This window comes from Gorilla gorilla, chromosome 19 (genome assembly GCF_029281585.2).
Source record: "Gorilla gorilla gorilla isolate KB3781 chromosome 19, NHGRI_mGorGor1-v2.1_pri, whole genome shotgun sequence".
Classification (NCBI taxonomy): Eukaryota; Metazoa; Chordata; class Mammalia; order Primates; family Hominidae; genus Gorilla; species Gorilla gorilla.
The window spans coordinates 18967219-19033766 of NC_073243.2; the positions used below are offsets into that span (position 1 = coordinate 18967219).

Here is a 66548-nt window from a genome sequence, read left to right on the forward strand (position 1 = left end):
ACCCAGACTACATCCTTGACCGTTTGAACTAGAATCTCTGAAGGTCGACCCAGGCATGAGGATTTTTTAAAAGCTCCCCAGGAGATTCTAGAACTACCCCTTCGAACTGAATGGGGCTGGGGTGGAGGGAGCAGACAGACTGCAGTGGGGAGCCCTTTCTTAGCTTTGGGGTGGGTTTCCGAGGGAGGTAGATGGATACTGGCACAGATTGCCTTAAAGGAGCAGGAGCGCCTGAGGGCATGGAGAATCTCGTCCTTGTGAAAGCTCCGGTGCCTTAGGCATGGTCCCTCTTGGACTCTGGTGGGGACCGAGTGAGAAGTTTAGCCGGTGCCCTCCTGTGCTGCAATTCTGTATCGATCTGGTGACCATTTCAATGAACCCACCTAGGGATTTTTCCAGCTGCTGAACAGGCCTTGGAGGGCGGGGTCAACCTTGACAAGCAGGGGCAGGGATTGAGGGGAGGCAGTGTCCCGCCAGAATGGGTGGGCCTGAAGAGGAATGGGAGCAAGGTGAGAGGGTGGGACATGAGTGGGGAGGGCATCCAGAGAGGCTGACGGGGCCTTGAGCACCAGGCTGAGCACCGTGGGGACCATGGCAGGGTTCTGAGAGGGGCATGGTCAGGTGGGTGCTCAGAAAGATCACTCGGCAGCCAGGGAGGGCATGGACCAGAGGGCCAAGGACCAAGGCTAGAAGACCAGTGAGGAGGTGAGAGATGGCGAGGCTGCATTTGAGGGGCTCCAGTGGTGGGGAGGAAATGAGAACAAGATGGGCTTATTGGTCTTGGTGTCTGGGGAGCTTCAGCCTGACCACCAGCACCCCTCCTGGAGAGGGCATGGTACAGCCCCTCACGGGAGCTTTGTGGGACCACCAGGAAGCAGGCAGGAGCAGCTCTGGTCTGTTTCTCAGATGGAAAACCTGATCACCCCACTGGGCAGCCTGTAGCCTGGTCTCCCTCCTGGTCTTCAGCAGCTCTGATGGACCCAGAGGGCAGCTTCACCCAGAGGGAAGCTCCACAGCTGGGCAAATACCAGTCACGTAGGACATGCTGAGACCGTGACCCCCAAGGCTGGGTCCGGCAGCCCCGAGGCAGAGAGGCGTTTCCTTCTAAGGGTGTCATTCACTGAGAATTTACCACGTGCTGAGCACTGTACCAGGCGCTTGGCACAAGGACTTCATTTACCATCACGAGAACCCTGCAATACTGTGGAACATATTTGGTTTCGAGCCCATTTCCTGGCATGCAACTCCTGAAATCCTGAGGATCTCCAAAGGGATAGCTTTTTCCCTTTTTTTTTTTTTTTTTGAGACAGAGTCTCACTCTTTCGCCTAGGCCGGAGTGCTGTGGCACGATCTCGGCTCACTGCAAGCTCCGCCTCCCGGGTTCATGCCATTCTCCTGCCTTAGCCTCCCGAGTAGCTGGGACTATGGGTGCCCGCCACAGTGCCTGGCTAATTTTTTGTATTTTTAGTAGAGACAGGGTTTCACCGTGTTAGCCAGGATGGTCTCTATCTCCTGACCTCGTGATCCACCCCGCCTCCGCCTCCCAAAGTGCTGGGATTACAGGCGTGAGCCACCGCGCCAGGCCAGGGATAGCTTTTTCTTTGCTAACGAATTGACTGGTGGCTGGCAGCCCCTAGGTGGCTTCAGGATGGGGTCTGGTCACCAGAAAGACCCAGGCAGGATTAGAGGGTTGGGACTTTCAGGCCCATCCCCTACCTCTGGGGAGGAGAGAGAGGCTGAAGGTTAAGGTGATCACCAATGGCTAATGATTTAATCAATCATACCTAGGTATTGAAACCTCCACAAAAACCCCAAAAGGACAAGGTTTGAGGAGCTTCCGGAGAGCTGAATACATGGAGGTCCCTGGAGGGTGGCATCCTGGGGGGACATGGAAGCTCTCCACCCCTCCCCCATCCTTTGCCCTGTGCATCTCCCCTCATCTGTATCCTTTGCCAAATCCTTTATAATAAACTGGTAAACGTGTTTCCGTGAGTTCTGTGAGCCACTCCAGCAAATTAATCAAACCCAAAGAGAGGGTTGTGGGAACCCCAACTTGAAGCCAGTGGGACAGAAACTCCAGAGGCTGGGACTCGTGACTGGTGTCTGACTGAGGGACTGTCTTGTAGGCTCGTGTCCTCAGCCTGTGGGATCCGATACTGTTTCCAGGCAGACAGTGTCGGAATTGAGTTAGAAGACACCTGGCTGGGGTCTGCTGCAGAAGGGATATGGGGGTGGGGGGGACCCACATGGTTGGTCACAGAAGTCTTTTTTTTTTTTTTTGAGACGGAGTCTTGCTCTGTCGCCCAGGCTGGAGTGCAGTGGCGCAATCTCAGCTCAGTGCAACCTCCACCTCCCGGGTTCACGCCGTTCTCCTGCCTCAGTCTCCCGAGTAGCTGGCACCACAGGTGCCCGGCTAATTTTTTGTATTTTTAGTAGAGACGGGGTTTCACCGTGTCAGCCAGGATGGTCTCGATCTCCTGACCTCATGATCCCCCTTCCTCGGCCTCCCAAAGTGCTGGGATTACAGGCGTGAGCCACCGCGCCCGGCCGGTCACAGAAGTCTTCTGTGTTCACTGTTGTGGTGTGAGAGCAGATGAAAACGTTTGCATTTTTTGCATTCAAACCCCATGGGAGGTGGGCGCGGTGGCTCATGCCTGTAATCCCAGCACTTTGGGAGGCCGAGGTGGGCAGATCACCTGAGGTCAGGAGTTCAAGACCAGCCTGGCCAACATGGTGAAACCCCGTCTCTATTAAAATACAAAAAATTAGCTGGGGCATGATGGCGGGCACCTGTAGTCCCAGCTACTCGGAAGGCTGAGGCAGGAGAATCGTTTGAACCCAGGAGGAAGAGGTTGCAGTGAGCCAAGATCTTGCCATTGCACTCCAGCCTGGGTGACAGAGCAAGTCTCAAAAAATCTCAAACAAACAAAAAACCCCACGGGAACATTCCCATTAAATCAATAAGGGAACTGAGGCTCCTCCAATGACCTGCCAAAGGTCACACAATTTTTAAGTAGCAAAGCTTGGATTCAAGCTCAGGGCTGTGTGACCTTAAGGATGACTGTTTTCGTCGCTGCCCTGGAGGGCTGTACCATGGGAACAGAGGTGTGGGGTCCTAAAAGTCTGTACCAGTGTCCAAGGCTAAGCGGGGATGGGAGGTCACTGGGCTGGTGTCACAGGGACTCCTGTGACACCATAGGGACCTCTGCCCCAAAAGCAGCAGCTATGGCTCCTACACGGACCAGACCTTGGCCTCCTGAGCCCCTGTAAAACAGGCAGTTCTTCCCAAGGAGTGGCCACGGACCCGCCCAGGAGCCTCAGCGGTACCCTGGACTGCAGCCCCGTCACCTCCTGAGCCAGCCCTTCCCTCTCCCTCCCTCCGCCAAGAGCACCTCTCACCACTGTCCTGCTCAGGGACTTAGGGTGCCTCAGACGCTTCCAGAAAATTCAACAAAGCCAGCTGTTCCAGCTGCTGAGAAAGAACGTATATCCAGATGCAGAAAATGTACACACAAGCCTTTTTTTTTTTCTTTTTAACTCAAGAAAGGGCTTTTATTGTTTTTAACTCACTTCCTGGGAAGTTAATTTTTAAAACACTCTTATAGAGTTTGCTCATCGCTTGTGCTACATTCAAAAACAACGATGCCAACCAAAACCCTCAGTGACAGGGTGAGCATCCCAACTGGGCCCACCCGAGCTTTCCAAGGGTGGGTCCGATCAACATGGTCCCCCCAAACCAGATGCTCAAGAAACACTTGGGGATCAGTGATTGGCTCTTAACTTGCCTTCCACTAACTCTATAAAAGTGTTCTTAAAAACAGTACCGAGTAACTTTTTAAGCCTCGGGCCACACTGCCTTAGCCCAGAGGAGCCGGGGAGAAACGTGGACCCACTGACAATGGGGCACATTCGGCCCCTAGCCTTAAATAGACGTAGAAACTGTATTACAGATGCATGTACCAGTGCAGGACATACGAGTGAGCTGTGTGCAGCAGATGAGCACGCGACATGCACCCACAGGCGCGGAGATGCAGCGGGATCTGGGTTTCTCCCCCAGCCAGCCTCCCTTCTCCAAACAAGCCCTCCTCCAACAGGACACCCACACCTGTGGCCAAAAGCCCTTGTCCATCCATGTTTCCAGGGCAGTGTCCGAGTCCTGCGTGACTTCCCTGTGGGGGTCAACCTCTATGAGCATTCGGTCAGCAAATGCCACGTCGGCCAGCCGGACACTGATCCCAGAGAGAAGGTGAAGGCTGCTCCGGAAGAGCTGTGTCTGCACGCGCTCCAGCACCCCCGCTCTGAGCAGGCTGACTGCTGATTCCTCAGGGTGAGGCAATTGCCGCAGAGGCCACCTGCCAGCGTGCACACCCCTCCAGGTTCTGTGTCTTGTGATCCCTCCGACCTGGACAGTTTGTCCTTCGTTGTAGGAGTGTGAGTGCAGCTCTTGGGCCCAGATGGGTAGGCCGGTGTAGGAGGAGAGGCTGGGTTCCAGTTATTTCAGCATGCGCAGGGCCACAGGCCTGTCGCGTCCATGGCTCTCGGTCAAAGTCAGCCCTGGTGTCTTCTCCAGCCTCAGCTCTGGGGGCATCATCAAGGGAGAGAGTGAGATGGGCAGGGACTATGTGATGCTTCCACTTCAGGCCTCTGCTCAGAGCTTGATTCCGTTCAGTCCACTTTCCAGATAACGCCGAATGCGAAACACAGTCCGGGAAAGTTAGTTCCATCCACTTGGCTGCCAAATAATCGTGGGCTGTGCTGGGAACCACGGAAGCTGTAGGAAAGCTCGTGAGATGTTCCCAAGCAGGGCCTCTCCCCGAACCCCCAGGTTAAAAACAAAAGTAAAAGACAACAAAAAAGGAATCAGAATTCCCCAACACTGGCCCTGTCCCCAGTGAGGGGTCCGAGCCCCCATACCAGCATCTGAGTAGACAAGAGCTCTGGTGCCACCACCCCAAGGTGGGCAGGGTACCCCCCTCTCCACCATATGCCTGTGGCAGTTGAGCCAGGCCTGCCCGGCCCCATCAGGAGGTCTCTTCCATTGTGGTAAGCCAGGCCTCCACCTGCCATCTTGGTCTCCTGCCTCTGCCTCCTGCCCCGGGCCATGCCAACCAGCCAGGTGGCATTTCTGAGGCTCCATGGGCACCCGGTTTCCCCACAGAATGGGTCAGGCCAAGGAGGGCCAAGAAGAGGAGGATGGCCTCGTGGGAGCCCTGCCCCCAAGACCCCAAATGACATACATTCCAGTCTGTCCCTGGACGTGCGTGCGTGGAGGTCATGCAGCACGATGGGGGAGGGGCGGGAGTGGGGCTGCAGTCCCCAGCCCCCTGCCCGCAGGGGCGGCTGTTGCATGAGGGCGGTGGGCCTCTGGAGGCGCGGGATGAGTGTGCTGCCGGGTGGCCCTGGGTGCATGCAGGGGCTCAGGATGCAGCCTCGTCTTCCTGGACGCCGGGGAGCTCTGGGCTCTTGCCCCCTTCGCCAAACCCTTCTTTCCTGTTCAGGGGACACCAGGGACAGAGGGACCTCAGGGTCAGAATATGCACTCAGGGAGACACTCTCCCTCACGCACACAGGAATCTGAATCCCACAATCTCTCAAAGCCCCCTTCACCCACTGCCCCAAGCTTGGCCTCCCTACATCACGGCAGTTGCTCCTTGCCGGTCTCCCAGCCCCCAGTCTCAGCCTGCAACGCCTCCGTGGCCCCCCATTGACCAGAGATGAAGTCTAAACCTCCCAGCACGGCCTCTGGAGCTGCTCACTGTCTGACCCAGCTGACTTCCCTACATTCTCCAACTATCAGCCTAATCAAGGGCCTTCTCTCTGTGTGTGTGGTTTTGTTGTTGTTGTTTTGAGACAGCGTCTCGCTCTGTTGTGCAGGCTGCAGTGCAGTGGTGCAATCTCAGCTCATTGCAACCTCTGCCTTCCAGGCTCAAGCGATCCTCCCACCTCAGCCTCCTGAGTAGCTGAGACTACAGGCACATGCCACACGCCCAGCTAATTTTTGTATTTTTTTACCTCTATAAAAACAGGGTTTCACCATGTTGCCCAGGCTGGTCTCAAACTCCTGGGCTCAAGTGATCCATCCACCTCAGCCTCCTAAAGTGTTGGGATTACAGGCGTGAGCCACCGTGCCCGGCCTGAGGGCCTTCTGTGTTGACCTCAGTCAGCCCCCAGCAGATCTGGGTAGAGAGGCTTTCATTTTGCATTTTTCTTTGCCTTGTTCACAGGGCAGAGTCCATCTATCAGTCTTGGGATTCTGTCACATATTCAACAGATTTCTATATCTAATTTTCCTCCCAAAATGTCTCTTTTTAAAATAACCAGTAAATGGGTTTTGATATCTTTAAAAAGGACCAACTCCACTTAACTCTACTACTGAGTTTCTACAATTATCCCAAAGTATAAAAAACTCTGTGACCGGGCACGGTGGCTCACGCCTGTAATCCCAGCACTTTGGGAGGCTGAGGTGGGCAGATTACCTGAGGTCAGGAGTTTGAGACCAGCCTGGCCAAAATGGTGAAATCCCGTCTCTAATAAAAATACAAAAATTAGCCGGTGTGGTGGTGGCATGCACCTGTAATCCCAGCTACTTGGGAGGCTGAGGCAAGAGAACTGCTTGAATGCGAGAGGCGGAGATTGCAGTGAGTTGAGTTTGCGCCATTGCACTCCAGCCTGGGCAACAAGAGTGAAACTCCATCTCAAAACAAACAAACAAACAAACAAAAAACCAAAACAGTCTATCAAGGATAAATATTGGGACTTGATGATGAGGTAAAATCTTCTTTCAAAGTTAAACGTGGAGGCTGGGTGTGGTGGCTCATGCCTGTAATCACCTAGCACTTTCGGAGGCCAAGGTGGGCAAATGGCTTGAGGCCAGGAGTTTAAGTCCAGCCTGGGCAACATGGCAAGACTCCATCTCTATTTTTTTTTTTAAAAGCTCTACCCCAAATTAAACTTGGGTCACAGAATTCTAGAATTTTACAGCTGGAAAGTATTAAGCCCAATCTTGTCACTCTGTTCGCAAGGTACAAACTAGGCACTAAATGTATCCTTATCCTGTGTCTGGCTTGTTCCGCCACTAGGGGGTGCTGGACCACAGGCTCTGAGTCAGAAGGACCAGGTGTCCGTCCACCTGCTGTCCTGGCATAATTATTATTTTTTTGTTTTTCTTTTTTTTTTTTGAGACAGGGTCTGGCTCTGTCACCCAGGCTGGAGTACAGTGGTGCAATCTCAGCTCACCGCAACCTCCACCTCCCAGACCCAAGCAATCCTCCCACCTCAGCCTCCTGAGTAGCTGGGACTACAGGCACCCACCACCACGCCCAGCTAATTTTTTTTTTTTAGAGATGGGGTCTTGCTATGTTGCCCAGGCTGGTCTTGAACTCCTGGCCTCAAGCAATCCTGCCTTGGCCTCCCAAAGTGCTGGGATTACAGGCATGAGCCACTGTGCTGGCATAATAATTATTATTTTTTGAGACGGAGTCTCACTCTGTCACCCAGGCTGGAGTGCAGTGGCGTGACCTTGGCTCACTGCAAGCTCCGCCTCCTGGGTTCACGCCATTCTCCTGCCTCAGCCTCCTGAGTAGCTGGGACTCCAGGTGCCCGCCACCACGCCCAGCTGATTTTTTGTATTTTTAGTAGAGACAGGGTTTCACCATGTTAGCCAGGATGGTCTCGATCTCCTGACCCTGTGATCCACCCGCCTCAGCCTCCCAAAGTGCTGGGATTACAGGCATGAGCCACCGTGCCCGGCCGTGCTGGCATAATTATTAATGGCTTCCCCTTTCACTCTCAAAAATGTCCCCATTTGGACGTCAAATTATATATGCCCCCTCTCCCCCTACACTAAGCACAATTCCAGCATCAGAGGCCTACATTCCTGGATGAGCTCAGAGAATCCTCCCCCAACCGCAACCACCTCCCTGAAGAGATGACAGAAAAGCTGCAGTTGGGACCTCCAGGCCTCTCCCAAGCCCCCCACCTCATTATGAGGCTCTCCCTGGGTGCAAGCGACCTCTAGCAGGGAGCAGATGTCAGCTTGTCCACTACGAGGGGTCCTGACCCTTCTGAAGGGCCCTCTTATGAGAGGGAGGCCTCACGGGAAACCAACATGGTGGTCCCGGACAGGCCTGGTGACAGCGTGAAGCCAAGGCACCCGGACAGCGCCTGGACTCACCCCTCTGGGGAGTGCGCCTTCCACACAGAGCAGGCCGGGGTGGGGCAAACAACTCCCACCAGCCCCTTCCCTGAAGCTTCCCTCCGGTGCCAGAGGAAGGCAGTGGCTGTCCCAGGACCACGCTGTGGTTCAGGACCCCACCAGTTTTCTCTCTGCAGGTTTGTGTACAAACTCCAGCACAGGCCTTATTAGCATCCCAGACTGGCTTTTATTATAGTGGAAGAAGGTGGATCTGCTGAGGACGAGGCACACAGGCTTGGGGAGCTGCTTTTCTGGACCCTCCTAGGAGGTGGTGAACCCACAGGCGTGGCTCACCATAGGGAGCCCTTGGCAAATGCGGGTTCCTCTCCTGTGGTCCGCTGGCCGGCCTGTCCCTGCTTACTCACTGGACAAGAACTCACAAAGTGCTGACTGGGCGCAGAGCCCCAGCAATGGCTGCAGGCAACCTGGGCCACTTGGGAGAGCAGCCAACAGTCCCCAGGGCCAGGCAGAGGGGCCAGCACCCCTCCTCTACAGCCTGCCAGCCTCCTACAGGAAGCCAACATCAGCCTGTCTGCAAACCTCTGCCAGGCTGCCAAGGGCTGAGGGGGCCGCAGATTTGAAGCCCCAGAGGGGCTGGACCCAGTGAGAGAGTGACATCAAGCTGCATGGAAGAAAGGTCTTCCCGTCCCATGGAGGGGCTGCGTGAGCTCCTCATCCCTGGAAGTGTGTGTGTGAGGGATGCTGGCCCCAGGAATGAAGCAAGAGCTGGACCCAAAAGGTCCCTTCTAGCCCCAACTAACCTTGGGGACAGAGATGAAAATGGGGCCAACTCCGAGACCTGGCCAAGTCCCCAGACTCTGGCCTTGGCCCAACGACAGTGAGAGTGGGAGGATGGGCCTCAGACCTCCCCACCCAACTCCAGGGAGTGCCCGGCAGTCCCCGGCCCACCAGTACTTACACCAGTAGGTTTCCTGGAGCAGACATGGATCGCTCTTCCCTCCGTGCTTGGGGCTCAAACGGGTTCCCAAAGGAACGTTTCCTCAGCATGGACTTCACCAGGATCTGAGGAGGACAAGGCAGCGTGAGGAGCACGGGTCCCAGGCTCCCAGACACGCAGCCTCTGCTCCGATTCCCCGAGAGCAGCTGCCAAGGGGGCCGCAGTGCGGGTCCCATCTCAATCAGCACAGTATGAAATGGCAGGGGCAAGAACACAGGGCGCCGGCAGCTGGGGGCATATTCCTGGAATGGTGAGGAGCCGGGTGCCGCTGGTGCATGAGGAGGGGGCCGGGACCAGCCCATGAAGGGTCTGCAAGGCCAGGCTGAAAGAGTGGGGAGGGCCAGGGCTGGAAGTGGGAGTCCATTAGAAGATACCTTCTCGCTACGGCAGCAATGCCATGGAGGGATGCTGTGCCATCCTTCCCGCCTTCCGGCCGCCGAGAAGATGCCAAGATGCTACTGCAGGGCGGCCCGGGAAGCGGCTGAGCCGCAGCCGGTGGCCCAGCCAGTGGGGCTGCCAGGAGGGGAACAGCTGCCGCAGCCTGGCTCTCTGCCTTTGTCCCTCCTCCGTGACAAGGACGGTTCCATGCCGTGCCCACAGACACGCCGACTCACACGCATGCAGAGAGGCAGCGGCACACTTGCCAGTCCCTTCCCTCCCTCGCTTGTCTCCATCCATCCTGTCAACACTGGTCACCACTGGCTGCCTACTGTGTGCTGGACACTACTCTAGGCCCTGGGGCCACACTGAGGCCAAAATTCTTGCCCTCATATAGCCATATAGCCTTTTTTTTTTTCAGACGGAGTTTTGCTCTTGTTGCCCAGGGCTGGAGTGCAGTGGCACAATCTCGGCTCACTGCAACCTCTGCCTCCCCGCTTCAAATGATCCTTCCGCCTCAGTCTCCTGAATAGCTGGGATTACAGGCGTCCACCACCACATCCGGCTAATCTTTTGTATTTTTAGAAGAGACGGGGCTTCAGCATGTTGGCCAGGCTGGTCTCAAACTCCTGACCTCAAGTGATCCTCCCGCCTTGGCCTCCCAAAGTGCTGGGATTACAGGCGTGAGCCACTGCGCCCAGCCATCATACAGCTTATATTCTAGTTGGGGGAGACAGGCGATAAGTAAAGAAGAAAAATCAGTAAATTATGTATGTCAGTAAGTGGAAAGGAAAAAATAAAACAAGGGAATGGCGATGAGGTGTGAAGCAGGGGAGGCTGAAGCTACAGGGTCAGGGAAGGCTCGCTTCTCTCTAGGAGGGGACCCTGGCGTAAAAAGCCGAAGGAAGTGAGGGAGCGAGTCCCGTGGCCATCGGGGGTGGGACTCCCCAGGCAGAGGGAAGCGAAATCTGAAGGCTCTGGGGCAGCCCCTTCCATGGCACGTGGCCAGAGCCGAGTGCATGATGGCGGGACGGTGCACGAGCCCCGTAGAAAAACAGGGCGGGTGGTGGGGCACAGGCTGGAGGTCCGATTCTGAGGGACACAGCAGCCCGAATGAGAAGCAGGCTCTGAGCTGGGAGGTGACACACTCATGCCACTGGGACCATGCTGGGTGCTGAGTTGAGCATTGACCAGGGGCACAGGGAGTGAGAGTAGAAGCAAGGGACAGCGTGGGAGGTTGTTCCAGTGGTCTGGGAGAGAGGAGATGGTGGCTAAGACCAGGCAAGTGGTCATGGGGACCCCGTGGGAGTTGCCTGGTTCCAGGGACCCCACAGAGCCAAGTAAGCATAGGGGGCAGGGATTGAGCCAGCTGGTCCCAGCTGGGCCGGGACCCTGCAGAGGGGGATAAAGTGCAAGGCCAGGCCCCACCAACGGCAGTGGCCCTGGCTCTCCTCCTGGCCTTGTGCTTGCCCTGACTCACTTGACTCTCCGGCAGGGGCAGGGCAGGGCTCTCAGTGGCCCCAAGTCGCCACCGGGGACTATGTGAATCACTTCCAAGTGCCAACACAGAAGCTGAGCAGAGGAAGAGGAGCAAAACTGAAATGTGAGCAGGCACTGGGGGAGACACAGGCACTGTCTAACGGATACGCAGGATCTGGGGGAGACGCAGGCACTGCCTGATTGATACGCGGGCACTGGGGGAGACGCAGGTCCATCTAACTGATACGTGGGCTCTGGGGGAGACACAGGTGCTGCCTGATACGCGGGCTCTGGGGGAGACGCAGGCGCCGCCTAACTGATAAGTGGGTTTTGGGGCCACTCCTCCAATCCAAAGGCTGCCCAGGCCGTTCCCCTGCCTTGTCCTCGGCACCTTGTGCAGTGCCTGGAGAACGGAAGCTCAGTAACTGTCTGGACAGAATGAAATGCTTCTTCCAGTCACGGTGACTGCTGCCACTGAGCAAGGGCCATCTATTTCCTTCTTTTTTTTTTTTTTTTTTTTTGAGATGGAGTCTTATTCTGTCACTCAGGCTGGAGTGCAATGGCATGATCTTGGCTCACTGCAAGCTCCACCTCCCAGGTTCAAGCAATTCTCCTGCCTCAGCCTCCCCAGTAGCTGGGACTACAGGCGCCCGCCACCGCGCCCGGCTAATTTTTTTGTATTTTTAGTAGAGATGGGGTTTCGCCGTATTAGCCAGGATGGTCTCGATCTCCTGACCTCATGATCCACCCGCCTCGGCCTCCCAAAGTGTTAGGATTACAGGCGTGAGCCACCGCGCCTGGTATTTCTTTCTTTTTTCTTTTCTTTCTTTCTTTTTTTTTTTTTTTTTTGAGGCGCAGTCTCGCTCTGTGGCCCAGGCTGGAGTGCAGTGGCGCAATCTCGGCTCACGGCAAACTCCGCCTCCCGGGTTCACACCATTCTCCTGCCTCAGCTTCCCGAGTAGCTGGGACTACACGCGCCTGCCACCACGCCCGGCTAATTTTCTATATTTTTAGTAGAGACGGGGTTTCAAGGATGGTCTCGATCTCCTGACCTCGTGATCTGCCCGCCTTGGCCTCCCAAAGTGCTGGGATTACAGGCATGAGCCACCGCGCCCGGCCCCACGCCCGCTATTTCTTTAAGTCAGTCACTCTCCTCACCAAGCCTCCTGGTCTCCCGACCACAAGACCTCCTTCTCCATGGGCCTCCAGCAGAATGGCAGCTCCAGTGGCCCAGGATCACAGCTGGCTGGCCAGGCAGGCCTCTGTCCCCCCAAGGATCCAGGCACAGAGCAAGGCTCAGGTCCCCCAGGCCCTCCAGGACAAGGGAGCGTCTACCCCGGCTCTCTTACCACCGTGGTCCAGCTGGGGATGAGTCTGACTGAGTTCTTAACCTCCTCCTCTGTCACCTCCACCACGCTGCAGTGCTCCTCCTCCGAAGGAAGGGGCTCCTCCCCGTTCTTGGTCACCCAAGGGTGCAACTGTCGGGGCCGGGAGGGCAGGGAGAGGGGGAGAGGTCAGGCCATTACCAGAATCACCTGGAGGGGTCCAAAGTCCACAGACTCAAACCCAACACACATGCATCCTGGTGTTGATCCCTCCAGAAAGGGAAAGTGACTCCTGTTTTCTGTGTCCCAGCCCAGCCCAAGACCCCCAGTTCCCTGACCTTGATGTCTGGCACCCCAATTCTCGTCTCAGGATTCTTGTCTAACATCTTCAGGATCAGGTCCTTGAGCTCCTCGCTGATTTCTGGCCTGGAGAGGGCGAAGGAAGGAGAGGAGGGTGGGACCGCTGATGAGGACCCCTTCCTGTCCACCTCTCCTCCCGAAACCCTCGTTCCTCGGATGGGAAGACTGAGTTCCGGACAGCAGGCGGGAATTTCACAACAAGGGCTTGGAGAGCCTTTCCTGAGCAGGAGGTCAAGTCTCCCTCCAGGACAGAGGCACAGACAGAGTTCCACGGGTGCTGGACACCCCACTGGGTGGCAAAGATGGTAAGGAAAGTCGCTTTATGGGACACCAGGGGCCTTCAGACCCACTCACCACCTCGTCCTTTTCTACACCCAGAGAAGATCCTCTCTCATTTGACAGAGGAGGAAACTGAGGCCCAGGGAGGTTAGCAGGCTGGCACAGTGCCAGCCAGAAGAGTGCAGGCAGAGATGGGAGACTCAGATGGGAAGGAGCAGCCCCCTCAGCGCCACTCTCTCTGCCCAAACCCCAGGGTTCTTTTTTTTTTGAGATGGAGTCTCACTCTGTGGCCCAGGCTGGAGTGCAGTGGCGCGATCTTGGCTCACTGCAAGCTCCGCCTCCCAGGTTCATGCCATTCTCCTGCCTCAGCCTCCGGAGTAGCTGGGACTACAGGTGCCCGCCACCGTGCCTGGCTAATTTTTTGTATTTTCAGTAGAGACGGGGTTTCACCGTGTTAGCCAGGATGATCTCGATCTCCTGACCTCGTGATCCGCCTGCCTTGGCCTCCCAAAGTGCTGGGATTACAGGCGTGAGCCACCACGCCCAGCCAAACCCCAGGTTTCTTTGCCACCAGTGGTCTTGGGGAGCCCATCCTTCCAAGACTGGGGAGCAGAAAGCCACTCTCAGGACTGTTGACTTCGGTTCCCCCTGTTGTCTTAGATGTTTCATCCCTTTTAAAATTCCTGGGCTGAGGGGAAAGACACCCCTCAGCAGGGGGTATAGCAGGAAGAGAGGCACCAGGGGTACAACTGTGGAGGCCGGGAGGGAAGGCAATCACAGGATGAGGAGGAAATGGACAGAAGCCAGCTGGCTGGTGCTCAGGAAAGGGAGTGAGGCGGCCCCAGACGAGCGGGTGGCAGAACCCGGAGATGTGTGAATGCTAGGGCCAGGGTGTGGCTTTGAGAAGCTTCAGATAAACTTGAGGCAGGAGATGCAGGCAGATTTGTTGTGCTTTATCAGGGCTGTCCCCGCCTGAATGTGTTGGCTGGACTGGAGGGAGGCCAGCAGCAGCGAGACCAGGGGGAAGGTGGCTAGATAAGTCTGGGGAGGGGCCTGAGGCCTGAATGAGGCAAGGGGTGTAAGTGGCAACAAGGCCCAGAGACAGGGAAGAGGAGGGCTCAACAGGGCTTGGGGACCACACAGGAAATAAGCAGAAGAGAGCAGGAGTCGCTGAGTACAAGTCCCGTTTCATTTTCTTTTTTTGTTTGTTGTTTTTTGGTGGTTTTTTTTTTTGTTTTTTTTTTTTTTGAGACAGAGTCTCGCTCTGTCGCCCAGGCTGGAGTGCAGTAGCACAGTCTCAGCTCACTGCAACCTCTGCCTCCCGGGTTCACGCCGTTCTCCTGCCTCAGCCTCTCGAGTAGCTGGGACTACAGGCACCCACCACCACGCCCGGCTAATTTTTTTTCTATTTTTAGTAGAGATGGGGTTTCACCATATTAGCCAGGGTGGTCTAGATCTCCTGACCTCGTGATCCGCCCTCCTTGGCCTCCCAAAGTGCTGGGATTACAGGTGTGAGCCACTGCACCCGGCCTTATTCAGTTTCTTTCTTCTGTTTTTTTTTTTTTGAGACAGAGTCTTGCTCTGTCGCCCAGGCGCACTGCAACCTCTGCCTCCTGGGTTCAAGCAATTCTCGTGCTTCAGCCTCCCGAATAGCTGGGACTACAGATGTGCGCCACCACGCCTGGCTAATTTTTGTATTTTTAGTAGAGACAGGTTTCACCATGTTGGCCAGGCTGGTCTCTAACTCCTAACCTCAGGTGATCTGCCCACCTCAGCCTCCCAAAGTGCTGGGATTACAGGCGTGAGCCACTGCACCCGGCCTCCATTTCACTCCTGAAATCCACTGCTGAAAAGAGGAGCCTGGGAGCTCAGGCTGTGGCTGCCACGGTGGCTGTCATGAGGCGAACCATGCATGAGCAGGAGGCCTCCCCGACATCCCTGCTACGCTCAGAGACCTCGGTCACAATGGGAAGAGTGGGGAGGAAGAGTGGCTTGAGTCCCAGCCCCCTGACCGCTCTCCTCCAGAGCGTCCTCTTTTCCATCTGTGAAATGGGGAGCACGTACTGGCATCTTGAAGTTCCCTGACCCTGAGTGGGGGAAGGAGAAGTTCCCCTTGAGTCCAGGGGCTGGGTGGGGCTGGCGCCACTGACCCCAGGCAGGCCTGCGGTGAAGGAGTGGTGTGAATGATGCCTGTGGTCATCCCTGGCCAATCCTGGATCTCAGGGTTCCCATCCATACAGTGACGTCGCGGAGACCCTTGGCTCCACACTCCCTCCCGTCCATCTATTCAGGGGTCCCTCCCAGGGAACAGCACCGCCACCTTCATATCTGCAGGCTGGGGTGGGGTCCTCAAAGGGGAAAAGCTCTGCTAAAACTCAGACACCAGGAGTGGGTGGTAGCCCCCTTGTTCCCCTGGGTGGACAACTCACTCCTCAGGAAACACCACGGGCTCATTCTTGATCTTCCTGTGGAGGGCCAGGATGAAATCGTCGATGAATGGGCACTGTGGGGTGGAGAGGCAGACAAAGGATGTGGGTCCAGGGCCTTGACCTGTGCCAGGGGATCAACCCCCCTCTCTTGGTGGGGGCAGGGGTAGGGGGCAGGTCTGGGCTCCCATTACATGAGAAGGACCTCAACTCACACTGCAAATGTTCAACAAATGTTGACTGAATGAATGAGTTGCTGAGGGAACAATGAGGCTGGGTGCATCCACCGCTGTTACCGCCACCTGCGGCCAGGCCAGGCCAGGCTGGGTGCACCCACCACCATTACCGCCACCTGTGGCCAGGCCTCCACTCCCAGGGCCTGGAGCTTGGGAACATGTTCACTGAAATTCCCCCCTGCCCTTTAGTGTGGTCACCAGAGCAGGAGCACCTGCGGGCAGGGATCACCGATACGTCAGCGTTGGGTGTCCCCAGGGTCCAGCCTCAGCCAGGGTAGGGGTGAAGGACAATTTGTCGAATAAATGAGCAAGGGAGTAAATACACAGCTCAATAAGTGAATGGCGTCAAGGGACAGAGGGACGGGGAGCACTCTGGCTGGGGCGGTGGCAACACCACCGTCGGCACCTCCCCTTAGGTGTCTGCTGTCCTGCGACTCCTTCGCGAGAATCGCTCCGCAGGGGACCAGAGAGACAGAAAAAGCCTCTTCTCTCTCAGCCTTCTCTGAGCCAGGTGGGCTCTTTCAAAAGCCACTTAAGGACGGAAAGGAAGAGCCTGCATCCGTCGCCCGTGCCCACCTCACTGGACCCGCCCCAGCTCTGCTGGCATCCCTGGCACTCACCTTCCCATAGACAAAGCAGTACAACGTGACGCCGGTGGCCCATACATCCAAGGCCTGGAAAGAAACATGCTCACATCAGTCCCCAACAGGCACAGCCACCTCTGCCCACCCAGCTCCAGCGGGCTGCAGGAGAGGCCTGCAGGGAACCTCTTTCCTCTGTCATGTACTCACTCGACAAACACTCCGCGGTACTTGCCTGATGCTGGGCCCCGTGCTGAGTGCTGAGGACACAGGGGCGGCCAGAACAAGGCCTCCACCCTCCAGGGGTTCTGGGTTTCCTTGGGAAAGACTCTAACCAGGTACGTTTCCAACTCAACAGGTACAAAACCTCCTTCATCCAGAGGGTCACACGGGCCGCTCCCGTGCCATAGACGCACCCCAGGAATGATGGTATATATGGAACTTCTGCTCACTAAACCAGCTCGGGCTTCAAGGAGTCATCCCTTCTCCTCATAATCCACCTTCTTCCTGATATTGCAAACAGCCCCTGCCCACACAGAGGCCCTGTCCTCTCACGCCCTCATCCACTGCCACTGCAACAACTCCTCTGGGCTCCCAAGCACCCCTGGGCCTCCCCACGCCCTGGACTCCAATGTGTGCTCTCTCTACCTTCTGCTCCGGAACGCCACCTCTTCTGGTATCCACCTTCTCGCTTATGTGAGTGATTCTCGATCTCTACCTACATATTCCTGCCCCAGATGCATCATCTGAATCCAATCAGGGAACACCAGACAAATGCAAACTGACAACATTCTACAAAATAACAGGCTGGTTGTCTTCAAAAATGTCAAGATCAGGAAAGACAAAGGCAGGCCAAGGCCCTCTTCCAGATGAAAGGATACCACAGACAAGAAGGTGAATGCAGCAAGTGGCCCTGGATTGGATTCCGGGACCAGAAAAAGAAGAAGTTATGAAGTACAGTATCAGGACAACTGATAACATTTAAAAAAGGTCTGTGGATTATGTATGTCTTTTTTTTTTTTTTTTTTTTCAGACAGAGTCTCACTCTGTCGCCCAGGCTAGAGTGCAATAGCATGATTTTAGCTCACTGCAACCTCTGCCTCCCGGGTTTGAACGATTCTCCTGCCTCAGCCTCCCAAGTAGCTGGAATTACAGGCGCCTGCCACCATGCCCGGCTAATTTTTGTATTTTTTAGTAGAGACAGGGTTTCACCACATTGGCCAGGCTGGTCTCAAACTCCTGACCTCAGGTGATCCACCTGCCTCGGCCTCCCAAGTAGCTGGAATTACAGGTGCCTGCCACCATGCCCGGCTAATTTTTGTATTTTTTAGTAGAGATGGGGTTTCACCATGTTGGCCAGGCTGGTCTCAAACTCCTGACCTCAGGTGATCCACCTACCTTGGCCTCCCAAAGGGCTGGAATTACAGGCATGAGCCACCATGCCCAGCCTATATAAAAGTCTTATCAATGATTAATTTCTGGCTAGGCGTGGTGGCTCACACCTGTAATCCCAGCACTTTGGGAGGCCGAGGCGGGCGGATCACGAGGTCAGGAGATCGAGACCATCCTGGCTAACACGGTGAAACCCCGTCTCTACTAAAAAATACAAAAAATTAGCTGGGCGTGGTGGTGGGTGCCTGTAGTCCCAGCTACTCGGGAGGTTGAGGCAGGAGAATGGCGTGAACCCAGGAGGTGGAGCTTGCAGCGAGCTGAGATCGCGCCACTGCACTCCAGCCCGGGCGACAGAGTCAGACTCCGGCTCAAAAAAAAAGAAAGATGATGGCTCAAAAAAAAGCCAGTGAGACAAAATGTCAATAATTGGTGAATCTGGGTAAAAAGATATAGGGGATTTCTTTGTACTATTCTTCCAACTTTTCTGTAAATTTAGAATTATATCAAAATAAAACATTTCAAAAAATCTTTATCAACATCCCCAACCTCTTTCTTTCTTTCTTCGAGACAAGGTGTCGCTCAGTCACTCAGGCTAGACACAATCACAGCTCACTACAGCCCCCAACTCCTGGACTCAAGCGATCCTCCCACCTCAGCCTCCCAAGTAACTGGGACTACAGGGGTGCACTACCACACCTGTCTAATGTTTTTATTTTTTTGTAGAAATGGGGTCTTGCTATGTTGCCCAGGCTCATCTCAAATTCCCAGCCTTAAGAGACCCACCTTGGCCTCCCAAAGCACTGGGATTACAGGCATGAGCCACTGTGCCCGGCCTCCTGACCTCTTTCCTGGATACTCACACGTGTCCAAATGCCTCTCACCCACAGCCTCCCTGGCAGTGGGGTGGCTGGCACTCCACAGGTGAAACAGCCATGTGCCCAGGGAACTGCGCCAGACTGTGTAACCTCTTGTTCAGACAACTTTGCCTATGCTCCTGTCACTTAGGAGAAAGCCCAAACTTCCAGGCCCTTTACCCTCTGCCCCCCACCCTGAGCCCTTCTGTTCTCTGGTTTATTCTCTAGGTTCCAGGTCCTGCTCAGATCCTCCCCATTCTTCAAGGGCCAGTTCAAATCCTGCCATGTCCCAAGATCTGCGGGGACCCCCAACTTCCCCCGAAACCATCCAGAGGGCAGGAAACAGGGTTCTCTTTGTCTCTGCCTCTTCCACAGTCCGGTCCAGAACCCAGCACAGAGCAACCAACAGCAAATATCTGCAAGGGAGATTTGGGACCACTTTGCTGGAAAACAGGAGAAGGCCAAAGTTGTGGAGTTTGTCAGGCTCCAAGGAAGAGGCAAATATGTCACTCCCTAGACACAAAGCAACCAACAGCAAATATCTGCAAGGGAGATTTGGGACCACTTTGCTGGAAAACAGGAGAAGGCCAAAGTTGTGGAGTTTGTCAGGCTCCAAGGAAGAGGCAAATATGTCACTCCCTAGACACAAAGACCCTGGCACCCTCAGGTTAGAAACTGGGCCACTGCGGCAAGCTATTACACCCCCTACTTGAACCCTAGCCTGGCCCAGGGCCTGCGAGTCACCTTCCCACTGAAGCTCTGGCCGGAATCAGAAATGGCCTCGGGGGCCATGAATGCTGGGGTTCCCGCCGTGCTGGACAGCTGAGCGTCGTTCCCCTCAAACTGGTTGCTGACGCCAAAGTCGGCGATCTTCACGTGCCCATCATCCCCCAGGAGCAGGTTGGATGGCTTGATGTCCCTGTGGACGATCTTCTGGCAGTGCACTGCAGAGAAGGGGAGGTTGAGCTGAGCGCTGGCCTGGGCACTGCTGGCCTGGGCACCGCTGGCCAGGACCCCACACCCGTCCTTGCCCAGCCAGGGATGCCAGCTGGGACATCCCAGCCCATGCACACTTTCGTCTGGTGACGACCTGGGAGGAGGACGTCAGGGCCATCTGCTCCATGCAGGTGCAGACACTGAGCCCAGGCTGTGAGCAGCAGAGCCAGGACTGGAATCTTAGGAGTCTTTGGACTCCAGGTCCAGCACCCTCTCCATGACAAACAAGGGACCTGCTGCTGAGTGGGGAGGTCAGAGGAAACTAGGGCAGGAGAGTTGTTGTTGTTGTTGTTTTTTGAGACAGAGTCTCACTCTGTCCCCCAGGCTGGAGTGCAATGGCATGATCTCGGCTCACTGCAACCTGCACCTCCCAGGTTCAAGAGATTCTCCTGCCTCAGCCTCCCGAGTAGTTGGGATTACAGGTGTCTGCCACCACGCCCAGCTACTTTTGGTATTTTTAGTAGAGACGGGGTTTCGCCATGTTGGTTGGGCTGGTCTCGATCTCCTGACCTCAGGTGATCCACCCACCTCGGCCTCCCAAAGTGCTGGGATTACAGGCGTGAGCCACCGCCCCCAGCTGGGAGCAGAGTTCTTCTTAGGCTAGCTCTGCCCCTTCCCTGTGAGTGCCGTCTGCAGGCCCAAAGCCAATCAAAACCTTTCTCCAGTTCCATCCCCCACCCAGGCTAGGCAAAGATGTCCCTGCTGCTGGGACTGAGAGTAAGATTGTAGGGACTCTGCTATCCTACAGAGGTACCATCTCAGCCCTCGGGATCTGGGCTGATGGGGTTTCAGAGAGATGGATGGCACCCCAGGCCTTGGGACAAGCAGGATGACACAGCTGGGGTGTAAGGTCAGCCACATATAGTAGGACAAATTCCAAATCAGAAATGACCTAATAGGCTGGAGGCCTGCCCTGCTTTCTGGGCCCAGCACCACCACGAAGTGACAGGTGGCTCAAGCTGACATGGCTGGTAAGGTCCCAGCCAAGAGAGACAATGACCCCACTGACCCCATCCCGCGACCATCGACCTGTGGGCTCCCTCCTTGGCAAATACCTTCATCTGGACCAACGGACCCCAGGATGCTGGAGAGGAGGGAGGAGAGAAGGCGAGAGAAGAGAGGGGAAGGGAGAGGAGGAGAGGGAGGCTGGGGGCAGAGACAGCGGGTGCCATATAACAATAACCATAAAACCAGTGGCACTTTCTTGATTGCCTACTATGTGCCAGGCACACACGAGGAATCTGACACACCCATCAGGGCACAGAAGCTCAGCGAGGTGGATATTTGACCATGGAAAGTGGTCTCATGTTCTTATCTCAAACCCCAGCCTCTCCCTTGAACTCCAGCTCTTTACCCACATAGATTTCCAATAGACATCTTGGTAGATAACTAGGCAGCTAGGCATCGATATATGTCTCTGTATATCTGAATACAGTGCAATAACATGTCTAATTCAGAACTTGATTTCTCTGCCTGCAATGCCTACCACCAACAAAATCAAAACAAAGCAAAACAAAACGCCCCTGCTGCTCCCCATTCTTTTCCATTCTGTGAAAGGCCAAAAACTTCAGGATCATCCTCAACTCCTCCTCTGAGAACCCACATCCTGCTCATCAGCAAGGTCTGTGAGCTCAGCTTCTCACATCTATTCCAGATCCAACTGCTTCTCATCACCTGCATCATTGCACCTGCCCCCATCAACTGAGAACCAGGCCTGGGCGGCCCTGACCACTGAGCCCTCTCAGGGCAGCCTTAACTCTCTCTTCTTGGGGCCAGAATCACAAGGCAGGTCTTCAGCGCCCTCGTGCCTCTGTTCATCCACCTGTCCAGCCCCTGGTGCTAACCGTTCTGCCCCAGGGAAGCCCTTCACTGTGATTAGCTGGGTCCTGATGAGGCTTTACCCAAGAATCAGGTAAGATAAACTCGTTTCTTTGTGGAGGCTAGGGGATAGCAGACAACAGGACTTCAGGGGAAAGAAGGGGCCACAACAGGAAGGAGGTGGAGCCAAGCTGGTACAGGATTGTGCCTGCCACTGACCGTGCCAGGGGTAAAATGTCCCCTTCCCATCCCATGCCTCTAGGCCCTTGGTAGGGACTTTCTGCAAAGCCCTCCCCTCTGTGTGCCTCAGTTTCCCCATATGTGCAAAGAGAGTCTTAATCTGAAGGCAAAGGAGAGGCTTGAGCAGGATGAAGACAGTCCTGTTTCTGTCACTGCAGGTCAAACCTCAGCCAGATCCCCATCCTGTTCCCCCAGGGAAAGAATATGCTCCCAAAAAACCAAGCTAAGATTTTATTTTTTATTTTTATGTATGTATGTATATATGTATGTATGTATTTATTTATTTATTTTGAGATGGAGTTTCACTCTTGTCACCCAGGCTGGAGTGCAATGGCGTGATCTCGGCTCACTGCAACCTCCACCTCCCAGGTTCAAGCAATTCTCCTGCCTCAGCGTCCCGAGTAGCTGGGATTACAGGTGCCCACCACCACACAAGGCTAATTTTTGTATTTGTAGTAGAGACAGGCTTTTGCCACGTTGGCCAGGCTGGTCTCAAACCCCTGACCTCAGGTGATCTACCCACCTCGGCCTCCCAAAGTGCTGGGATTACAGGCATGAGCCACTGCGCCTGGCCCAAGCTAAGATTTTAGAGATGGGCATCTCCCCTGGTCCCCAACCCAGGCCAGGACCCTAGGTGTCTAGGGGCTCTCCTCTCCCCAGACTGGCAAGTCACTCCATGCTGACCACCCCACCTCCTTCCTATCCCCATCCTGCTGCCACTGCCTTAATCCAGGCCTCACCATCTGTCACTTGGGCTGCAGAAACAGCCTCCTCCCTGGCCAGCTGGCTGCCTCTCACCCTCCGATGACACACTCCAATCCAGCCACCACACAGCTGCCAGACAGAGCTTTCTCAGGCACAAATCCCATCACGCCCCTCCCCATGCTTAAAGCTCTCAGGGCCTCGCAGAGCTGACAGGATGCAGTCAGCAAAGACCTCAGGGGAGGGGTTCCCAGCCCTCATGCTGTGCCCTGGACAGTGTTTCCAGCACCATCTTTCACTAACCACGGCCCTCCTCTACCCACTGGAGGCTTCAGCCAGACTCCACTTCTCCCCAGACTCAAAGAGTACACGCCTATGCCAGGCACACTGTCTTCTACACCCATCCCTCAAAACCTGAGCAGGGAACTCTACTCATCCCTCAGGACCTGAATCATAAGTAGCCTCTTCAGGGAGACTTCCCCAGCCCCCCGGCACTCCTACAGCCTCTAGGCTCCCCAGCCTTGGCAGGCACCACGCTGTATTATCTGCCTGCCTAGATTCCTGTCCCTCCCACTAGGCCGTGAACTCGGGTCTGGGTCTTTCACCCCTATGCCCCCAGGCAAGTGAATGCAGCTAATGAATGAAATGAGACAGAGGCCAAGCTCACATCACCCTCCTGAGCTCTTATCAGACTAGGGCCCCTCACAGGTAAACCCACCCTGCCACCATGCCCCGGCCCCATGCCAGGACAGACTCTCCCCCAGCAGCTGGACATAAATCCCTTCCTTCCCACATCTCTTGAGGCCCCGTGGCAACGCTAAGCTAGGCTAAGAACTCAGCAGAAGATACAGAACAGCCAGGACTCACACCCACAGGACCAGACACCACGAAGGATCTGGCACATGCCCAGTGGAGTCCACCGCCCGCCCCACCCCACAAAAAGGCCTTTGGCCCCGCCCACACGTGCATGCCCCACTCCCACTGAAGCTGACTGGCAGGCCAGCTCTGACTGACAGGAGCTGCTCAGAGCCTGCTCAGCCTGGGCTCTGCCGCCTGCCAGATCCCCTAGCCCCAGCCCCAGTGGGCAAGGTGCCCCGCACTCACAGTACTCGAGGCCCAGGATGACGTCCCGCAGGTAAAGGCGAGCTTGCTCCTCCGAGAAGGGCTTGTCACAGGGCACTTCCATGACGGGCCTATGGAGAAGGATGCGGGGAGGGGCATTCAGCCGAAATCAGGGCACCCGGCCGTTCAGGTGGTCGGGACGTCCCGGGAAACCTGTGCCCACATGAGTCCCTAGAACTCAAGATATTAGCTTTTTCTGCTACATAATAAAAAATTTAAAGCACACATACTCATACATATCCCGTTTCAATCATAATTTCAAATCAGCTTTCTCTTAATTTCTGATTGGCTTGATATTCCTTCTTCTAAGTATTTAATTGTCTATAATCAATTGCAAAGATGCCATGTAGAGCACTGTTTTAAACCGTGGATCCAGACCCAAGAGAGGATCATGAAATCAATTTAGTGGGTGGCAACTGCTTTTTTTTTTTCCTAAATAAGTAGAATATATCAGAATATATTGCATGTAGTAAAGATATATGCTGTTTTGTAAAATTTTGGTTTCAGTTACAGATATGGATAGCAATAGAAATATATATTTCTTGTTTTGGATAGAGGTCAAAACATTTGAAAGCCTCCAAGTCTTAAAGGGACACCACTCCCTGCCCCTCTCCCCAGATTGGTCTGTAGGGAGCCGCCCAGGCAAAGAGACAAGCGGCAGCCTGCATTCAAGCCTTGGTAGTGAGGGTCCCGGACCACCCAGCCCCGTGCTCATTACTCCATGTCATCTGCTCTGTAAATACCCTGAAAAGCCGCACAGGGCAGACATGTGGAAGCCTGGGCTCCGTCAGTGACTTGCTGTGTGACCTTGAGCAAGCCACGTACCTTCTCTGGTCCTCAGCTTTCCCTCTCACAAATGGGAGCAAATGGAATCCCACTCACTCCATTCACAGACTTGTTGGAAAGCTGAAAAACCCTTTGTGATTTGAATACCGGTAAGAGTTGAGTCCCACCTCTATATACTTTTTACCTAAAATACACTCCTTTCTTCCCCCTCTCCTCCATCCATATCTTCCTAGTTCTTCAAGGCCTGGGTCAAAATCCATCCCCTTTTCCAGAGGCCTCCCTGACTATTTCAGCCTCACTGACCCCCATCAGCCTCCAAAGAATGTTCCTCTTGGTCTCTTATTTACCCCTAAGGGCAGGGCCTCCGTCTCTGACTTCTCCTAGAGTAGCTGACCCCTGGGCTGGGGACACAGGGAGGGAAAGGAAGGAAGGCCTGGATGAGAATTGACCTGCCTGATCAGGACGGGGAACTCACCCCTTTCTCAGGAGGTCAAACACTGAAAGAAAAGACAAGAAGGTAAGGTGTAGCTGGCTGGCAAAGCAGCCGATGCCAAGGTCCCTCCCTGTTCTGGAGGGTAGGAGAGGGGGCAGGCATGCAGGCATACTCGAGGCAGGGACAGGACAGGGGATCCTGGGATATGAGAGCAAATAAATGCATGAGAGTGGGGTCTGCTATGGACCTGCCTCATCTGATCCTCAGGTGCCAGGTGAGAACCATCAGCATCAGCATGGGGCCCTTTTACAGAGGGGGAAACTGAGGCACAGAGAAGGGGCAGAAATTTTCCTAAAGGTCATAGCAGACAGGCAGGTAGGGTAGGGAGTGGAGACTAAAGCCTCAGCCTCTAATTCCTAAGCCAGTTCTTCTTCTGCCCCATTTTCTGAGGCCTCCTCTAAGCCCAGCCCTGAACCAGACACAAGGAACTAAAATAATAACATTACTATTAACAAGGATAATAACGAATGTGCTTTACATATAATTACTCATTTACTCTTCACATGAACCCTATGAGGTAGATACCACTAGTAACCCTGTTTTATAGGTGGGAAAACTGAGGCACAGAGCTACAGTGTCTGGGAACCCGTGCAGCCTGCTTCCTGCATCTACCTGAGCGCACAGCCCACGTGGATCCACTGTCTTGCTGCTCAGAGGGAAGCAGGGAGTGGGGCTTGGCAATATTTGTTGAATCTAACTGGATATTCTGGGCCTGGTTCTGCAGGGCTGGGCAAGGGAATCCGGGGCTTCAGAACGTGTGTTTTTCTTCTGTCCCCAGGAGGTCAGTGCATTTACACCGCCCACCTGAAGGTCATACATGTCCCAAGGGAGCCCTTGGGCCAGCCCTGAGTGAGCTGCTGTGGGAATGAGCCAGGTCACTCACCCAAATAGAGGTTGTCCTCAGCTGGGTCATCCAGGACCTGGTCAGAGGGAGCAGACATGGGGGTGGGGCTTGAGGAGGCATGGGGTTGGAGGTCCCAGGCCTCCTGGTCCTTGCCAGCCCCAGAACCCTTAGTATGCACTGCAACCACCCCAGACAATGAAGCAGGAAGTGTACAGGTGCCAGACTGATGGGGCCTCAGAAGTCACCGACCCCCAACCTGGCCCGCCACATGACGTCCAGCCTTCCTCCCCTCCAGCTGCAATGAGGGGCTCACTTCTTGCCTCTGGGGCAGCCCCTCACCCTCCATGGGAACTTGGGAACATCCCTGACCAGGCTGGGCCCCCAAAGCCTTCCTGCAGCCCCACCCCAAGTCTGGCCCTGTCCTCAGAGGCCTCAGCCACATCTGCTCCCTGGGCAAGATCCCTGGGTCTGTGCTAGGGGCTCCCCAGCACCAGAAGCGGCTCCCATGAGACTCAGGTGCTGGTTCCCACCTGCTCACCACCACCCCCTACCTCGATCAGTTTGACCACATTCACGTGGTCCAGCTTCTTCAGGATGGCAATCTCCTGGTACACCCGCTCCAGGGGCAGCAGCTGCTTGGCTGGTCCTCCCTGGGCAGCCTGGGACCCTCTCGGGGGAGGGCGACCTGTGACCAGGAAGAGAACTCAAACACCTGTTCCAGGTGGCTGGGCCTCACCGTGGCCCCCAAACCAGTCTCAAGCAAGAGTCTTGCATGCCCGTGGTCTTGTCCCAACCCACAGGGCACATTCTGTCCCCAGGCCTCTGCTCACGCTGTCTCCCTCTCTACCCCATTCCTAGCCAAAACTAGCTCAGGATCGAGGTCTCCTCCTCTGCCTCCCAGGCTAGGAGCTCCCAGGGACAGGACCAGAAGATACATACGTGGAAAGCCATACTGCTTCAGTAACTTCTTTTTGGAAAGGACTTTCATTGCCTAAGGAAGGAGGGACAGAAATGTCACTAGTGTGCAGCCACCAGGGGCTAGAACAGGCTGGTACATGTGGACTGAGGTCCGGAGAGGCACACTGGACATCTGCTACTGGCCCTGAGGGTGTGGCCCAGGTATGTGTTAAGCGGGGTTGGGGGTGGCCATATCTGAGCCTAGCCCTTCCCCTTATTCCCCCAGCAAGCCTTTCTGGAGCTTTCCCCTCAGAGGAATCCAGTCTCTGCTTGCATATCCCCAGGGTTAGGAAGCTCATTCCTTTGCATACCCCTAGGGACAGGGAGCTCACTCTCAGGCAGCCCTGTCCTCTATCTCCTAAGCACAACTGCTGCCCCACCCCTCAAGCTTCCAGGGCCTGGCTTGGGCAACACCTCCCTCGTATCCCCAGACTCACATAGTGTCTGTCTTCACTTTCGTTGTAGGCCAGCCTCACCACACCGTAGGCACCCTGCAGACAGGCATCAGTCAGCCCCACCTGGACAGGGCAACCCCTTCCAGGACCAGCTCAGGAGGTGGGGAGCCGAGCAGCTCTGGTCTCTCCTGCACCCCATCTGCACTACCCACCACCAGCTGGCTCACGGGCAAATATTGTAGCAGATGGGGAGGGGACTCCTGCGCCCTGTTAACTGCCCCTGGTTGGCTCCACATGGCTCCATGCCTCCCTCAGTCCCTCCTTGTCCACTGTCAAGAACTCAGAGAGTCAGGAATCAGGAGCCATCTTCCACCCTCCCCCTGGGTACCTGGGTACTTCCCACAGGGCACGAAACTGTCCTCACCTCCAGGCTAGGACTTGCCTGGCTCTGCCTCCCGTTCCCTCCCACACGAGAGAAGGAACAGCGCCAAACAGAGAATCCCGAAGCCCCCACTGCTCTCGGCCTGCCCACTCCTACCTTGCCAATCTCACTCTGCAGCTTGTACTGGTTCAGCTGCACGCAGTCCTGTGGGGGAAGAGCGAGCACCAGGTGGAGCTGGGTCCGGAGGCAGCACTGCTCCTACCTCAGAGCCCGTTCAGGGTCCAATTCTGGCCATAGGCTCCTCATTCCCGGACCCCCAGGTCTCACCAAGCTTTTGAGTTTGGAAGGGGAAGTTGGTGGTGCCATCGTCCCCGTTTGTGACGAGAAGACGTGGCTCATGTTTGACAACATGGATGGTGACGCCATGGCTGTGCTTTGTTCCCCAGAAGCAGTGGTGAAGGGAAAACGCTAATTCCTGTCTGGATTCTGGAGTCTGGAAGACCCCAATCCATGAGAAACCCACGAGCAACTATTTCCAGAAGCAGCTGAATGAGAAGGTCTAGACTCCAAGGACGAGATGAGGAGCCCTGGGCACAGAGGCTGAGAGCCTGGGTTCAGGCACAGAAAGCTCAGACCCTGATATCTGTAGACTGCTTGGAACCTGAGTTCACTTTCAGACCTAAATGGCAAGAACTCCAGCAGAAGCCCAGAGGCTGGAGGCAGGCTGGCCGCTTCTGAGTCACAGCAGACTCTAAGAGGCAGAATTAGAGGCGAGGGGTGCAAGCTGGAGAAGAGTTGGGGGGAAGCGGGACACAGCATCTATCTTCACATCTCTAAGAAGACTACATAGGGGACCAGGGAGAGACCTATTTCCTAGGCCTGGGCTGGGAGTGGGAATAGCAGGACTTAGGGAAGGCAGCCTTTGGCTCCAGCTGGAGCTCCCCTGGTTGGGAAGAAGCTATATTGTTAGGTAGTGATCTCCCCAGCTCTAAGGATATGCAAACCAAAGCTAGATAGCCGTGTGGCACAGACAGGGGCAGGAAAGTGTCTTCATTGCAGACTACTGAGGGGCTCATGAACAACCCCTCGTCCTGCCCCACCAACCTCTGCATCTGAGATGGCCACGTGGTGGGACTCGATGGTGGGCCTCCGCCAGGCCCGGGGGGAGATGTGGCTGGCAGGCCCCGTGGCATAAGGCCCAGCCTGCGCCTCCAGATAGCTTCCTGCTGGCCGCTCCTGTAGGGAAAGCTTCCTGGCTGAGAGGCTAGGCCGGGCTGGGAGCAGTCTTGAAGTACTGCCAGGGATCACAGAGGCAGCTCTGGCCCGTGGCGGAGGGTCCACACCGTTTCTAGTAGGCTCTGGGCCACCATCTGCCTCCTCCAAGTGAGTCACATCGATGGCTGCCACCCGTTCTACCAGCTCTGCCCGAGGATCCTGGCAGCAGACAGCTGGACCCCCCTCCATTGCTTCTGTCAAGGGGGGTCTTCTGTGTAGCCTTGTTGGGAACCTGAGAAAAGAAGGCAGAGAAGGCTTCACTCCTGGGTGTCAGGCTGGCTACCAGGTAAGGCAGCCAAAGCCCTGTGGGTCCCACCTCCATGCCTTTGCCCTGGCTGTTCCCTCTACCGGGATTGCCAACACCCAAACTCAAATCTGTCCCTATGACCTGAATGAATTCACATCGGTTCTGCTGCATGCCAGCCCTCTAGGCCTCAGTATCCCTGCCGGAAACAGAGGCAGTCACTTCTGCCTGCTGGCTTCACAGGGAAGCAGAGAGAATCTGATATTCTGGAATCAGGACAGACAGGGCAGAAGCCTGGAGGCCCAGCAGCACTGGAAGGGGCAGAGCCCAGGGTCAGCTCAGCCCCAGCACAGCATGCAGCCCTGTGAGTCATGAGTCCCAACCCTTGACAGCAGAGCACTCCAACACTGCCTCCTGGAAGCTGAGCTAGGCACTAGTAACTCAGAAGCCTTGCTGATGCTTCAGACCCACCCGCCTCCTCCAGGGAGCCCTCCTTGATGTTTCAGCCTCCTACCCCCATCCCTCTCACTTCTTCCAGGAAGACTTCCCTGGGGCTCCCGACTCCAGCTAGCCCTGCCTCATTGACATCTGTCAAAACAAGGGGATGGGCCCCACATGGTGGCTCACACCTGTAATCCCAGCACTTTGGGAGGCCGAGGCAGGTGGATCCCCTGAGGTCAGAAGTTCGAGACTAGCCTGGCTAACATGGCAAAACTCTGTCTCTATTAAAAATACAAAAATTAGCCAGGCATGGTGGCGTGCACCTGAAATCCCATCTACTCGGGAGGCTGAGGCAGGAGAATCGCGTGAACTCGGGAGGTGGAGGTTGCAGTGAGCCAAGATCACGCCACTACACTCCAGCCTGGGTGACGGAGCAAGACTCGGTTTCAAAAAAAAGCAAGGGGATGGGAATGAGGGGAATGAGGGGTGAAACAGGGGCATGACATCCCCTGAGACTCATGTTCTCAAATTCACTGTGTGGCGGCTGAAACATCAGGGAGGTGACCCCCAGCCCTCACCTTCAGCCATGACCCTGGGCTACATCCTGACCCCGGACTGAACCCTGACACTCAGCCTGAGACCCCCATCTCTGTCCCAGGCTTGTAGAGCGCTGGCCATGCCCAACCTGATGCCCTTCCCCCTGCTTGCGCTGGACTCTGCATGTTCTCAGGAGAAGGAAGTGAGTGAACTCCTGACCCTCCATCCTTCCTGTCTGCTGGTAACTTCCTCCGAACCCACACAGCAACTGAGACCCAGAGTACGCGTGGTGAAGCGCCTGCTGCACCCCTCGTTCCCCATCCCCTTGCTTTGACAGATGTCAGTGAGGCAGGGCTGGCTGGAGTCCACCGGCCACTGAGGAGCCAGGACTGGGTTCCAGTCCTGCCTGCTGACCCACCAGGGGCCCTAGACCAGCTCCTTCCCAACTCTGAGCCCCAGTCTCCCGACTTGTCCTGTGGATTCCCTGCCTTCCCATATTTCCCAGGCTCACGGCAGGGTTTGGAGGTAGACTGAGGGTAAGGGTGAGGTCCAGACCCCCTGTGCCTGGTACTCAGTGTGTTGAATGAGTGGAAGCCTGGAGGCGGTGGGGCTGGTGTTGACATGGAGAAACGAAGAGAGGAGGCTCCACACTAGGAACAGGAAAAGGCATGGAAGCTGGACCCAGAGGAGTGAGAGGGAGTTACTGAGGCTGGAACATCAAGGAGGCCTCCCTGGAGGAGGTGAAGGAGGTGAGGAGGCTGAGTGAGGCTAGAGTATCAGGGAGGCCTCCCTGGAAGAGAGGGCAGGAGACAGTGAGTGCGGCTGTGGCACAAGGAGGCCTCCCTGGAGGAGGTGAGAGGAGACAGTGACTGGGGCTGTGGCACAGGGAGGCCTCCCTGGAGGAGGTGAGAGGGGACAGGGAGTGGGGCTGTGGCACAGGGAGGCCTCCCTGGAGGAGGTGAGAGGCTGTGGCATAGGGAGGCCTCCCTGGAGGAGGTGAGAGGGACAGTGAGTGGGACTGGAGCTTCGGGGAGAGCTTGGAAACCAGACAGCATAGGAAGGAGGAAGCCAAAGCTGGGAACACCCTCCAGGCCCCGCCAGGCTCCTCCCAGCAGGTGGCCCACCCCTCCGCCCCTTCCCCTCACTCCACATGCCTTGTTTTTCCCTCCCAAATGTAAGTTTCATGAGATTAGGACGCTCATCTGCCTTGTCTCCAAAAGATCATCAGTGCCTGGCATGTGATAGGAACTCGATAAATATTTGTTGAACAAATGAGTGGTTGCCATAGTGATCGTTACAGCCGTGTCCCCATTAGACAGATGAGAAAGCAGCCTCAGAGACGCAACCCCAGCAAGCCTCAGGCCCCAGCACATATAACAGAATGAACTCCAGAGTCAGGAGCTCCTGCTTTTTGGCCCTAGGCAGGGACTACGGGACTCAGAGCCGCCACAGGCAGAAGCCACAGGCTGCCCGGGCCCAGAAAATTTGCGTATTTCCTTAAGGTTGCCATTCCAGCAAGAAGCCATCCTCCTTTACCCTTGAACACCTTTCCCTGCTTTTCTTAGATAGGTAGAGGGAGGCCCAGCGGGTGGGGATGGGCCCGGGGTCACCCAGCAAGTCGGGGCAGAAGGTTTCCTGTTCCAGCCTGAGCCCTGTTACCCGGTTTGGCGCCCAGGCTCTGAAGCCAGGCAGCCAGGCTGCACCCTTTCCTGGCTGGGAGCCCGTGAGCAGGTGGCTTCGCCTCTGTGCCTTGGGTTTTCCTCGCCCGCAAGATGGGGTTCTAGTGGGTCTCACCTCACCGCACGTGGTGAGATGCTGAGGAGGAAGCGCCCGTAAGGCACTCAGAACAGGGCCTGCCACTAAGGAGGCGCCGTAAAAGTGAGTTGTTGTTGCGCTGCCGCTGTTGTGATTGCTCGGGACACGCTGAGGCCCAGATGGATGTGCGGGCAGGCGGAAGGCGGCTGCGAGGGCTGACGTCAGGCTCCCCATCCCTCCCTCCCGCCTGGATCAAATTCAGGTGACTAAGCGCGTCTGCGAGGGAGGCGGCCGGCCGGGGAGGCCCGAGGTTCCTGCCGCGTGTCCGGGAGACAGGGCCTGGCGCCCCGGCCGCGTGTGTGAGGGCATGTGTCCCCACAGGAGGGAATATGTGTGCGCAGGCTGTGGACTAGGGTGGTGGCGTGTGTGTGTGTGTGTGTGTGTGTGTGTGTGTGTGTGTGTGTGTTGTGGGTCCCCACACAGGAGCGCACTGCATGGAGATGAAAACCTCGGTGTGATGTGTGTGTGTGCAAGTGTGTTTATGCGCGTGTGTGCCTGCAGGTCTCTGTGTACCTATGCCCAGGCTAGGGGGGTGGTCTGCGCCCCTGGGGGCCCTGGGAGCCTGATCCCAGAGCTCACATCTGGACTTTTCCCCATAGTCACTGGTCCCACCAGCCTGGCACTGCCTGCTGGGCTGGATTCTGTGCCCCGGGCGGAAACCCAGGCCCATCTGGAGGCTCACACAGGGGGTGTCTCAAGGCCCTTCCCAAGCTCAGGCCTCAGTAGATACTCTGTAGAAACTTAATTCGGTGGATAACTAGGGCCATGTGGGCAAACGGAAAGATGGACAGACAGGCTGGGACCCAGGCCCATGGTACAGCAAAGGATTCCTACGGGCATGGGCACTGGCTTAGTCCTGCGGCCGTGAACAGCCAGACTCAAGCCCTCCCTCATTGGGAAAAACTATTGCAATCCTGTCCTCCCAGACTGGGATCTGCTGCCTCGGACAAGTCATCGAGCCTCTTGGAGCCTCTGTTTCCTAACACGTGCATCAAGCAGAAGGCCACCGTCCTGCCAACTCCCAGGGCGATGGAAGGAACAGAATGAGGTGTGGACACAGGAGTAGTCTGTGCCACAGCACTGTGGGGCTGGGATGTGGCTGTGTCTAGAAGCGTCCAAGAGAGCCTTGATGTACAAGGTCCAACCCCACCTCTGCCCCCAGCTCCAAGATGGCCTGGCACATATCCCCGACCCAGGTTTCTCCTCCCAGGCTGTGCCCCACCCCCCAAGCATCTGGCCACTCCCAAGGAATGTGGGCCCCTGGCTCCAGACGCCCACTTGGCCTGGTTTCTTCCACAGGACATGCCCCATCCAGCTGCATCCCTCAAAGGAGCCCCAGAGCAGGCAGACCCCGCTGCCATCCACGCGGGTTCAAGTAGCTCCACCTGGGAGGACTTCAGGCCCTGGTCAGGCCTCATTCTGAGCTCTGGAAGGCCGCTGTGAACCCCAGGGCCAAGCCAAGGCAGGGGACCAGCTACGTCCAGGCGAGGGGATGGACAGCCCTGACCAGCAGAGGACCGAACAGAAGGGAAAGCCGCAGAGGTGGCAGCCACCCAGGCCAGACACAGAAGGTGGTCCTCACATCCCTGGGCCGCCTCACTGGAGCCGTGTTTATGATCCTGACGAGTATCTGGATGGCCCTGGCAACGGGTGCCCTCCGCAGCTCCCGCCCCCACCCGGGATGACTCAGTCCCCTTGAGGGAGGCCCAGGCGTCTGGTGCCAAGTCATGCTTGACGACTCCTGCTGTGAGGACGCCCGCTCCCACCATCCCTGGGGAGCCCCCAAGCACCGATACGGGCTGTTGCCTGACTCAGCACAGCTACCCCCAGCGCATCGTCCTGGCCCACCCACGGAGGCTGATGGTCTCCAGGCCTCATCCTCTGCCCCTCCTCATCCTCCACACCAGGTCTGTGCCTCCAGCCCCACTCTTTCCAGCTAGCTGCCGCCTCCCCGTCCATGTTCCCGAGCAGCTCAGATCCAACAGGCCCGAGATTCAACTCAGCATCTTCCCCAAACCTGCCCGTCCTCCTCTGTCTCCATTGCGAGACGGGTACCACACCCTCCCCATTCTTTCCTGACCCAGGTCAGCAATCCGGGAGCCCTCCTTGTCACTCATCCTTTCCCTGTTGCCCACCCTTGCTCCCCACAACCCCACACTTACTCTCCACTGCAGCCACACCACAGCTTCCCAAACTGCATACTCTGTTCTGCTGCCAGGCCTCTGTACAAGCTGTGACTTCTGCCAGGAACACACCTCCCTCTCCTCTGCTGCCTGGAGGACAGCTCAGACATCGCCTCTTCTGAGAGCCCTCCCTGATCTCCCCACTACCGGCTGGGTGAGCTCACCAAGTCAAACCCCTTAGAAGTCCAGATTCTACCCACTGCTTCGTTTCCCACCATGTGGGTCTTCCCTGACTCCAGGCTAACACCTCCACCCCACCCTACCCCATCCTCCACACCAGCTGCTAGAGGGATTTCCAACATGCAAATGTGGTTATAGTTCTCCCAGACCTGGCCTTCCAGGAACTTGGAATGTCATGGATAGAGGAGCAGAAGTGGCCTCAGACTGGGGGGAAGGGGGGGGTCACAGGCTAGGGAGCAGCCAGGGACATGGATGCCTGGGATGCAAGCACAAATAGTCACGGAGCACCTGCTGTCTGCCAGACTCTGTGCAAGCCTGTGTGGGGAGATACAGCAGTGAACCAAAAAGACCAAGTCTCTGCTCTCATACAGTTTAATTTCTCGTGGGGGCAAGAAGCAACAAACAAGAAAGCCAGTGATTCAGATATGATATGTCAAGTGGTACATACTAGGAAGAAAAATACAGCAGAGTAAGAAGGATCAAGAGAAAGGGGCTGGGAGATGCTGCTGATACAGTGTAGTTGAGGACGGCCTTTTGGGAGCAGGATTGGAGCAGACACCTGAAGGAAGGAAGGGGCAGTAGGCAGTGTAGCTATCTGGGGAAGAGCATTTCAGGTGCAGGGACCAGCAGGTGCAAACGCCATGAGGGGACAGTGCTTGCTCAGTATGAAGAACAGCAGGGAGGCTGACGTGGCTGGAGTGGAGTCTTCCCCACATAAGAGGCACCTGATAGCAAGAGGAGTTACATCTGGAGAGAAAGCCCCCTCACTCATTGTGCTGGCCTCAGGGATGGCTTCCTAGAGGAGGTGGCACCTGAGCTCTCTTCTGAGCACTGAGCAAGATTTCAGGATGAGGCGAGGATGGAAGTTTGCACTGTGCATATAGGAGAGTCATTTCCTGGCTGGGACTCCGGGCTTGGTTTGGGGGTGGGGAGAGCTTGGTGGACAGAGCCCAGGAGGCCCCCAAAGCCAGAGGGAGGTTGTGAGCAGGGGAGTGCCTCGGTTAGGTGAGGTTTAAAACGACTCCCATGGCTGCTGTGAGGACTGACGGTGGGAGACAGAGGAAGAGGCGAAGGGTCCCCAGAGTGTGTGCGCCTGGGACGCAGTGGGGGGTCAATTTGTATGTACTGGAGGAAAGAGGGCAGGGCTTGGGGAGGCCAGTGCCACTTCCCTGGGATCCTCCAGCGCGCACAGGCTGTGTGCCCCTCCCACACTCCTGTGCCCGCCCTGCGGACACCACCAAGGCCCGGTCCTGTGGCCTGTGACACAGCCTTCTCTGCACAGCCCTGCAACGCCAAGACTTGAGCACACCCCCTCCCCTGACAGGCACACGCCCGTGTCCGCGTGACCCGCCCTCACACACCACTCCATCCTGTCCTGCACCCCCCACGCAGACACAGGCACACTCCCGCGTCCACGTGACACACGCACACCCGCCTCCAAACAGCACACGCAGGTCCCTGCGCACGTGGACACCCCCCCCCCAGCCACCAGCCCTGCGCCTCCCGGGCCCCGAAGCCGCAGCGCCCGCCTCTGCCGCCCCCTCTCGCCCCAGCCAAGGCAGGACCCTGCTCAGCCAGAGCCGCGAGCCGCCGCCGCCCCATTCATCTCCCACCCCGCCCCCGGCTCCTGCAGGAAGACGCTCCGGAGGGCCGTGGGAGGAGCGCTCCGCGAAGAACCGCACGTGGGTGCCCCGGGCCGGGCCCACTCCGCACAGACGCGGCCTCCACCAGGAGCCGGGCGCGGGGGACGGTGCACCGGGGATGGATGCGGTCCGCAGACAGAAGCGGGGAAGAACGCAGACGGCGGGGCACCCGCGGCGATGCGGTCCCGGCGGCCGGCGCAGACCCGAGCAGACTCCGCGAGGCACCCCGCAGACCCGGCCCCGCAGACAGAAGGGGAAGGATCCCCGCCCTGACCAGATCCCAGCTCCCTCGTAGACGCGGCCTCGCAGACCCCCCCGCCTCTCCCTTGCAGGCTAGGGGCAGGTGTTAAGGCGTTCGTCCTCCTGCTCCTAGCCCGCGTCCCCGCCCCGCCGATCCCTACCTGGGCGCCGGGCGACAGTCTCCGCGGTCCGGCGGGCGGCCCCGCTGGCTCCTGCTGCGCGCCCTGCCCCGCCCCGCCCCGCCCCACCGCCTTGCTGGGGCCCAGATCGCCGAGCTCAGCCCGCGGGCGCCGCGGCTCCGGGCAGCGCTGGCTGCCCCGCCCACCGCCGCGCCCGGCCAGCGCTCATTGGTCGGAGCGAACGGCCCCGCCAGCGCCGCCCAATCGGAGCCCGGGACTCCCGCCCCCTCCTGGACTAAAGGACGGCGGTGGGCGGTGCGGTAGGGCCCTCCCTCCCCTGCGGCGGGGCCGACCTCGCCACGCCCCCGGCGTCCTGGGGTCCCCGAAGTCCCTCCTGGCCGCGGCGTGGGCCCTTCTCCTGGGGCTGCAGGGGACCGTGCTTCCCCGCCAAACCCTTTGCGCCCCCATCCCGGCCTGCAGGAGCCAGAGCGCCCCTCCCTCCCGGGCGAGGCGCGGTGCGTGCGAGGGAGGGGCGAGGTCCGGGGAGGAAGGCCTTGAATGGCAGGCCCAGGAGTGTAGCTTCTGCGGGGCGGGGGCAGAGAGGCCGCGAAGTGGCTTAGCACAGAGTGAAGTGCTTGCTCGGTGAGGCGGCGACAGGAATGGCCTAGCGAGGGCCGAGGGAGTGGAGGGAACTCAGCAGGACAGTGAGGTGACCTTCGCTGTGGCTGTTCCTGGGGACTCTGCCCCCACCTCTTCCCCTAACGCCTCCGCGTGTGAATCCTCTGGCACCACCACTTGCCCCATATCCTTCCCCCAAATCTAACCTCCTGCGTCCCTGTCTCGAAGTGGAACCAGGAGCCTGGGAGTCACCTGCTGCCTCCCTGTTTCCTGCTCCAACCAGTCCATCTCCAGGCCCTGCCATACTGCCTCTTAAGTATCCCTGGAATCGGCCCACTCCTCTCCACCCCACTTCCCCTCCCTTAGCTCACGCTACCACTATCTTGTCCCCGATTGCTGCAGCAGCCTCCTGCCTGGCCTCCAGCCCCATCCAGTCTCACCTCCTACTAGCCTTTCTCTACCTGGCACCCAGAGCAAGTTTTCAGGAACACAAGTCCACCGAGAGGCATTTTCTATGGCTCACCCTGATAATAGGTCTAATCAAGCCCTGTATAACCTTACTCCCAGCCACCTGCCTGTTTAACGCCTACTCGTCTTTCAGGATTCAATTCAATCCTACTTCTGCCTGGAAACCTTCTCCATGACCTCCCCACTTCCAGCATGGGTTAGTGGCCCCACCCAGGTACTTCCTTGTACGTGGCATCTCTTTACCTGCTGGTTCCTCATCGGGACTGGGAGCTCCTGGATGGCAAGCACTGTGCCTGATTCGTCCAGCACACAGCCTGTCGCATGGCACAGGTGCTCAATGGATGTTTGTTGAATGAATAATTCCAGCAACTTGAGTGTGGCTTTTGACCTCATGGTTCAGGATAGCAGCTAGAGCTCCAGCAATCACATAACGCATTCCAGGCAGTGGAGTGGAGAAAAGGATGAAGAAGAGGGCAGAGGGTCTGCACCAGCTCTCTTTTCAGGAAAGTTCCCAGAAGTTGCCACATGGCACTTTCACATACACCGCTTGAGCTTACTTAACATGACCAGACCCAGCCGCAAGAGGAAGCTGGGAAATGCAGCTTCCATTCTGGGCAGCCACATGCCCAACCAAGAACCAAGGACTGAATTGCTACCGGGAGAACAGATATCCGGAACAACTAGTGGACTTCACCATTGAGAGAGTGGATAGATTGAGGGGCAGAGCTCGACTGTATGCCAGGTGCTGTTTACGGGTCTTTCCTCAACCCTACTAAAAGCTATTATTGTCCGGCTGCAGTAGCTCATGCCTGTAATCCCAGCACTTTGGAAGGCTGAGGTGGGGCGTATCATTTGAGCCCAGGAGTTTGAGAACAGCCTGGTCCACATAGTGAAACTCTGTCTCTATTTAAAAAAAAAAAAAAAAAGTTGTTATTATCCTTGACTCACAGAGGAGGCTTGGAGAGTTAAGCCACTTCCCTCAAGGACACACAGTGAACTGTGGCAGAGCTGCAATTGAAACCTGTCTTTTCCTTGCACACCAGACAGGCTGGGAAGTCAGGAAAGGGTGTGTCCTAGGAGCTGCTGGAAGGAAATCTTTCGACAAGGAGGGCTTGGACAACAATGTGAGAAGCTGTCAGGCCAAGCAGGATATGGGGCCCAAGTGTCTGCTTAGCCCTGGCAACCAGGACACTGCCAGTGACCTTGGCAAGGGCACCTAGGAGAAGTGGTTGGGGTGGAGGCCAATTGCAGAGGGAAGTGTGGACTGGTCTTTCTGGAAGGGTTGCAGTGAGGGGAGAGGGGCAGAGCTGCTGAGGAACCTGGGCCAGGAGGAGGCAGAAGAGGGGGACAGATGTAGGGGTAGGAGAATGGAGGTGGCTTCTGCTGGGCAGCCTCTGGGCTGGGTGGTGAGGCTGAATACAGAGGAGGGACCCTTTTCTGCTCACTTGGAAGGGAAGGGGGCAGAAAGTGCAAAAGCAGGAGTGTCTGGAGAAAGAAGGGGGGGCAGAAGAGGAAGTTCCAGTCTTATAAAATCTAAATGATAGGTCTTGGATGGGGAAGAGGGCAGAAGGCCAAGGCCCTGAGGGAGATGGCAGGGGCTGGCCTGTGTTGTCCAGTCTGGTAGCCACTAGTCACATGTAACTATTTAAATTAATTAAAAGTAAATTGGGCAGTCATGGTGGCTCCCGCCTGTAATCCCAGCACTTTGGAAGGCCGAGGCAGGAGGATCACCTGAGGTCAGGAGTTTGAGACCAGCCTGGCCAACCAACATGGTGAAACCCCATTTCTACTAAAAATACAAAAAAAAATTAGCAAGGCGTGGTGGCGGGCACCTGTAATCCTAGCTACTTGGGAGGCTGAGGCAGGAGAATTGCTTGAACTCAGGGGCTGGAGGCTGCAGTGAGCCGAGATCGTGCCACTGCACTCCAGCCTGGGTGACAGAGCAAAATTCCGTCTCAAAAAAAAAAAAATTGATTAATTAATTAAAAGTAAATAAAATACAAATTTCATTTCCTTGGCTGCATATTTCCACCGAGGCCACCTGTGGCTTTTGGGTACCCTATTGGACAGCATAGATAGAGAATATTTCCATCATTCCAGAAGGTTCTATGGGATGGCACTGGTCTAGACAGAGCATGGTGACTGGGTGGGGGACGCTGCCCAGAGATCCTACCTGGCTGTAAGTCCAGGCCTGAAGTCATGCCCACAGCAGGGCCCTCCACACAGCCTCAGTCAAGTCCCTCCTCCCCTCTTTGGGATTCCGCCAGATCTCCCTCCTGGCACAGCCAGCCCCTTCCTCCCCACTGTTTCATGAGGCCACTCCTGGGGTTCTCTACTTGTGCCACTGCCAGGCCTCTCCCAGCCGTGGAGGGTTGGGAAGAGTGCCAGTGTTCAGGGCTGTGCCAAGATGGCAACCCATGGACAGAGGTGAGCTGACCTCTCCACCCAGCACTGACCCTGCTGGGCTCAGGGCATATGAGTCGGCTCACTGGTCCCCACTGGCAGATCCAGAGGGATCTCAGAGATTGCCCAGCTCAGCCCCACATTTCACAGACGAGCACACTGTGTTTCAGAGAGGTTTGGAAAGAGAGCACGGATGGCAGAGGTTTGTCCTCATTCCCTTTATTGTACTCCACCCCTCGCTTCCCCCAGACCTTCTGTTCAGACAGAGCCAGGCAGGCCTTGGGAGCTGGGGCTGAGCCACAGGCAGGGAGCCCGGGATTTGGCTGGGGCTCCCACCCCAACCCGAGGTAGCTGAGTAAGGATTCATGGCTGGGAGGGCTGTCCTGGCCTGGCACGCTTGGAAAGAAGCCTTTCCCTATGGAGGTGACATGGCACAGACCATGTGTGTGTGCTTGGGGGTGTAGATGTGTGTAGATGGTTGTGTTTGCAGGGCCCAAGCTGTTCACATACACAGTGTGGAAGGATGCTGTGTGCACATAGGTGGTGTGTACACTGGGTTGTGTGCATGAGACACTGTGTGGCATGTGAGCACACAACACACATGCTGAAGGTGTTTGAGACCCTGTTCAGTGTCTGCACCTGAACAGGAAGTGCAGGCTCAGGGCTAAGTCTGACTCCCGCTCAGGAGCTTAGAGTCAGAAAGTTCGAGGACAGCACTTCTTAAACTTAGGTCCCAGAATGGCCTGGGGAGTTTGCCATCCACACAGATCATACGGCCAGCCCTGGAGCTTTTGGTTCAGGAGGTCTGGGGATGGGCCCAGGAGCTTGCATTGTTGATAAGTTCCCCAGGGAAACCGAAGGCCAGGAAGAAACAGGGCTCAAGCAGGGCTGTCTAATAGAACTTTCTTTGACAGTGAAAATGCCCCGAGCTGTCCAGTATGGCAGCCACTAACCACATGTATCTACTGAGCAGTTGAAATGTGGCTAGTTCAGCTGAGGAATTGAATTTTGTGTTTCATTCTATTTTATTTTAGTTTAATTTAGTCACCTATGGTTACTGACTGCCACATTGGAGAGCACAGATCTAGAGAAATGGAGGCAGCGGGTTGGATAATGAGAGTCCGGAGAGAGAAGCACGAAGCTAGGGTGCAGGTGTGTGGGAGGGCCCTGCCCAGCCCCAGCCCTTCCCCACCAGGAGCGGCTGAGGCTAGGGCAGGGCTCCCTCGGGGTGTGTGGGGTCGGAGCTGGAGCTCAGATTTGCACAGGTCTCTCCTAGTATGCACCCTGAGCTTCTGGCAAACGGCTCTCTGCCTGGCTGAAAGGGTAGGAGACTTCCTGGGGAGGCCCCTCTGCCCTGGCTGGGACCCACCAGGGCTCCAGGCTGAAGCCTCACGCTGCACCCAGTCAGGAGTTGGGGCCCGAGCATCAGGATGTCCTCATGTTCTCCTGCAGGCCCAGGGTGGAGCTGGTAGCTGCGAGGTCACGCTCAGCCTGTGTATGCGGTGCAAGGGTTGGGGGATACAAGTCAGTGCTGGGGAAGCAGCTGCCCACGCCCCCCACCCCAACACAGACACAAGCACCGGAGGCCTTCGAAGGGCCTGGCTCGGGGGGTTCTCTTACCGCCCCTGGCCCCATGTCCTCAGCGTACTTGAACTTCTTCTGCTTGTAGTAGTGCCTCTTAGGCAGGATGTGAAGTAGCAGCAGGTCACAGAGAATTGTGGCCTGGGGTCAAGGAAGGGCACGGAGACAGCGTGGGGATCCGGGGGTGGGTACAGAGCCCTCCACATCCCACCTCAGTCCCTGGTGGTGTGGCCCTGGCTGGATCTGACCTCACTGGAGGCCAGTTTCCTGGAGGGTGGATGAGGCCCTGCAGGACTCTCAGGGGACCAAGATGGTTCCACCCCAACTCTGTCCTGCCCCAGCTCTGGGCCTTGGTTTTCTTAGATCTACTATAGGTGGTGGGGTGGGCAGCTGCTGGCTCAAAAATGATAGACAGTTAGGGTCAAGTTTTAGGGTGAGGGACGCCTTGCTGCTACTGAATTGTGGAAGAGGAGGGGCCAACCCCAGCACAGTGAGCCGGTGACCCCAGCACTTACCACCCCAAAGATGCCAATTCCAGAGCCGATGGTGGTCATTGTAGGGATGATGTCAAACTTCCCGGCCTGGTGGCAGGACCCAGGGAGAGAAGGGCTAACCGTCGGAAGGTGCCCAGCTGGAAAAGGCTGGACCTGGGACAAGGGGACTTCCCCACCCTCGGCTGTGAACTGTCCCCGCCTCGGACTCTACATGGGCCACCAGCTGCTGGTCAGTAGACCTGGGTTTTGACTTTGGCTCTGCCTCCCTGAGTGCAAGGAGACTGTGGGGAGGCATGGCCACAGGTTGCAAAGCCCTGCCCTGGACATGCCCCATGCCAATCTGTTATTAGAAGTAAAACTGCTGAATGAACCCACCCAACTTCCGGTTGTCTATAATTGTAGATGCCCAAAGGTACTCACAGGAGCTGAGAATGTGTCTCAGCTGCCACCACCCTCACGCTGGACACTCACCTTGCCGTCCACCAGGATGTCAAAGCGAATCCCAAACACCTTGAAGAGGTGACGGTAGTTGGTCCCGTTCTCCACAAAGTGCCTGGCAAACCTTGGGGAAGGGATGAGGTGGCAGGAGGGTGATGGAGGGGACTGTCTTGGGTCTGGAGTTCTTAGCGCATCAGGGATACAGGAGATTTAATGGTCTCTGAATACAGCCCCATCCCCAACACTGGGCAGGATCCCAGGCCTCATTCTGGGAAAGTTGTACTCAACTCTTGCCCCAACTCCTTTTTCTTTTTTTTTTTTTGGTGAGATGGAATCTCGCTCAGTCGCCAGGCTGGAGTGCAGTGGCACGATCTCGGCTCACTGCAGCCTCCACCTCCCGGGTTCAAGCGATTCTCCTGCCTCAGCCTCCCGAGTAGCTGGGACTACAGGCGTGTGCCACCACGCCCAGCTAATTTTTGTATTTTTAGTAGAGATGGGGTTTCACCATGTTAGCCAGGATGGTCTCGATCTCTTGACCTCATGATCTGCCTGCCTTGGCCTCCCAAAGTGCTGGGATTACAGGTGTGACCACCGTGCCTGGCCCCAACTCTTTTTTGTTTGTTTGCAAGAGATGGGGTCTCGGCCAGGCCCGGTGGCTCACGCCTGTAATCCCAGCACTTTGGGAGGCTGAGGCGGGCGGATCACAAGGTCAGGAGATCGAGACCATCCTGGCTAACACGGTGAAACCCCGTCTCTACCAAAAACACAAAAAATTAGCCAGGCACGGTGGCGGGCGCCTGTAGTCCCAGCTACTCGGGAGGCTGAGGCAGGAGAATGGCGTGAACCCGGGAGGCGGAGGTTGCAGTGAGCCGAGATTGCGCCACTGCACTCCAGCCTGGGGGACAGAGAGAGACTTTGCCTCAAACAAACAAACAAACAAAAAGAGGTGGGGTCTCATTCTGTCACCCAGGCTGGAGTGCAGTAGTGTAATCACAACTCACTGCAGCCTCAGATTCCTGGTCTCAAAGCAATCCCACCTCAGCCTCCCAAGATGCCTTGATTACAGGTGTGGGCTGCTGTGCTCAGCTGTTGCCCCAGCTCCCAATGTCGGCAATTTCCCCAGCTAGTCCTGGCCAGGTGGGCCTGAAGGGGTCTGAGACCCAGGGACAGGGGATTTGAGACTTCAATATCTTTCTCCCTGCTGGCTTCCTGCATGGCCACCCAGGCAGAATGAGAGCTACCCAGGACCCTCTGCTCCCCTCTGGGGACACTTTCTCAGGCCTGAAGTGTCCTGGGAGTAGAAAAGCCCGCAGGACCACAAGGAAGAATGTGCTGCTGGGGGCCTGGCAGACACCTGAAGTTGAAGCCTGGGGAGAGATTTTTCTCTTCGTACAGCCCATGGAACTCATAGATGGGTTTGCAGTGCCGTACGTGCCAGTCCAGGTCACAGTGCCAGTCGATGGTGATGCCAACCACTCCACCCTGCCAGGGACACAAGTAGTTAAGATCTGGGATTTCAGGATCAAAAACCCCTGTCTCAGCTGGGCGCAGTGGCTCACACCTATAATCCCAGCACTTTGGGAGGCAGAGGAGGGTGGATCACCTGAGGCCAGGAGTTCAAGACCAGTCTGGTCAACAGGGTGAAAACCCGTCTCTACTAAAAATACAAAAATTAGCCAGGTGTGGTGGCGCACGCCTGTAATGCCAACTACTTGGGAGGCTGAGGTAGGGAAATCACTTGAACCTGGGAGGCGGAGGTTGCAGTGAGCCGAGATCCCACCACTGCACTCTAGCCTGGGCGCAGAGCCAGACTCTGTCTCAAAAACAAAAACAAACAAACAAAAAAAGCCCATCTCACAGCTGGTACACGCACTCTCTCAAGAACAGAACATTTTGGAGCCAGGCGTGGTGGCTCGCACCTGTAATCCTAGCATTTTGGGAGGCTGAGGTGGGCAGATCACTTGAGATCAGGAGTTCAAGACCAGCCTGACCAACATGATGAAACCCCGTCTCTACTAAAAAATACAAAAATTAGCTGGGTATGGTGGCGGGCGCCTGTAATCCCAGCTACTTGGGAGGCTGAGGCAGGAGAATCGTTTGAACCGGAGAGACAGAGGTTGCAGTGAGCCGAGATCACGCCACTGCACTCCAGCCTGGGCAACAGAGCAAGCCTCTGTCTCAACAAATCAACAACAACAAAAAAAACTGGACATTTTTTATTTAAGAAAAGATACTGAGAAACTGTTTTGGGGTAGAGGTCCTGTCACCCTCACTGGCCTTCCCTCCCATTACCCTCCACACTCCAGCTCTCTGACCATTCTTATTTATTTATTTATTTATTTTCGCCCTGCTCTTGTAGCTCAGATATGTCCTTGTTATTCCCTTCTGTTTCACTCGTGTGTTTTCTTTGGGAACATTTCTCGCTTTATAATCATAAGTTTATTTAGTGTGATTATGTATTAACCCATCTCCTCCAAGACTGTAAGCTCCAGGAGGATGAAGCTATCTGTCTCATTCATCACCAACTCCTGAGTTCCTGGCACAGGTCACAGTGTGGGAGGCAAGCAGACAATTACTGCATTAAAGAAGGAATCTGTAAAGACCTGGATTGGGAAGAAAACACTGGAGAAAGCGAAGCTCCTCTGGGCGAAGCGAGTAATGGGACCGGTGGAGATAGGCTGAGCAACAGGAGAAGAGCTGGAAGGTGGTCAGAGAAGGGGACAGGGAGCTGGGAAACTTGCCAGGAGCCTAGTTCCTGAGAAGTTCCCGGTTGAAGATGGCAGGGAGATTTTTTTTTTTTCTTTTTTGTGAGACGGAGTCTTGCTCTGTCACCCAGACTGGAGTGCAGTGGCACGCTCTCAGCTCACTGCAACCTCTGCCTCCCAGGTTCAAGCGATTCTCCTGCCTCAGCCTCCTGAGTAGCTGAGATTACGGGTGCCCACCACCACGCCCGGCTAATTTTTTATATTTTTAGTAGAGACGGGGTTTCACTGTGTTAGCCAGGATGGTCTCAATCTCCTGACCTCGTGATCCGCCCGCCTTGGCCTCCCAAAGTGCTGGGATTACAGGCGTGTGCCACCACGCCCGGCCCTGATGACAGGGAGATTTTTAGGAACAGGGAGGTCTAACATTCAGCATGTGTGTTGCTCCGGCATCAACCCCCTCCAGGGGTCAGGAAACTGAGGCCCATGGGCCTGATCATGGCCAGGTCCACTGTTCGCATATGGTCTGTGGCTGCCCTTGCCCTTCCACAGCTGACTTGGGTAGTTGGCACGGAGCCCATATAGCCGGCAAAGCTGAAAATAGTTACTATCTGGCCCTTGAAAAAAAAGTTTGCTGACCTCCCTTGTAGACAGACAAATGTGTCGTGAGTGGGTTATTTTGGTAACATCACAGAAAAGGGATTGATTTCGTTCCTGAACAGGCAACTGCAAGGGCAGGACTAATAAGGAACACGTGCTGCCAGGTGTATAGGCTTCCCACGTGCCAGGCAGCGAGGCACGCCAGGCACACCGCGTCAACTCACTTGACCCTCGGGACGACCCCACGAGACTGGCACCATTATTGCCCCCCCTTGGTGGGTCCAAAAACTCACACCCACTGAAGTGAAGAGACTTGTCTGGGTTCATACTGCTCGTTTGGGGCAGAGCTGGGATTTGAACCCGGTCAGCTAGTTCTGTGCTCATAGGGACTGCTTCTCCGGAATCCCAGGTGACTGCGAGGGTCCCAGGGCACAGGATTTCTCAGGGCCATAGGCTATAGGATTCAAGCTGCTTTTTTTTTTTTTTGAGATGGAGTCGCTCTGTCGCCTGGGCTAGACTAGTGCAGTGGCGCAATCTCGACTCACTGCAACCTCCACCTCCCGGGTTCAAGCGATTCTCCTGCATCAGCCTCCTGAGTAGCTGGGATTACAGGCGCCCGCCACCACACCCAGATAATTTTTGTATTTTTGTTTTTTTGACAGAGTCTTGCTGTGTCCCCCAGTCTGGAGTGCAGTGGCGTGATCTCAGCTCACTGCAACCTCTGTCTCCCAGGTTCAAGCGATTCTCTGGTCTCAGCCTCCCAAGTAGCTGGGATTACAGGCGCACGCCACGATGCCTGGCTAATTTTTTTGTATTTTTAGTAGACACGGGGTTTCACCATACTGGTCAGGCTGGTCTCGAACTCCTGACCTCAGGTGATCCGCCCACCGTGGCCTCCCAAAGTGCTGGGATTACAGGCGTGAGCCACTGTGCCCGGCCAATTTTTGTTTTTGTTTTTTTTTTCTTTTGAGATGGAATCTTGCTCCATTGCCCAGGCTGGAGTGCAGTGTCGCAATCTTAGCTCACTGCAACCTCCGCCTCCCGGGTTCAAGTGATTCTCCTGCCTCAGCCTCCCTAGTAGCTGGGATTACAGGTGCGTGTCACCATGCCTGGCTAATTTTTGTATTTTTAGTAGAGAAGGAGATTTCACCATGTTGGCCAGACTAGTCTCAAACTCCTGACCTCAAGTGATCCACCCGCCTCTGACTCCCAAAGTGCTGGGATTATAGGCACGACCCACCGCACCTGACCAAGCTGCTTTTAGCTAGTGTTTTTTTTTTTTTTTTTTTTTTTAAAGCAGGGCATCAACAAACATCCAGATGACAAGGTCTGCCCACATCCGTTCATTCTGGGCACCTCCTTTGTGCCAGTTCCATGCCAGGACCTGCTGAAGACATGGATCTGACGCTCAGGGGGCCCCAGTATCAGGGGACAGACCCATACATATACTCAGCCCTCATCGAGGAGACTTGGGAAGATGAACTGAGCCTAAAAAGCCTTTATCAGGATCCTGCGGCCCAGCCCTCCCCACCTGCCTGGCACCATGCCCCATACCTTCTCAGCCAGGGTGCTGAAGTTCTGGCCTGACTCTTGCACCACGTAGCCAAGCTGGAAGACTGGGCACAGGGGGTACAGGGTCTTGTGGTAGAGGCAGGTCTTCATGTAGGCAGCGTTCACCTCCTCCACCAGGTTGCGCCTGTGGGGGTGGAAGGTGTTGACAGCAGCTGTGTGTCATCCGGGAGGGTGCCCACCACACCCCAAAGCCTGGGGACCCCTCACAGGCTTCACAATGCCCCTCTGATTCCTTCCACGCCAGCAGGAATGGAGGGAGACAGAGACAGCTGAGAGCTGCCGGACTAGCCCCGGCCAGCTGCCTGCATTTCTGCCCGAATTTCCCACGCACCTGTTGACCTTGAAGCGTGGAAAGCTGATGCTGTTCTTGATGAAAAGAGTGAAGTTCTCGGCCTCTCGGAGAAGGGCAGGGCTGGAGGACACCACACGCACTCACCGCCCCTCCCCAGGAGGCCCCCTGTGTGTCCCACACAGAGCTTGGCATAGCAGGGAGTGGGCCGAGCCTCCAGGACCCGCCTGCAGCCCTGGGCCGGTGGAGGGGTGGGTGTGCTCTAGCGTGGCCAGGACCCAGGGGAATCTTCAGCCTAGGTTGCGCGGATGGGGTGAGGGTGGGGTCAGAAAAAGGCGTAAAGATCCTTTCTAGACCCAGGCCCCCCTCTGTCTGGCCTGGGACCCTGTTCTTAGCTCCCTGGAAGGTCAGAGTGTTACCGCGGGATGTCGTCATCCACCTCCACGGGGCACCAGCCAAAGATCTCACACGTCTTCACAGTGTCGTTGAAGGCCACACACTTGCCCGTGCGGATGCCTGGAGCCAGAGGGAAACCCCTGGGTGCCTGCACTAAACAGAGGAGGCCGCCCCAGACCCCTTTTCCGGGAGCTCCCAGTGACGGGCCACTCAAGCAAAGGAGCCGAGGACAGAAACGTGGCTGGGTCCCGGACGGGCAGGCCAAGCCTTGGGGGAGGAGGGGAGAGGGCAGGAGGGAGTCCCTCCCGGAGGCCGCCTGGGCAGGAGGGATGTGGAGAGAGGCAGGTCAGCACCAAGCTGGGCCTGCAGGACGCCAGGGCCCGCAGCCGGGGGACTATGGAGGGACAGGAGGAGGCTGACCTTACCTTGGGCCTTCCTCTTGGCCTTCCCAGGGGTACAGCCACTGTCTTCCTTGCATATGCCCCCTTCTGGGTGCTGGGGGAGGCAAAAGCTGCTGGCCCCAGGCCCCTTGGGTGGGGTCCTGAGAAGAGCCCCTCTCCCCACCCCCCAGGGCCCTGAGGAGAGTGTGGGGCAGAGTCTCAGACCTCTCTGGAGTGACGCCTGCTCTAAGCCTCCTTCCCCCGTTTCCCCCCACACTGCTCTGCCGAGGCGCCCCCCGGGCTCATGCCCAGCTGCCCACTGCCAATGTCAGCTGGGCGGTGGGGGTGGGCACGAAGTCTCGGCACCCTGCCTGGTACACCGTGTGCTGGGCGGGAAGGCTCAGCTCTGCAAGGGTTGACAGTTGCTGTGTGTGAATATGCGCCCAAATTTCCATCACTATGGCCCCTGCGGGAAGCCTCTCTGGCTTCCTCTCCAGTGCCCCTAGAGACTTTCTCTGCACGTCATTTTCCCCTGTGAGTCCCAGAAGGGGGCTGGCGGGCAGAAGTCCTCACCTCTGCGCAGTAGCCTTGAGTCTGCTTCGGGGTCACGATGAAATTGGTCATGACCACGAAGGAGTTGTCCCCCTAGAAGTGAGGGGCAGGGGGAGGGTGGGGTGGGCTGGGAGCTGGGAGAAGAGCCCTAAGGGCCCCACCGCTGCCCCAGCAGAGGCCCCTAGAGCCCACAGGACACGCAGCAGCCACCACACCCCCTGCCACCAACATGGGGTGATATCACCAGGCTGCTTCTGCCCGGCATTCACAGAGGTCCAGAGAGAAAGAGGAGCTGGGCTGGTCCCACAGGGACATGGGACAGAGTCCCACCCAGCTCTGAGACAGGTCCTGTGAGGGGAAGGTGCAGCCCTGAGCCAGCTCACCTGGGCTGGGAAGACGTAGTCAGCCACGTCCCAGACCTGGGGGCCGAGGCCAGGGAGCTGGGTCACGGCCAGGCCCTTGAGTTTCACAGAGACACTGCTGATGAGGCCGCTCGAGGTCTGGTAGCCCTTCTCGTAGAGAAACACCCACCTGTGCAAGTGTGCGGGTGGGGACAGGGGGGAGTTGTGGTTGTGGCACCAGCTGGACCCGTCACACGCTTTCCCGCGCCCTCCCCAGATGTGCCTCTGAGCCACCATCTGCTCCTAAAGCTCCTGTCTTGGGCTACAGGCAGGACAGCCTCCCCTGCCTCCCCCTGCTGGCCTGGGCCTGAGGTTCCACGGTGCTTTTCACTATGAAAATGCTAATTCAGGACGGGCGTGTCATCCCAGCATTTTGGGAGGCCGAGGAGGGTGGATCACCTGAGGTCAGGAATTTGAGACCAGCTTGGCCAACATGATGAAACCTGTCTCTACTAAAAATACAAAAATTAGCTTGGCATGGTGGTGGGTGCCTGTAATCCCAGCTACCTGGGAGGCTGAGGCAGGAGAATCGCTTGAACCCAGGAGCCGGAGGTTGCAGTGAGCCGAGATCGCACTATTGCACTCCAGCCTGGGAGACAAGAGCAAAATTCTGTCTCAAAAAAGAAAGAAAGAAAGAAAGAAAGAAACTGCTAATTCAAATACTCTTTCCAATCCTTTTCCAAGAACAGAGTTTGCTGGGGCCTGGAGGCCAAGCCTCTTGGACCCCAATCCTTCCCCACCTCTGGGTGCTCCTCCTTCCAGAGGTCCCAGCAGAGCACGAAGGCTGAGAATATGGTTTTCAATGCCTAACAGCCTGGGTCTAAATCCCAGCTCCATACTTACTGTGAGATTTGGGGTAAGCTATTCAATCCCCCTGTGCCTCAGTTTCCTCATCTATAAAACAGGAATAATAACGGTACTTCTTTTTTTTTTTGAGACGGAGTCTCGCTCTGTCACCCAGACTGGAGTGCAGCGGCGCCAGCTCGGCTCACTGCAACCTCCTACACCCGGGTTCAAGCGATTCTCCTGTCTCAGCCTCCTGAGTAGCTGGGATTACAGGCATGCGCCACCACACCCAGCTAATTTTTTGTATTTTTAGTAGAGATGGGGTTTCACCATGTTGGCCAGGATGTTCTCGATCTCTTGACCTCGTGATCCGCCCGCCTCGGCCTCCCAAAGTGCTGGGATTACAGGCATGAGCCACCGCACCCGGCCAACAATGGTACTTCTTGTAGTGATCAAGTGAGTGAGTTCATACATGTAGAAACACTCAGAATGGGGATGGCACAGAATAAATGCAGTATAGACATTAGTTGTTATTATGATCCAGCCATGCTGGGACCCCCTGGGAGACAGCGAGGAAAACAGAGCAGGGAGGTGGTCCTCTGGAAGGCTTGCAGCGTCCAGCCCCTTGGTCGAGGCACTGTGGGAGTGGCTTAGTCGGGAGGTCTTCCAGTTTTCTTGGGAAATTCTGGCCTTGCCTTCCCAGCATTGAGCTGTCCCGTTCCTTTGGATTCTCCACTTTCAGTCTGGAAGATTCCATGGGGCTAACCTCCCTCTTAGCCCCAGGAGTTGGGCAGATAACCAAGGCTTGCCAATCAATGTTCCATCCCCCTAGTAACAGTGACGGGTCCAAGGACACGCACATGACCTGAGGAGTTTCAGCAGTGAGGCCAGGACTTTTCTGGGAATTGCCAGGAAAGAAATATCCTGTCTACTGAGTGGCTAAGCAGGGTGGCTGCAAGACGAAAACTGTGGTAGTCATCTTTGCCACCTTCTGGAGAGAGCAATCCTGAAAATGAAGCTCTCCTAGAGGAAAGCCAGGCCAGGAGATAGAGAGGGGCAGAATCCTGACAATGTTGTTTGAGCACCTGGATTCAGCCATACCTGAAGCATAGTTGAAAAATCTACTTATGGACTTTTCAGTTACGTAAACCGATAAATGTCCTTCCTTTGTTTAAGCCAGTTTGGATTTGGTTTCTGTTGCTTGCAAATGAAATAGTCCTGGATAACACTCCTCTCCAGGCTGTGGCCCCTTCCTCGAGGAAAGACTCTTTGTGGAGATTCAGGGTAACGTGTGTGCGTGTGTGTGTGGTGTGTGTGTTTGTGTGTGTGTGTTGGGGTATGGGGTGTGTGGCTGTATACCTGCAGGGCAAATCTGTGAGTGCACCTGTGGCCAGATGTGTCATCCCCCTCCACTCCTTACCTACCCCGAGCTCACCTGTCCAAGGGGAGCTCAAAGCAATGGACTCCCTGCTCCTTCCCCCAGGGCTCAGATCTGGTAACAGAACTCTCCAGGCCTCTTAGTCCCAGAGTCACCTCTCTCCCTGCTGCAGGCCCCAGGGAGGCCACCCAGCAATGTCCTCTTCTTTCTTCTCATGGCCCACCCACCTCTTCTCCAAGCCCCCTCTCACCTTGGCACTGGGGCCAAGTCACATGCTCCCGAAGCCTAAGCTTGGTCACTGCTGTCCCCTGCAGGTCCCAGATAGCAACAGGTGGAGGCATGACAAAGGCCTCTGATCCTCAGTGTCCTGAGTCTGTCACGCTGCCTCCAGCCCCATCAGGGAGAGCAAGAGCATCGCCCATCCCCCCACTGGCCTCCTTGGGCCCCTTCCTCCAGGAGGGCCTCTGGTTCTGTGTCCAAGCCAGAAGGAGCTGATGCAGGGGGGTGGAGGAGTTTCTCCTTGTCCTGAGCCCCTCTGCAGGACAGGCCACTGACCTCCCTCTCGACACCTTCAGCCCCAACAGCTTAGCAACGTTTCTATCTTTGCCCAAGACCAACTTTCTACCTTTTCCCAAGAGACAGGGAAGCTGAGGCCTGCAGGAGTGGCAGTCTCAAGTGTCCCCACGCTTGAGGCACCCAGCCCAGGACTCAGCCCACCTCCACTGAGCAACACTGGCTTCGACGTGTCTCCCAGGAGGCAGAGCACAGAGGGGAAACAGAGCCACCTGGAGCCCACACGCTGGGGCTGATGCACCTTGGAGCTGCCGGTCTTGAGATTGAAGGGAAAGGTCGGTCAGATCTGGCATTCATGGCCTCAACTCTGGTGATAATAGAATGACTATGGGCTGGGCGCGGTGGCTCACGCCTGTAATCCCAGCACTTTGGGAGGCCAAGGCAGGTAGATCACCTGAGGTCAGGAGTTCAAGACCAGCTTGGCCAACATGGTGAAACCCCAACTCTACTAAAAATCCAAAAATTAGCTGGGCATGGTGGTGGCAGGCACCTGTAATCCCGCTACTTGGGAGGCTGAGGCAGAGACTCACTTGAACCTCAGAGGCGGAGGTTGCAGTGAGCCAAGATTGCACTCTGCACCCCAGCCTAGGCGACAAGAGTGAGACTCCGTCTCAAAAAAAACAAAAAATAATAATAGAATGACTATGGTGCCAGGCCCACTCCTCCAAAGCCATGCCTTGATCTGGCCTTACTGTCACCACCCTGGGAAGACAACCAAGAGGGCCTGATGTCAGACACAGGCATCTTCAGAAGCCTCTCCCCTTCCAGAAATAACCCTCACCATGCTTTCTACCTCGTCATCAGCAATCCCCCATCCTGGGGCTCTCCAATGGCCTTCTCATGGAAGAGGCCACAGGGTGGAGTGGCTGAGGGTCAGGTGCCAGCCCTGCTGCTCCCCAGCTGTGTGGCTTCAGGCTAGAGACTACACCTCTCTGAGCCGTGGTTTTCTCAATAAAACAGAGGTGACGCCACCTACCTCAAAGGCGCTGCTTATTCACTAAGTGTTTAGTGAGGCTCTGCTACAAACTCAGCCTGGGCCCCAGGAGACGGAAGCATCTAGGTAAGTGTTTGGGGGAAGCTTCTATGAGTTCTTTTTTTTTTGAGATGGAGTCTCAGTCTGTTGCCCAGGCTGGAGTGCGGTGGCACGATCTTGGCTCACTGCAACCTCCACCTCCCGGGTTCAAGCAATTCTCCCACCTCAACCTCCCGAGTAGCTGGGACTACGGGCGCGCCCCACCACGCCCGGCTAATTTTTTTTATTTTTAGTAGAGATGGGGTTTCACCATGTTGGTCAGGCTGGTCTGGAACTCCTGACCTCGTGATCCGCCCGCCTCGGCCTCCCAAGGTGCTGGGATTACAGGCGGGAGCCACCGCGCCCGGCCTCTATGAGTTCTTCTTAAGGAAATTAGCACAGTGCCTGGCACTCAGTGGGCACACATAATGAAAACCTCCCATTTTCACTGTTCTCTGTTCCTCCTTCACAAATTCCTCTTTCAATGTTGATCCGCCCCCATCCCTGAGTGAGCTGCCTCAGACACGCTGTGTCCCCAGAATTCTATCTCCAGACTGCACTCTCCCCTGAGATTCAATTCCACACATTCAATCATTCAACAAACATGAGCCGGGTGTGGTGGCTCAGGCCTGCAATTCTAGCACTTTGGGAGGCTGAGAGGGGAGGATCACCTGAGGCCAGGAGTTATAGACCGGCCTGGGCAACATAGTAACACCCTGTCTCTACTAAAAAACAAAAACAAACACGTATTTATCCAGCCCCTATTCATGCGCCAAACACTGTTGAACAAAACAAACACAAAAGCGAACAAACCAAACAAAAATCTCGCACCCAAGGGTCTTACACAAATGCTCCTCAAATGACGATGGTGCTATAACCTGATAAACCCATCCTGAGTCAAAAAGGCTCTTAATACCCCCAATAAACCCACCATAAAGTCAAAAAATCCTAAGTCAAACCACGCTAAGTCCAGATGCTCCTCAACTTACAATGTGGTGATGTCCTGATAAATTCTTTTTTTTTTTTTTTTTTTGAGACGGAGTCTCGCTCTGTCTCCCAGACTGGTGTGCAATGAGGCGATCTAGGCTCACTGCAACCTCTGCCTCCTGGATTCAAGCGATTTTCCTGCCTCAGCCTCCTGAGGAGCTGGGATTACAGGTGCACACCAACACGCCTGGCTAATTTTTGTATTTTTAGTATAGACAGGGCTTCACCATGTTGGCCAGGCTGGTCTTGAACTCCTGACCTCAGGTGATCCACCCACCTCGGCCTCCCAAAGTGCTGGGATTACGGGCGTGAGCCACTGTGCCCGGCCTACAAAATCTATTTCGTGCCAAGCACTAACCACTATACAGACAGAAATTCAACTGGATCAACCTGAACTCTTCATCTCCGTTTAGAACTTGTTCCCCTGTGTTCTCGTCATGGAGAATGGTGCTGTCCTCACCCTATCACCCAGGCTCAACACCCAGGCAGCATCCTCACAGCCACCCTCCCCATCATGCCCCCACATTCATTGGGTCCCCCAGTCCTTCTGGTCCTCCCTCGGCTTTCATGTAAGGACCCAGAAGGGCTGGCTGTGGGAAGGCTGAGACACTGGAGGAGCTGGGACAGGTGCGGGGGCAGCTCTGGCATGGGTTGGGAGGACCGGCCAGGTGGCTGGTGGGCCACAGGGTATGGCCATGGGCCACAGGCAGGAGTTGACCAGGTGGGGCGTGTGCTGTCGGGGAGCAGCAGCCTTGGGGAGGGGCATGAGCAGACTCCAGGCCCGGGAGGGAATGTGCTCAGAACTGGGGCCCACCCTGAGGCCCCCATGCAACCCACAGACAAGTCGAGGGGCATCTGGGTTAAGTTCCTTGAGTGCAGGATCTTGGTTTGTTTTGTTCACTTCTGTATTTTTAGTGTCTAGAATAGTGCTTGGCACATAATAGGAACTCAATAAACACTGTGTATAGAATGACTAACTGAATGTGGAATTGAATCTCAGGCCAACCATTTGTGTTTTTAATTATTTTATTTTTATTGTTATTTATTTATTTTTGAGACAGGGTGTCACTCTGTCCTCCAGGCTGGAGTGCACTGGTGCAGTCGTGGCTCACTGCAGCCTCAACTTTCCAGGCTCAGGTGATCCTCCCACCTCAGCCTCCTGAGTAGCTGGGACTGACTACAGGCACGCGCCACCACACCCGGCTAATTTTTTTTTTTTTTTTTTTTTTTTTTTTTAGATACGGGGCCTCACTGTGTTGGCCAGGCTGGTCTTGGACCCCTGAGCTCAAGTGATCCGCTCACTTTGGCCTCCCAAAGTGCTGGGTTTACAGGCGTGCACCATGGCACCCGGTCTGTTTTTCTTTGTTTTTTTTTTTTTTTAATACGTCACCAATCTCTAAAAACCAAGCGGTTTCTTTCATGCATAAATCTCACTTCCCACTTCTCTTGAGACGTCGGAAGCTCTGGCTGTGCCAGGTGTTACGTGCTGCGGCAACAATGGGCAGAGGCTGAGCAGGGGCCGCCCCAGGCGTGAGGCCTGCCGGGGTGACAACATCTGTCACCCGTGCTCACTGCCTCTGCCTTGGGTCCAGCCCCATCCCCCCTTCCCATCCCTGCGGCCTCTTCACAGCTGTCCTGCCTCTGGCCCCCACGCCCACCCCTGCCTGCTCCAGGCCCTCCCCTGCTAGACATCCTTTCTTGGCTCCCTTCTGCCTGCAGAAGAAATCCGGGCGCCTCAGCCTGGTGTTCAAAGGCCTTCGCCATAGCCCCTGCTCTCCCTTTCACAGCCTCTCCCTTGGGCTCCTTTTATGGCCCCTTCAGCCTAGTCCCAGTGACACCTTCTCTATTCCTCTCCGGCCCCAAGACCTTGGTTCACACTGTGTCCAGACAGGAGAGCCTGGAAGGGGTGGGCACGCAACCAGGCTCCTCCAATCAGGGCATTCCGTTTCCTTGACTGCAATGATTGATTGGTTCTGGGGTGGGCACAGGACCCGACCCCGGCCAATAAGAATTGAACCTGAGACTTTTGCTGGAGCTCTGGAGAAGGAGCCACTCTTGTGCCTCGGGAGTGGCTAAACTGGTGAGATGTCAGCTTGGAGCTGCTGGTGGCCATTTCACCACTGTGAAGACAGAGAACTTGCCTGAGAATGAAGCCTCCACAGAGAAAAGAAGAGCCAGGAAAGGGAGATAGGTCATGGACAGCTTCTTTTGAGAACCAAGACTGGACCCACGGGAATTCCTCATCCCCTCTCCCCTCTAAACCTTACTCCTCCTGTGTCTTCATCCTGGAGGATCCAGCCAGGCCTGAAACCCACACTGATTTTTCAGTTACATAAACCACCGGATACCCCCACCCTTCCTTTTATTTATGTATTCATTTATTTGTTTGTTTATTTATTTATTTATTTATTTATTTTGAGACGGAGTCTCACTCTGTTGCCCAGGCTGGAGTGCAGTGGTGCAATCTCGGCTCACTGCCATCTCCGCCCCCCAGGTTCAATCGATTCTCCTGCTTCAGCCTCCCGAGTAGTTGGGATTACAGGCGTGCGCCACCACACCCAGCTAATTTTTGTATTTTTAGCAGAGATGGGTTTTCACCATGTTGGCCAGGCTGGTCTCGAACTCCTGACCTCAAGTGATCCACCTGCCTTAGCCTCCCAGAGTGCTGGGATTACAGGCGTGAGCCACCGCGCCCGGCCCACCCTTCCTTTTAAATCTGTTTGATTGGACTTTTGTCACAGGAACCAAAGGAGTCTGGCTAATTCACCCTCAGTTCCTCCCTCTCCCTCTCTCCATTCCATGTCCCACCTCTGTTCCCCGGCACAGCACCAGGCATGGAGAAGATGCTGCAGAAACGGTCCCTGGATGTGTTTCTCCCCCCAATAATTTCTATCCATCCTTCTCCCTGATTGGTGCACTCTGATCTCCACTTGGAGATCTCAGAACATGTGATTTCAAGAGGTCTGTGTGGAGGCACAGGGGATGAGTGAGGACTTAGTTGAGAAGAGACCCAGAGGGACTGGAGAGAAAGCTGAGAGCAGGCCAGCCCAGCCCACAGCCCCCAGGTCTTTGCTTATGGCTGGTTCCATCAGTGTGTCACCTCCTCCAGGAAGGCCTCCCTGGCTTCCTCCCCAAGCAACATTCACAAATCCTTGGAGAAGCTCCTCTGTGCTGCAGCAAAACCACCCCTCTCCTTACCCTGTCCCAGTGTGCCCCAGCATGGCCTGTTGGGTCACAGATAACAGCCCACTGCCTGTACACCACCAGGGACAGAGAGCTCATCAGCTCTTCGGGGAGAGCTCTGAGACCATCTTTTTTTTTTTGAGATGGAGTCTCGCTCTGTCACCCAGGCTGGAGTGCAATGGGGCAATCTCAGCTCCACTCAGCCTCCAGGGTTCAAGCGATTCTGCTGCCTCAGCCTCCCAAGTAGCTGGGATTACAGGCGTGCACCACCACGCCCAGCTAATTTTTTCTATTTTTAGTAGAGACGGGGTTTCACCATGTTGGCCAGGCTGATCTCAAACTCCTGACCTCAGGTGATCCTCCCACCTCGGCCTCCCAAAGTGTTGGGATGACAGGCGTGAGCCACTGCGCCCAGCCTTAACTGAGACCATCTTAACTGGATCTGAGAGGGTCAGCTCAGCTCAGCCTTCTGGTCTCAGGCCCACTCACTGCCTGCACTTGCCCGGGATCTCCTGGAGGAGCATGACTTGCGGAGACCACGGCCTCGGTTTTCCTCCTGAGTCTGTGTTCTTGGCTTCTCAGCCTCCCTGCTCAGCCTCAGTAACTCTGTCCATCTCTGAGTCTCGGGACCTCCCACCCTTCGTCTGAGTTGTGCTCCGGCGTTTGTCCCTCTGTCCAGGTCTGTCTCTATGTCCACCCATCCCCCACCCAGGCTTTGCCCTGTGTCTGGGACACAGAGGCCTGGCTCTTCTCTCATGCTCCTTTCCATCCCCTGGCAGTGCCCACAGGATCAGACATGAAAGCAAAGCCCTCCTCAGGAAACAGCAAAGTGCTGAGCTGAGTGCACTTTAGGGGGAGGTCCCCTGCAACCCGTGCCCCACGGGCCGGTTAGGAAGCTGAGTCCGGAGATGCCAAGACCAAGTCCAGGCTGGGTCAGGGGTTGGGTTTGCCGCTGTGGGTTCCTGGCTGAGAGGTCAGTGCAGTACTGAGCAGTGGCCAGACGAGGGCGCAAGAGACAGCAGGCGCCACAGCCTGAGCAGGAGCGGGAAGCCTGGGCCTGCAGCCCTGGGGGTTGCTGGTGATGACGGACCCTGCCTTCCTTCCACCCTCTACTGTGTGACGTGGGCAGGCCAGTGCCTTCTCTCTGAGGAGGTTGCCTTTCCAGAATATCAAGGCTGATTTTGGAGCCATGCAGGTGGGTTCAAATCCTGGTTAGTCTCTTACTAAGCTGTGAGATTCTGGCTAATCCCTGTGGTCCTGAGCCCCACAGACACCGAGAAGGGCCACATCCATTTGGAAACTGATTAGACAGTCTTGGGAGGGAAGACAGGCAGGAGGGCGGTAGTGAGGTCCCCGTCACTGGAGGTATAGGTTCCCGGCTGGGCAGCAGCTTGGGGCATAGGCTACGGCTGGGAATGGGTGGGTCCCTCCAACGCTGACAGCCTGTGACACACACAGAGGAGGGACCTGGTGCCCCTCACACCTGCAGATCTGAAAGCAGAACTAGGGAGCCGCAGGGGCAGAGAGAGGACAGCCTTCCCCCAGCCTCTTCCAGCAAGGGTAGGCTGGGCCTGCGCAGACAGCCTCTCCCAGGGAGGGTCAGGAGTGATGCTAAGGGTGGACTTCCGGCCCGTCCTGTACCTGGCATCCCACCATCAGTGCCCAGTGGAAAGGATCCACAGCCCCCTGTGATGGTGAGGAAGGAGAAGGCACAGCAGAGGCCTGGGGGTCAGGAGGGCTCAGCTCCAACCCTGGGTTTGCTGCTGACTTGCCGTGGACCTGGAAACCCCACTGCCCCTCTCTGGGCCTCAGTTTCCCTCACAAGCTCAGACATCACAGATGTCAAATTAGTTTCTGAACAAGAGAGAGGAGAGGCCAAGGCTGGGGTCTGGCCCTGGGTCCACCTGGCCAGCTCTGAGGTTTTGGGGACTGGTGGGACAGAAGGAGGGCTCTTTTGGATGCCAGAAGTTTCCGGGGGACTAGGACTTCGTGGTCCTTGTTTGGGCCCTGGGTCAGCCTGCCCTGGACTCCATTTAGCAGTTCTGGTTCGGAACCACGGTAAAAATGGGGAGGGCAGAGCTCTCAGAATCACACGGCAAAGGCAGGCAGGGGCTACTGGGCACCCCTAGGACCCCAGCAGGGGCTGAGCCCCCTCCAGTGGCCCTGGGGCCTCCAGGAGACCTCTGCAGAGTCACTGTGAGTGGACAAGATGCACCACACACAGGGGACACACATTGGCCACCCAGACACTTGGCCACAGGGCAGACATGGGCACAGCCATATGTACACACAAGGGTACCCACATGTGGGCACCCAGCCCCAGGGACACACACCCAGACACATATAGGCGCAGAGCTCCATATGCACACTCACAAGTGTGCCAGCCTCTACCAGGCCTGTCTTGGCTCCCGAGACAACCATACTGCAGGAGCGTCCCACGCTGCCTCTGATTCTGCACTCCCAGCCCGGTGGGACAGGTCCAGAGATGCCCAGAAAGGAACTATCATCCCTGGGACCAGAACCGATCTCTGTCCTCCGCCTGACATGCCAACATTAAGGCACCAGGTATTCAGAATGTGAGGGTTTCTCTGCTCCGGGGGCCTCAACCGTCCCTGGATGTCCCTCGCTCAGGCAGGGAAGCTGGCAGCAGAGTCTGTCTCTCTCTAACTTGTCATATGGGGTGACGGGTGTGGGGTATGGCCTCTGTGTGTCAGTGGTAGCCTGGTTTGGCAGGCGGTCAGAGGTCGAGGACTCAGTGGCTGTGGTTGGTGGGGCCCTGGCCCTGAACACCACTAACCACTCAAAGGAACCATAACACTGAGCCGGCTCCTCAGAACCCAGGGACTCTGCCTCCTGTTCACCGAAGGCCCCCGGGCAGGGCTTCCCCTCCGGCCTCGTCCCCATCTCAACAGCGAGTTGGCAGGATTTTCTATTCTCGCACAGTGGCTTGCCAGGAAGGCCTTCCTCTGGATGGAGAGGAAGAGGGGCTCACTGGTGTCACGCAAGGGATCTCAGAGTCTGGAGGACAGGCCCGGGGTAGGGGCTGGTGCAGGCAGCGGGAGGCGCCCGGACTCACCCGATGACGTAGACCAGGACCACCAGCTGGATCAGTCGGAAGATAACGCCCACCTTCTTATTACGCACCAGCACCATGCGGGGGGTGTCATACTCGAAGAGGAAGGCGGCCAGCTCCTCCTGGAACCGCCGTGCCATGGTGGGCCGGCTGGGGCTCAGAACCGAGCCCCCTGCACGGCCTCTGCTCTCAGGGTGAGCCGGGTGCCACCACCCACGTCGATGGTAGAGCTTCTGGGGGCTTCCTGGCCCCTTAGGAAGAGCAGGGCGGTGCAGGTGGGGCCAGAGGACAGGAGCCAGAGGTCAGCTGGAGGCACTTGGGTTGGAGAGAGAATCCCTGGGTGATCAGAGCAGCTCTTGGCCCCTGGAAGGCAACAGACTGCAGGCCAGCCTCGCCCATGGACAAATAAATTCCCAAAGATAGACGGGGCGGGGCTGGTGGGGCCACCCAGGCCCAGCCCCACTGCCCCTCCTGGCTCTGCGTGGGCCTTGTTGGGCCTCCGGAAACAGGAGTTGTTGGCAGGAAACCACAGGCCACCCGTCACAGGGGCAAAGATAAAGCTCTCAGTCGACTCCTCAAGTTATCCTTCCCCCAAAACCTGGCAAGATGGAGCTCTGGCCAGGGCCTGGGGGAAGCTGGAGTCTCCTCAGATTAGGGGACTCCCCGCAACTCCCCTCCACTGCCAAAATCAGACCTCCATCCCCAGCCCCAGCCCCATCCACCACCCTCCACCCTCCCCCACCAGGGTTGGCTGCTTCGTCCCTGGGGGTCTGCAGCGAGCAGGGCAGAGAGGAAGGAGGCTCTGAGTTCCAGCCTGGCCTGTGCCCGGTCAACCTTGGTGCTGAGCTGGCATCTCTATCCCCCACCTCTCCTCTCCCACCGTCTGTCCTGCCGGGGCCACCATCAGAGGGAGAGAGGCGGCAGGTGCCCAGCCAAGCCCAGCACCACATCCGTCACCAGTGCCATGGGGGCCCAAGACCAGCCGAGAGAGCCTGACCTCGGAGATCCCTGGCTCTGCCACTTCTCAGCTGTGGGGGCTGGGTGTCACCTTGCCTCTCCGAGCCTGCTTCCTCGTCTGTAAATTGGGGTAATAAGGGCTGTTCCTTCTAGGTCGAGGCTCACAGGGGATGGATCTCAGCAACACGGGACAGAGAACTGGAGGCCACCATTGAGTTTGGGGCACAGCACCTCTGCAGTCCCTGCCTTCCCTTCCCACCCCCAGCTCGGGCCCTGAACACAGGGGTTTGGGGTGGGCAGAGGGTCCCACGTTAGCTCCTCAGAGCTGGAGGCCTCCCCAGCCCCACCCCTCGTTTTGAAGATGAGGAAACCAAGCTCAGAGAAGAGAAGTGAGTTGCCCAAGCTCACCCGGGGTGGTACTGGAGGTTCAAGCTGGAAGCAGGGGCCTCCCTGGCGAGCCCCCACGGCCCTGTCGTCCGAGCCGCCCCACCCTTAAGACTGATAAGGAGTCTTCTTCCTGGCGAGCCATGAGCCGGAAGTGCTCTGGGCAGGGAGCCAGGCCCTGGGGCTGGGAATCCCGGCAGCCTGTCTGAATGGGGGTCACCCACAGAGGGCTGCCCATGGCCCCTTCCAGCACCCAGGTCAGTCTCTCCTTGTCAGGTAGATCAGCCTCACCCCTCGCGGAGTTTCTGCTAATCCAGTGGGTGTCACGGGCTTTTCTAAAGAAAATCCAGAGATGCTGGGAGCCAGAACTGTGGTGGCCACGTCTCTCCTTGGCCTGACCTTGACCCTAGACAGTTCCTTTCCCAGCTGCCCCTGTGGCCATTGGAATGGGAGGCACCAGGACACAGCTGCTTGTGATGGGGAGTGGGGTGGGTGCTGAGACTCTGTGGGCCATTCTGGGTCCCTTTTCAGCCACCCTTCTCCCTGATATGCGTTCTAGAGAGTGGGTGGGGTGGGAGGGAATGGAGGGAGGAAGGGAGGGAGGGAGGAAAAAGGAAGGGAAGGGAAGGGAGGGAGAGAGGGAGGAGGAAAGGGAAGGGAAGGGAGGAAGGAGGGAGGAAGGAGGGAGGAAGGAGGGAGGAAGGAGGGAGGAAGGGAGGGAGGGAGGAAAAAGGAAGGGAAGGGAAGGGAAGGGAGGGAGAGAGGGAGGAGGAAAGGGAAGGGAAGGGAGGAAGGAGGGAGGAAGGAGGGAGGAAGGAGGGAGGAAGGAGGGAGGAAGGAGGGAGGAAGGGAGGGAGGAAGGAGGGAGGAAGGAGGGAGGAAGGGAGGGAGGGAGAAGGAAGGGAACGAAGAGAGGGAAGGGAAGAGAGGGAAGGAGAAGGAAGGGAAGAGAGGGAGGGAGGGAAGGGAGGGAGGGGAGGGAGGCAGGAAGGAAGGAAGGGAGGAAGGGAGGGAGGGAAGGAAGGAAGAAGGGAGGAAAGAAGGGAGGGAGGGAGGAGAAAGGAAGGGAAGGGGAGGGAGGGAAGGAAGGAAGAAGGGAGGAGGGTGGGAGGGAGGAAGGAAAAAAGGAAGGAGGGAGGGAAGGAAGGAAAAAAGGAAGGAGGGAGGGAAGGAGGGAGGAAAGAAGGAAGGAGGGAGGGAAAAAAGGGAGGGAGGGAGGAAGGAAGAGGGAGGGAGGGAGGAGAGAGGGAGGGAAGGAAGGAAGGTAGATCAGGAAGTTCTTCTTCTCACACCACCACCACATCTTCCTCCTCCTCCTCCTCCTCCTCCTCCTCCTCCAAGGAGCCACACTTGCTGACAGAGAGATTGACAGATGGACTGACAGACTTGCTTGGACAGATTGATGGACCGACAGAGCACACACACATGTTTCAGTTACAGCCTAGGCCCTGGCCCTGGCCCTGAGAAAGTGGACTGGCCTGGAGCGCCGTCTCATTTGGGGATCTTATCATATCCACAGTGCACCCCAGGGACCTACATTTATTTTCCTGCTGCTGATAACTCCACAAGAGCAAGACAGCCAGCTGTCGGGGTCAATGTCTCTTTCACTGGCTCTAAAATGCATCTTTCTGATCCAAGGGCTATGATTTCTCACCCTTGGGCCCTGCCCCAGCGTCCTCAGGGATAGACACCTGCCTTTGTTCTGGGTGTTTGGGGCTGAGGTGGGCAAGACAGAGGCCAGAGCTCCACCCTCTGGAGTCCGGCAGGGTTTTCCTCACAACAGGCCCATGAGGCAGGTCCTAGAGCCCACATCTGACAGATCAGGAGACTGAGGCTGTGGGGATTGAGTCCCTGGCCCATGGTCACACAGTAAGTAGTTCCCATGTCTGCTGGTGGCTGGGAAGGAGGCTCCCCAAAGTCTGAGGGCTTGGCCCCGGGCCCACTCGAAGCCTCCAGCACTTGAGAGCCGCCAGTCCTGCCTTATAAGCCCAAAGACCGGGTGGCCAACTCGGGTACTGGGCCGGGCCTTGTAGGGAGACAGCCCTGCTGCCAAGCACTCGGCCCCAGGACAGCCTCCCTGGCCTGGCTAAATTTAGCGGCTCTGTGCAGTGTGGAGGCTGGAGGCCGGCTGGAGCCCCCAAGGGAGCAGACAGGGGTTCCAACAGGTCTCCTTAGTCACTCAGGGGCCCGAGGATGCCGCAACCATACCCCAGTCAAACCCTGATGCCATCTGGGCCAGAGATTCCTCTAATGCCACACAGCCCCTTAGACCCTGACTGGAGCAGGGCCCTGGGCCAGCCTGGCAGAGGCTGTCAAGGGGAGGTTGGGGGAGGGCCGACAGCTATGGGGAGGCCTGGGGAGTACAGCGTGGGCCCCCATGTTTGGCGTCTCCCATTGCCTGGACCCAGGCTGCTTCTCAGGCCTCTTCTATCCCCCAACTCTGGGTGTGGCCTGGCTGAAGCCCCCTTCTGTGTGTTTAAAGTGTCCCACCCTCCTGGTCCTCCTCCATCCCTCTGGGCCATTTCCCTTCATCCTCGGCCTCTCTCTGCCCTGGATTAAGAGAACTCCTGGGAGGCCAGGGCTGGTGGCTCGTGTCTGTAATCTCGGCACTTTGGGAGGCTGAGGCAGGAGGATTGCTTGAGCCCAGGAGTTCGAGACCAGCCTGGGCAACATAGTGAAATCCTGTCTCTACAAAATATACAGAAAAAAAAATTAGGCGGGCATGGTGGAGCATGCTTATAGCCCATAGCTGCCTGGGAGGCTGAGGCTGGCAGACCACCTGAGGTCAGGAGTTCAAGACTGGCCTGGCCAACATGGTAAAACCCCATCTCTACTACAAAGACAAAAATTAGCTGGGAGTGGTGGCGGGAGCCTGTAATCCCAGCTATTAGGGAGGCTGAGGCAGGAGAATTACTTGAACCCAGGACAGGGAGATTGTAGTGAGCTGAAATCGAGCCACTGCATTCCAGCATGGGGGATAAAGTGAAACTCAGTCTCAAAAAACAAAACAAAACAAAACAAAACAGAAAAAAAATTAGCTGGGCATGGTGGTGTATGCCCATAGTCCCAGCTACTTCAGAGGCTGAGGTGGGAGGATCTCCTGAGCCTGAAAGGTGGAGGCTGCAGCAAGCCGTGATCATGCTACTGCGCTCCAGCCTGGGTGACACAGCGAGAGCCTGTCTCAAAATAATACATTAATTAAATAAAAATAAAGAGGACTCCTGGGGGCTGGGCTAGGCCCTGCCCCTCAAACACCCAGTGCTGAGCACTCAGGTGGGACACCTCCCCCCGCCCACCACCAGCTCCCAATTCTGCTGACACCTCTACACCAGCATGGTGGCCATATCCACCTCCTCTCTGGCACTCACTTCTTTTTTTCTGTTTCTTTTTCTTTTCTTTTCTTTTTCTTTTTTTTTTTTGAGATGGAGTCTCACTCTGTCACCCAGGCTGCAATGCAGTGGCACAATCTTGGCTCACTGCAACCTCTGCCTCCTGGGTTCAAGGGATTCTCCTGCCTCAGCCTCCCGAGTAGCTGGGATTACAGGCACCCGCCACCACACCTGGCTAATTTTTGTATTTTTAGTAGAGACCAGGTTTCACCATGTTGGCCAAGCTGGTCTCAAACTCCTGACCTCGTGATCCGCCCGCCTCGGCCTCCCAAAGTGCTGGGATTACAGGCGTGAGCCACAATGCCCCGCCTTTTTTTTTTCTTTAAATCCAACTGTCTTGGGGTGTAATTCGCATACAATAAAACGCACCCATTTTAGGCACACGGTTTGATGAGTTTTGACAAATGCACCAGCCCCCTCCAAATCCATCATCCTAGAACACTCCCGCCTCCCGTTTGTGGTCCATCTTTCTTCAGCACCCCCAGGCCCAGGCAATCACTGACCCGCTCTGTCACTGCAGATTTGTGCAGTCTCGTCCAGAGCGTTAGGCAGGTGGAATCAGGCAGGAGGAGCTCCTTCGCGTCTGGCCGCCTCTGCTCAGCCCAGCGGTTTAGGCTTCATTCAGGTGGCAGTTGCGTGCATCGATGGTTGGTTCCTCTTGGTTGCGTGGAGGTACTGCAGCTTGCTTATCCTTCATCTGTTCATGGGTATCTGAGGCCTATGCTGGGTAAAGCCGCTGTGGACACTCGGGGGCCTTTGTGCGCATGTCCAGCTTCCCTTCTCCTCCCTGCTCTGATTTTGTGCCTCCATTTCTCCTAACGCAGCCCCACCGGGGCCCCTCCCACCACTGTGAGGACTGGAGCGTGGGGTCTGGGGAGCACAGAGTCCTGGTCTCTGGAGGGGCAGAGTCCCCAGGAGGGTTTTGGTAGTTGCCAGTTAGAAGCGTGCCAGGGCTTGCCCCGGAATTCCCTCCTGGGTGACCAGCTGTGAGGTAAGGAGACCTCTGTTTACCTTGGCCGCCCCATCCTGGCCTGTCGGCTCCGTGCTGTGGGCTGGACAGAGCTGGACTCAGGCCGGCCTGGGCGGGGGTGGAGGCAGTGTGGCTGGGAAGCCTGGAGCCGACCGCCTTGTCCGCAGGACCACCAGCCCATCTGAGCCTCACACCCTGCCTGGCCACCATGATGCCAGCTAGATGCTCAGATAGTCAGAGGGCCTTGGGGAAGGCATGGCCCGCCCATTCTGGGCCTCGGGCTCCTCATCCGTAAATGGAGCCCTAGCCCTTGCCTGGCCCGTCTCCCAGGGCTGGCTGAAGACACCGGGAGATGAAGTGCATGAGAAGGTCCTGTGGTATGAGAGGTCTTACCGGTGGACCATATGGAGGGAGGCGCCTTCTGCCTACCCCGCTCCTGCTGTGAGCTCGGCGCCAACGCCAGGCCCCCTGCTAAGGAACCTGGGAGCTCCTGGGTTGGGGGTGGGGGTGCTGCCTCCACCGTCAAGCTGGCATCACGGATGTGTGATCCAAGTACCTGCACCAGGCCCCGTGCTCAAAAACGCTCTGTGCTGGGGCCGTTTTCCCTCATTCCCGGCCTCTCTCTGCCCTGGATTAAGAACTCCTGGGGGCTGGCCCTGCCCCCAAACACTGAGCACTCCTCCCCAGTCCTGAGGGTTCTGACACCACCACACCCACATGCCAGCCATGTGCCCACCCACCTCTTCTGTGGCTACCTCTTTTTTTCCCTTTTAAGTCAAACTGTACTGCAGTGTAATTCACAAACAATAAAATGCACCCATTTTAAGCACACGGTTTGGTGAATTTTAATGTTCTTTTTTTTTTCTTTTTTTTGAGACAGAGTCTCTCTCTGTCACCCAGTCTGGAGTGCAATGATGTGATCTCGGCTCACTGCAACCTCCGCCTCCTGGGTTCAAGCGATTCTCCTGCCTCAGCCTTCTGAGTAGCTGGGACTACAGGTGCGTGCCACCACGCCTGGCTAATTTGTGTATTTTTAGTAGAGGCAGGGTTTTGCCATGTTGGCCAGGCTGGTCTCGAACTCCTGACCT

At 56.4% G+C, this 66548-nt stretch overlaps 2 protein-coding genes across 3 annotated transcripts; both read right to left on the reverse strand.

Moving 5' to 3' along the window:
• Window positions 1-3518: 3518 nt before the first annotated feature.
• CAMKK1 (calcium/calmodulin dependent protein kinase kinase 1) lies at window positions 3519-36074 on the reverse strand. Of its 2 annotated transcripts, none has more exons than XM_031003453.3 (16): window positions 35917-36074; window positions 28302-28704; window positions 27354-27401; window positions 26858-26911; window positions 26403-26454; window positions 26015-26148; window positions 25503-25539; window positions 24602-24623; window positions 23323-23411; window positions 19207-19406; window positions 16256-16309; window positions 15403-15476; window positions 12673-12760; window positions 12359-12487; window positions 9114-9217; window positions 3519-5490 (listed from the first exon to the last, which is right to left on the reverse strand). In XM_031003453.3, exons 2-16 carry the CDS (start codon window positions 28659-28661, stop codon window positions 5418-5420), a joined length of 1518 nt encoding a protein of 505 aa, XP_030859313.1. In that variant the 5' UTR covers window positions 28662-28704; window positions 35917-36074; the 3' UTR covers window positions 3519-5417. The 2 variants fall into 2 exon arrangements, with proteins under 2 accessions (XP_030859313.1, XP_055223144.1); XM_055367169.2 differs by lacking the exon at window positions 35917-36074 and adding an exon at window positions 33672-33764.
• A 3492-nt stretch (window positions 36075-39566) lies between these two features.
• On the reverse strand, window positions 39567-60145 carry P2RX1 (purinergic receptor P2X 1). Its single transcript, XM_019013018.4, has 12 exons — window positions 59764-60145; window positions 48751-48898; window positions 48389-48460; window positions 47861-47930; window positions 47459-47555; window positions 47082-47162; window positions 46733-46874; window positions 43231-43358; window positions 41910-42000; window positions 41460-41525; window positions 40984-41085; window positions 39567-40854 (listed from the first exon to the last, which is right to left on the reverse strand). Exons 1-12 carry the CDS (start codon window positions 59898-59900, stop codon window positions 40789-40791), a joined length of 1200 nt encoding a protein of 399 aa, XP_018868563.1. The 5' UTR covers window positions 59901-60145; the 3' UTR covers window positions 39567-40788.
• Window positions 60146-66548: the final 6403 nt, after the last annotated feature.

Excerpts from the sequence above, each read along its gene's own strand:
- CAMKK1 (XM_055367169.2), bottom strand. The coding sequence starts at position 33,709 with ATGCAGTTTGGGAAGCTGTGGTGTGGCTGCAGTGGAGA. Across the intron at positions 26,912-27,353 it reads TGCAGAGTGAGATTGGCAAG|GGTGCCTACGGTGTGGTGAG; the intron begins GTAGGAGTGGGC and ends GCCTGTCTGCAG. Across the intron at positions 19,407-23,322 it reads CATCCTGGGCCTCGAGTACT|TGCACTGCCAGAAGATCGTC; the intron begins GTGAGTGCGGGG and ends CCTTCTCTGCAG.
- P2RX1 (XM_019013018.4), bottom strand. The coding sequence starts at position 59,900 with ATGGCACGGCGGTTCCAGGAGGAGCTGGCCGCCTTCCTCTTCGAGTAT. Across the intron at positions 48,461-48,750 it reads ACTACGTCTTCCCAGCCCAG|GGGGACAACTCCTTCGTGGT; the intron begins GTGAGCTGGCTC and ends CCTCACTTCTAG. Across the intron at positions 47,556-47,860 it reads GGCCAAGAGGAAGGCCCAAG|GCATCCGCACGGGCAAGTGT; the intron begins GTAAGGTCAGCC and ends CTCTGGCTCCAG.